At 42.0% G+C, this 57,426-nt stretch overlaps 2 protein-coding genes across 3 annotated transcripts; both read left to right on the top strand.

The window, feature by feature from the left end:
- The first annotated feature begins 1,306 nt into the window (after nucleotides 1-1,306).
- DHDDS (dehydrodolichyl diphosphate synthase subunit) lies at nucleotides 1,307-24,887 on the top strand. 2 transcript variants are annotated; one of them, XM_020806917.3, is made up of 9 exons: nucleotides 1,307-1,452; nucleotides 5,520-5,606; nucleotides 7,555-7,671; nucleotides 8,574-8,716; nucleotides 9,605-9,721; nucleotides 10,655-10,756; nucleotides 16,351-16,465; nucleotides 19,554-19,661; nucleotides 23,188-24,887. In XM_020806917.3, exons 2-9 carry the CDS (start codon nucleotides 5,544-5,546, stop codon nucleotides 23,422-23,424), a joined length of 1,002 nt encoding a protein of 333 aa, XP_020662576.3. In that variant the 5' UTR covers nucleotides 1,307-1,452; nucleotides 5,520-5,543; the 3' UTR covers nucleotides 23,425-24,887. The 2 variants fall into 2 exon arrangements, with proteins under 2 accessions (XP_020662576.3, XP_020662578.3); XM_020806919.3 differs by having other exon boundaries at nucleotides 1,340-1,452; nucleotides 5,523-5,606.
- Nucleotides 24,888-28,941: 4,054 nt separating this feature from the next.
- HMGN2 (high mobility group nucleosomal binding domain 2) lies at nucleotides 28,942-33,771 on the top strand. Its single transcript, XM_020806916.3, has 6 exons — nucleotides 28,942-29,238; nucleotides 31,422-31,466; nucleotides 31,825-31,854; nucleotides 32,275-32,325; nucleotides 32,487-32,582; nucleotides 32,899-33,771. The coding sequence occupies exons 1-6, from the start codon at nucleotides 29,224-29,226 to the stop codon at nucleotides 32,932-32,934; spliced, it is 273 nt and encodes a 90-aa protein (XP_020662575.1). The 5' UTR covers nucleotides 28,942-29,223; the 3' UTR covers nucleotides 32,935-33,771.
- The last annotated feature ends 23,655 nt before the right edge of the window (nucleotides 33,772-57,426 follow it).

Below are 57,426 nucleotides of genomic sequence, written 5' to 3' on the forward strand. Positions count from 1 at the left end.
TGCTGAAGACCTCCAACAACTCATGAACCGTTTCAGCAAGGCCTGCCAAGACTTTGGACTAACAATCAGCCTGAAGAAAACACAAGTCATGGGCCAGGGTGTGGACTCACCTCCCTCTATTACCATCTCCACACAAGAATTGGAGGTTGTTCATGACTTTGTGTACCTCGGCTCAACCATCTCTGACACCCTCTCTCTAGATGCCGAGCTGGATAAACGCATTGGGAAAGCAGCCACCATGTTCTCTAGACTCACAAAGGGAGTATGGCTCAATAAGAAACTGACAACACATACCAAGATCCAGGTCTATAGAGCCTGTGTCCTGAGCACACTCCTGTACTGCAGCGAGTCCTGGACCCTTTGTGCCCGGCAGGAGAGGAAGCTGAACACCTTCCATATGCGCTGCCTACGACGGATTTTTGGTATCTCCTGGCAGGACAGAGTTCCAAATAGAGTAGTCCTAGAACGAGCTGGAATTTTCAGCATGCATACATTACTGAAACAGCGACGTCTACGCTGGCTTGGGCACGTTGTGAGAATGGCTGATGGTCGGATTCCAAAGGATCTCCTATATGGAGAATTAGTGCAGGGAAATCGCCCCAGAGGGAGACCACAGCTGCGATACAAGGATATCTGCAAGCGGGATCTGAAGGCCTTAGGAATAGACCTCAACAGATGGGAAACTCTGACATCTGATCGTTCAGCCTGGAGGCAGGCAGTACATCACGGCCTCACCCAATTTGAAGAGACCCTTGTCCAGCAGGCTGAGGCAAAGAGGAAGTCACAAAGGAAGCAAAACCAGGGAGCTGGACAGGGGACAGATTGGATTTGTCTCCAGTGTGGAAGGGATTGTCACTCTCGAATTGGCCTCCTCAGCCACACTAGACGCTGTTCCAAGTCCTCCATACAGAGCACGATACCATAGTCTTTCGAGACTGAAGGATGCCTACTCATTATTATTATTATTATTATTATTATTATTATTATTATTATTATTATTATTATTATTATTATTATTATTATTATTATTATTATTATTATTATTATAAAACCTTACTTCCCCATAAACGTGCGGTTGCGAGGCCGATGGCCAGCCATAGGATCAGGCGCAGCGAAGGGGACGCACCACCACCACCACCACCACCACCCCCACCCCCACCCCCCCGCCGCCGCCCACCTCGCTCCCTTTCGCGCCCTCCCTCCTTCCCGCCCGGCGCTTGACCAGGCCAGACCTCGGAATCCCCGCCCCTGGCCCCGCCCACTCCTCTCCCCTCTGCGCGCAAGCGCAAGCGCACTCCCAGCCTGACGCCACTGGGAGGACGGGGCGGGGCGGGGCGGCCTATACGGAAGCGCGGACGTCACACCCGCTTGCAGAGCAGCTGGGGCAGCTGCCGGAGGAGGAAGTCCGCTGGGAAGAGGGGAAGCTCGGGCAGGCAAGCAGGGGAGGAAGCGGTGAGTCGTGACCGGGAGGTGCTGTCGCTGCTATCCCTGGGCTGGGGTCCGGGCATGGGGCTTTGTCGTCTCGCTCCCCCTCCGGGGTAGGAAAGGGGGTGGGCAGGGGGTCCGCGGGAGAGGCAGCCCGCCGCTCCCTTGGGGTTTCTTCCCTTGCTTCCAGGCTTTTTCTGCCCTGGGTTGCTATGGGTGGCAGATATTTGGTGTTTATTTTAAAAAAGAACCATTGCATTCATTGAGCTAGTCTTTCTTTCTTAGTGGTTGATACTTATGTCTCCTCCTGGCATCTTATTCAATTCACTGGGGTTACAGTATAAAGCGGGGGGGGGGTCTTTCTGAAGGAATCGTATGTGAAAAGTGCAGGCTAAACATACACACCAGCCCAGGACAGGTTAATTGGATATTCCTGCATGTCCAATCAGAATTCGATTATTGAGTGCAGTTTGCATTTATTTATTTACTTAGCTAGTTAGGTTTATTAATTAAAATATTTTGACTCTGCATTTCTCGTTAAAAAGAAGCCAAGGCAGCTTACATCATTAAAAGATAATATGTGAAGCTAAAAACAGTGAGTATGCAAAGGTGGTTTGCATCTTTAAAGACAGTATTTAAAGCTGAAAAAAAAATAAGTATACAAATACTTTAAAGGGTTAAAGAAATACCACTGTAAGAAATGGTAAACTAAAGCACTAAAAAAAATTCAAAGCAGCAAGACACAATTCATTTTAAACATCCCATCCAGAGCCTGTCACTGAGAGAAAACTTCCCTGAAGATAAGGTCAGATGGGGTCAGTCTGGTGTCCAGTGGGAGGGAGTTCCGAAGTCTGGGAGCACAAGTGTGCAGAGGAAATCTGAGGTATTCCTATCTGGGAGTAAAACCCATTCATTTCACCATGACTTTTCTGGGTTGTGTGTGTATATGTGTATATATTGTGGTGGGTGCTGCTAATACATAGGCTTCACATTAAATTCTGTTACAGAACTGGGTTGAGGAGAGCATGCATTTTCAAGTCAGAAGTTGTCACTTTTTGGATGTTTTGTAGGTGATGCATTAATCTTTACAGTAAATTGCAATACTGATTATTGATAAATTGAAGCATGTAACTCTTGTGGGTTGTATATGTTCCAACAAGTGAGCACATATGTAAGAGTCGGTGATACATTTTATTGAACCACTAAAAAAACCCCAACAAATTGCAAGTTTTTGTGGAGAAAATTCCACTTCATCAGGATGAGTATCTGAATACTGCAGAAAAACTGTAGCCAAGAGTCCAAAAATTGATGCTGCGTGTCTGTAAGAAGTGGAGTCTCAAGCATCCTTGTAGCATGGTTTGGAATTGTTACAACCCACTCTTAAGACATATGATTACACACTGGGCCACTTTTCAAGTTTTGCTTCCACTCTTATTTTGCTGTATCATAGAAGATAACATGTTGGTTTGTTGTTTTCAAAGTAGGGTTTCACCTTCTCCCCTTTCCTGTGTAGGAGAGGGGATAATTACATCTTCCTCTTTGGATGCAGTGCGTCTTCTTCTCAGCCACCCAGGCAATTAAAAAGAGCAGAGGAGTTTATTGGTATCCGTTGAGAAGTGCCGCCACTTCTCTTCAGGCCATCCAGATTGTCTACGTGGATGCTAATAAGTTTCCTAAATGTGTTCAGAGTTGTCGTGCAAGGAATGGGGCGGGAGCTCCTGTATGTGAAACAGCAACAAAAATGTTTCTAATCCCTTCATTGTGAAAGCTAAATTAAAAGCTCTTCCCTGATGGACTGCTTTTCTGTGGACAGGGTTTGTTTGTGATTTTTTTATTGGAGGGTGAGCTATTTTTTAATCTGATACAAACACAGGTCTATGATCACAGCAAGTCCTTGTTCAAAGGGGTCCTGTGTTCCCTCTTTGATTGCTCTCTTGTGATCCTTATATCTTCAGCCTTCTCTGTTCCAATTTACTTCTCCCTTCAGCTCTGCTAGGAGCAGAGAATCCTATAGCTTATCATGACAAATAGATAAGGAATATAGGGGGCAAAGCACTCCCTGATGTGGCTAATGTTGTTGTAGATGTTATTGCAGCAAGGAGAGATGATGCGTAACTGACAGTGCAAACCTGTATATAGCTGTCCGGGGGGTGGGGGGAATGCAGTTTATGGCACTTGCTCCAAGAGTCTTTGTTAAGCAGAGATGGGCAACTGTGACTCATCAGAAGGTGACTGGACATGCAGGACTATTCCAGCTCCTATCACTCTTGGCTATTGACTACAGTGGCTCAAGTTGATGGGTCTACAGGTTTCTCACCCCTCTCCTAGATAGATGAGTATTGTCGCAGGTGTTAAAACAGAAAGGCATGGTTGACAAACAACCCATGCATTTACAATTACAGGGGCTAATGGGTGTGTGTAAATATTACTCATGAGGTGAGCAAAGCTATTCTCACTGCAAGAAGTTGTTGCTTCACTTGTGTGGGTAAGAAATCCCCAAGGTGTAGCCAGATCAGTCAATTATAATAGAAAACATCAAAAACCCCGAATGATAAGGACTATCAAATGCGTTATGGCATAAGCTTTAGCTCATGAAAAGGTATTAAATTTAGTCCTTAAGGTGACACAGGGCCCTTTAATGTTATGTATTACATGTGTAGTCAACATCAAATGATGTAGCATTCCATGGAGATCGGACAGAGAGGGGCAAATTAGAGAAATTTCCTTTTGATTGTCTGGCAGATAATGTCCATGGGATATGGGTATTTAGGGTGATCGTTTATAGGTAACATTAGGGAAATTTGCAGTAGCAGTCATTGGGCCAGATAAAGAGATGCTTCAAGGCATATGTTCTTTCTGGTTAACATCCCTTCACAATTACTCAGTTGTAAAAAAACTGTGCAAATGTCTTATTGCATAGAAACACATATATTGCAGTGGATATTGTAACAGACAAGCATTTGTTGTTATTTAGTCGTTAAGTTGTGTCCGACTCTTTGTGACCCCATGGACTAGAGCATGCCAGGCCCCCTTCTTCCACTGCGTCCCAGAGTTTGGTCAAATTCATGTTGGTAGCTTTGATGACATTGTCATCAAACAGACAAGCATTACATAAGTATATTAAATAGGTAACCGGTTTGTGGAAAATGTTAGAAAATAATTTGTACAAAGCATTAATATTGTATTTCCATTTCAGCTTTTCTGTTTATTTGTTTTCTTTCCCACCTTTCTTCTGATACTGGAATCCAAGGAGCTAAAAAAATGATTAAAGCAACAAATACAACTAGCTCCTAAAGATAGTCTGTATATTGTTTTCTTTCCTGTAAGCCAGTTCTGCTCCCCTCATGCAAGTCTCCCAAACGTGTTTGACTTCTGCTGCCACCTTGGCCAGTAGCCATACTGATAACAATGAGAAGAGTTGTCATCCAGCACATTTTGAGGATCTTGAGGTCTTGTGGATCTTGTGGTATTTAATTTTCTGGGAAATAAGTTCTGATCAGTTCAAAGAAACCTGAGCGCCCCCCTGCCCCCAGCAGTAGTCCATGTTTTCTTAGTGCATGGATTGGAAATACTGTATTTAGCCCTCCAAATGTTGCACCTGACCCAGCGTGGTCAATGGTAAAAGATTAAGAGAGCTGAAGTCCTACCCTTGTAAAAGCCCTAGGTTTCCAGCCATGCTTTCCTGTAGCCAGTCTTGCTCCGAGGACCATTGTCATTGGCCACTGTTCCACAACCTTGGGCCCTCCAGAAGTGTTGAGTTACAATTCTAGTCACACCTCTCATGCTGGTCAGTGGCCAAACTGGCTGACTTACAGTTCAACACATCTGAAAGGTGTCAGATTAGACAATGCGGTCATAGGGCCATGTCAGGCCAGAGATTCTGACACCCCGAACATGTCCCTAAGAGCCGTACATAGCTTTATAGACCTAGGGGGGAAATCAGAAACCTGTGTTCATCACAGCTGCCCTTTGTCTGAATTAAAACTTAATTCCAGAATGAAACCAGGCCATCATTGTGCCCCACAATCACAAAGCTGTGATTTCTTTCTTTTCTTCTTGCATGATGTTTGACTGTCTTTTCTTGTCATCTCCAGCAGCGTACTTGAGTAAGGGAAAACATGTCATGGATAAGAGAAGGAGAACTGTCCCTTTTTGAGAAATTCTGTGCCAGTGTAATAAAGGTAAGCGGTCTCTTAAACTGACTCTCTTAAGGTGTTTGAGTTTAATGCTTTCAGATGCATGTTAGTACGGTGGGACCGTGTACATAGATTTTATGGGGGAACTTCAACAAGGTCCTGAGGAAGTAGGCTTGTACACAAAAGCTCACATTTAAATATAGGTTAGTCTTTAAGTTGCCACAATGTTTTTGTTGTCCTCATTTTTTTCTTGTGTTTTTTTTCCCTGAGAGGCTTTTTTGCTTCTTCCAAAACTGCATTGATTCTTTTGAGGTTACATGACCCTTCCCTTTAAGTAATGCATAGTCAATAAAAGCTCCCCAAATATCTCTAAAGGTATTTGTTTGTCAAACCCTTTTTAAACTTAATATCATAAGTTAGTTTATCATTGATAACAATATTCCATACTTCTTTATAACATTCATTTAATGGAAATTCATGCTTTAATTTCCAATTTTTAGTTATAATTATTAATCTTGCTGCACAAACTAAGTTTGTTGTCAATTATTTAACTGCCCATTTCCATTGTTCTTTATCAAAGACTGATACCTGTGCAGTTCTCAGGGTAAACTCTACATTTAACTCCTGTATTTCATTAATTTCTTCAAAAAAACACAATACAGTGTGTTTCAAAATTAAATAAGAGTTCTGCTAAGTGCACCGTGGGATTCAGGCCTGATCCTGCAATCCCTGCCACTCACATTATAAAAGACAGCGGATGAAGGCTCCAATGAGTGTAGCTTGATATCTGTCATGTCATTCTCTGTAGAAGCCCCTTGACTTCTGCCTCCCGTTCAGAGCTTAGGGGAAATGCCTTCTGCGGTGTACAGTGCTGAGGATCCCCCACTGTGGGAAGCCACTGGGGAATTTTAGGAGTTGTAGTCCAAAAAAAGAAAGAAAGAAAGAAAGAAAGAAACTTTCCCAAGCTCCAAGAAACGGTAGTGTCTGACATCCTGGGGTGTTGACTTGGCAGACTACAAATCCATAGTAGTTTTTATACCTGGCAGGGTAATGTTCAAAACCGCCTTTAGCTTTCTATAGTTTTGTTTCTGACTAAACGATGATTATGCCAAAGAAAGTGAAGACCATGTGGCTTTCCACCAGTTGTTAAACTGCAGCTCCCATCAGCCCTAGCCTTCATACCCAGCAATGAAGGATCTTTGGGATGTGCAGCCCAACAACAGCTGGGATGACACGCTTTTGCCCATCTCTGGTTTTAAAGGAGGTATCATTTTTTCCAAGAGTTAAAGGCTCTGTTGCTCTCTTTCTCTTCGCTATGCTTTTCCTTGCCTGCAATTCTTGTTGTGCAGCACCGTCCTGTAATGTGGCGTTCACCAGATACTTTAGATTGGAACTCCTGTCACCTTGCCAGCCAGTGCTTTCCATGCTGTCTGTGGTTTGTGGGAGTTGTAGTCTAAAGCCATTAGACCATGCCAGACTGGAGTACAGTGGTGCCTCACTTAACGAGTGCACCGTTTAATGACGAATCCGCATAGCGATGTGGATGATTGGTAAGCATTTTACTTACCGATCTTCACATTGCAATGTTCTAAAAACAGCTGATCAGCGGTTCCAAAATGGCCGACGGAAGGAAAAAATGGCCGCCCACTCCATTTTCGCGCCCTGCCCTCGCTTACCGGGCAGCGAAAATGGCCGCCGGATGGAGGATTCCCGCATAGCGGTGAGTTTTTCCCCCATAGGAACGCATTAAACGTGTTTTAATGCATTCCTATGGGTTCCCCCCCCCCCCCGCATAGCGACGAATCCGGATAGCGACGATTTTTTTGGCATGGATTATCGTCGCTATGTGGGGCACCACTGTATAAGCTTTTCCACAGTGGATGGGCCTTAATGTGGGCAAACATGTGAGCCCGTGTTACAGGTCTGGTGTGAAATCAGGCTGACTCTCATTCCATGGTTCTTCAGGCTCTCTTTTTCCTTTCTTTATGTGCAGGCAGGACCGATGCCCAGGCACATTGCATTCATCATGGATGGCAACCGCCGCTATGCCCAAAAGCATAAAGTGAAGAAACTGGAAGGACATTCACAGGGATTTGCAAAGCTGGCACAGGTACAGTCCAGATAAATAACATAACATAAAGACATCTTAGATGAGCACAGTTGATCTGGTACAACAGAGAAGATATGGCTGCATGGACATTTGTCCTGCTGTTTCATCTGCTGTGGAGATCAGCTGGTTCACTCCTTTTGTTGGTGACCAGATGACATAAGTGGCAGTGCAGACCAGACTGTTCCTACCCACATCCTTCTGGCTTCCTGTAAGGACTTGCTGTTTTTTAGTTGCAAGTTGGATCGCTCCATTTTGGTTCATTTCTGGCAATCAATGGGATCTAACCAAAGCAAAGCAAAAGCAAAGCATGCTGCTTATATACTGCCCCATAGTGCTTCAAGTGCTCTCTGGGCGGTTTACAAGTTAATTATGCAGGCTACACATTGCCCCCCCCCAACAAGCTGGGTACTCATTTTACCGACCTCGGAAGGATAGAAGGCTGAGTCAACCTTGAGCCGGCTACCTGGGATTGAACCCCGGGTCGTGAGCACAGTTTTGGCTGCAGTACAGCAGTTTAACCACTGTGCCACGAGGCCCACTGCTTTAAATTTCCCATCTGGTTTCAGATTCCCAGTATTGCTGATCTTAACCACCTAATGATATTGGGAAATTAAGAACTTGCTTTGCTTTCCCAGTATCATTAAGTGACTAAACTTAACACGATTGAGATATTGAAAGCAGATGGAAGAAGCAAACTTTTCCTAAAAAGCATGTAGAAAAATGTACCTGAACAGGTGCATTCTAGGAAATGATTCTTTTATCAAAAGAACATGTATCCCAGTAATTTTGAAGGCCATCAGTGATATTTACCTCTTATCTTTACTTATAGTAGCCCAGAATTCATCAGTAAAAAACTAACCTATTACCCCATTCACTTACAGCAGCTTTCCCCTTTCTTACAGACCCTCCAGTGGTGTTTGAGTCTAGGTGTCCGGGAAGTCACAGTTTATGCCTTCAGTATTGAGAATTTCAAGCGTTCTCAGGAAGAAGTGGAAGGCCTCATGGAACTGGCAAGACAAAAATTTACTCGCCTTCTAGAAGAACAGTAAGGCCCTTTTTGTCTATACCAGCCTTGTGCATGTCTGTCCCCACCCTGTGCAGGGCTTGGAAAAGTTGCATAACTGTAGCTCCCTTGGAGACAGCAAAACCGGACATCTGTTCTTGTCCTGGGCTAAATTAAAAGAACTAACTGTAAATACAGCTGGCTATCTTTGTTCTGCAGAGTCTACATTATTGTTCTACATTAACTTCAGTTACTATTCTTTTATCTACATATAGTTTTCATTAATAGCTGTGCAAATCAATTAAGAAGAAACTCCCGCTATGTTCAGTGGGTTACTGCAGCCTAAGTAACTGAATTGTCTCCATAGCGATAGTTTAGGTTTTTGAAGTACACATTTTTTTTTGTTTTGTTGTTATTTGTTGAACTATAGTGCACTTTGAATGAATTCATGGTTGCAGGAGTTGTTGCCTTGCCTCCTTTCTGGTGGTAATGCTCCCAATTCATGCCGCACATGAACCCTTGTGACACCCTCCTATCCCAAAAATCTCCTATTCAAAGATGCATGTAATGTCTCTGGAAAACATCTTTGCAGATTACTCGGAGTCAATTAACCTGGTTTCGTGAATCCCAGGTACATGTTGGCATTCTTCGAATGATGCTCATCCATGGCTGGAATCCTGCTACATACTCACACCATTCTAATATCTTACATTTTGCCAATGAATTGCTGCTAGTTAAGAAATCAGTGCTTATTTTTCTTGCCGCTCACAAGTCATGTGACTGCCGTGTGACAAGATAAACGAGTCTTGACTTAACCAGCAGTTATTTGCCATAGAAAGTTGTGCAGTTGGAGTCGACACCAGACAAGCGACACATTTCTGGCCCATCTATTTAGTTGAGCCACATGTTTGTCTTTTTTGCCCTTTGTAGGGAAAACTTGGAGAAACATGGTGTATGCGTTCGGATCATTGGGGATCTGCCACTCCTGCCACGAGATATCCAGGAACAAATAGCCAAGGTTGTGCTGGCAACAAAGCACTACAACATGTGAGTCCTGTTATAATTCATTTTTAGAGATGAGCTTGAACTCATGGTTTGGCCACACTGCTGTTCTGCGGGTGCCCCAGCTTCCCAGCCCTGCCTCCTCCAGCAACCGCCCACTTGGAGACAGCTTCCCAACCCCACTTCCTCCAGGTGCTGCCTCTGAATGGGTGTCCATCAGAGGAAGCGTGGCAAGGGAAGCTGGGGGCTGCCCACAAAATAGCGGTGCAGCCAAACCCCGGAACTATAGTAAACTATGGAATTGCGGTTCATTCCCATCTCTACTCATTTTTCCTTCAACATCTGTCTTGCTATTTTTAACCTTCAGTGGCCTGTTTTATATCCAAAGAGAGCTGGTTTTCAAAATTGGAAGTGACCTCCCATCCCTACTGGTTTTGAAACAAATAAAAGCCTTTTCTGCACCTAAAACAGAGTCAGAACACTGTAAGATTGTCCTTCATACCCTTTAGAGGGTGCAAGGAGAGAATTTTTAAGTTAGAAAAGCCAAGATGGGGAGGATTGAAGTTACTGCAGGGCAGCTGCCTGTGAGTCACAAGCTGCACTCTCGCCTGCTCTGGAGCAAAGGCATTTTATGCCTCTAGCCTGAAAAGTAGTTTATCAAGCTTAATAATAAAACTAGCCCTCTGTTCAAATTTAGGAACTAAGACACATGGCACAAAAGGAAAATAGGTGAGGAGAAATGTGCTCGTTGGGAGGAAAATAACTCGGGCATTAAATTTGGGTTGTAGCGCATGTTCTTGCTGGTAGAGAAGGGGGAAAGCAGGTCCTTTGAAGCTGCTGTTCCTCTGGGCAAAAGAAAATGGAACCAAGTTCTCACTTTATCCACAATGTGCATTGATGTACTGATAAATTTCCTGCCTTTCGGTCAATGCAGATACCCAAAGGATAATTTCTGTCTCTCTAATTGTCTTGTTCAAGGTGTTTTTTGAACATTGCCTTTGCGTACACATCGAGGCAAGAAATGAGTGATGCAGTGAAAGAATTGGCTTGGGGCGTGGAAGAAGGGTTGCTTCAACCCAGGTAATATTGTGGGTGTGTTTGGATGATATGCGTTATCAGATGTGGAACCAGCTGTGCATTCATGGCACCTTAAGCCCAGGTACTGCCTTCACTCCCAAATGGAGTTTAGTTCTTGTGAGTTGCAAGAGACACCAGATTTTTGCACTGTCTTGACTCACTAGTCTTTGCCTCGGTTGTAAAACCGATATCCTTCCATGCCCACCTTCAGTGCATAGTTCTATTCTCAGTACTGTTTGACTGGCCCTTAATGTCAGGAATGGAGCCGTGACCTCCCTTTTTCAGAGCAGTTATTAAAGAGTTTAAAAGGCCAGACTTCAGCCTTGGAGTCTTGTGTCTTACTCAAACACTGAATTCCACCAACTGGAGTCGAGCACAGCATTTGATTGAAATTTAAGCACTGGTACCTCTGAGCAACTGATGAGCACAATAATTTGTTCTGAGTTCCAGATCCCAGGCGGAATCACAGCTTTTTCACACAAAGTCTGTTTCTGATTGCCCATGACCATTGTTGATTCCAACTGTACTAGACAGTGAAGAGTTATTTAGTTGTTGCTGTTGTCTTTAAAAAAATGCTGGATGAGATTCGAAACTTCTTGTGGATTTGTACCAAGTTACCCAGAGTTCAATCAATAAATCTAAGCTACCCATATCTTCCTTAAGTACCAAAACAGGCATTTGAGCAGAGAAACATCAGTGGCTCTTGGAGAATCAGATACAGAGCATAGGAGGCAAGGGGCTTTGCACTTGGATCATCCCAGTTCCTGTTCAGTGCATGCTGCCTTTATATTTCAAAAGAGAAAGTTACCGAGGAGGAACTCATTAGGGAAAAAACCCTGCAACTAGAGAACTAACAAAGCAGTGTGCAATAATAGGATTGTTGTTGCTGTTTAGTCGTTAAGTCGTGTCCAACTCTTTGTGACCCCATGGACTAGAGCACGCCAGGCCCTCCTGTCTTCCACTGCCTCCCAGAGTTGGGTCAAATTCATGTTGGTCACTTCAGTGACCCTGTCCAACCATCTCGTCCTCTGTCATCCCCTTCTCCTCTTGCCCTCACTTTCCCAACATCAGGGTCTTTTCCAGGGAGTCTTCTCTTCTCATGAGATGGCCAAAGTATTGGAGCCTCAGCTTCCTTTAGCTTCTCTCAATCTTTTGCTGTGAATGCATGTTTGACTACAACACTCATCATCTCTAGTTGGCATAGAGAAGGCAAATGATAACATCTTAGTTGTCAACACCTGTCACTAGGTAAGGGATTTTCAGAATTAACAAGCTCCTAGTCCCATAATTAAGCAGAACTCCCTTCCAAGCTGCTTCTTCAAACCAGTGGGAAAGCACCCTTCCCTATTGTGAGAGTCATGACAATTCCCTGTGATTTGCAATGTTGTATGGGGGAAACTAGTTTCCAATACACTGTCTTTGGAGACATCCTCAATCAAAACTTGTTCCCACATGCTCCTTTGCGAGTCTCGGGAATTTCTTGTGACTCCCACACTGTAATAGGACAATTTTCCTACAGTTTGAAGCAGCAGCACAGAAATGTAATGGAGGTAAGAGGCCTGCTCTACCTCCTGCTGTGTTCAGGGCTCCTGGTCCCACATTTTGTCCTGGGGGTTTCCTGCTGAATGGTGGGACTGGAGGGTTGTTAATTCTGAAAAATCTCATCCCTATCGATCGCAGCTCGGCTGGAATGAAGAGAAAAAATGCCCAGGTATATTTGCATGTTTCTGTTAGGCTGACAGCAAGCATTGTATTTATTTAGGAAATTCAGTGTCCCGCCCTTCCAGTCAAAAGCTAAATTTGCTGATGAACTGGGTGCGATTACAATTCCTGGGTGGAGCAAGTATTAAGGAGCGTGCTGTTCTTTAATTCTGTGTTTCTTCTTCATGGTCTCTGTGAATCACACATATAGGTTCCTTCCAAGCCTGCAAGGATACCTTCCGAACAGTCCAGAGCCTAAAAAATTTGTTAGTCCACACCCTCTCCACTGAACATCCTCTGCACTCTGTAACTAATGCTCAGTTCCCTTTGAACCACTGCTAACGTAGCACCTTGAGAGTGTTTCTAGAGCCGTTGTTCTTCAATACTCAGTGTGTAAATAATTCTTACGGTTGGTCTGTTTCCCCTTCATCCTTCTCCACGTTTTTCTTCTATCTAAAGAGAGAGAAATTAATATTTGTTACTCATTGTGTTGCGTACAGCTTTCCAGCCTTTTATGGTTCTAGCAGAAGAAGTGCTCCAGTGAAATCCCTCTCACTGATGGAGACTCTTAAGTGCCTTTGTCGCCTTAGTAAGGGGCACCAAACTCAGAATTGTTGAATCTGTCAGAAATTTACCAAAGAAGTCATAAGTAACAGACAATCTTGGCTGAAATTTTATCTCTGGGTAAAATCTCTACAAGGGGTTGATATCACTGGAGTTAGGCCACTTCAGTACTGGCAATTTCTATCTGCACAAAATTTTTTATCTAAGCAGACACTTATGCCGGCAGTCCAGTTGGAGTCAACCTTGGCAAAACCCTCAGATGGTTTTAGCCATCACAGACTGTGGAGCCTACACGACAGTCAGCAAACCCCCAGTGTCAAAGATAGACCTGCAACATCAGTGCCTAAATCAGTTTTGCCTTCTGGACAGAAGAAGAAGAAGAAATCTATTGGTTTGGATATCAGTCAGGCCAAAAGAGACAAAAATAAAATACCGTAATTTTTTTAAAAAACTAAATAACTCTAAGAATCACCAGACACCGACATCACCGTTCTCCTTGTGGCTAGAAAAGGCAAGAGCTTGAGGACCTGGTATGTCTCAGGTCCATTTATGAGGATAGGGTGTCTCTGTGCCTGTTTGCCAGCCTTGAGTTACTCCCCAGTAACTCACTTGGAGGAATCTTAAGGAAGCTTTCCCCACTCTGGGCAAGCTCATTGGTTGCACAAAGCAGGTAATCATCTCCACATCATGAGAAATAATCATCCCTCTTCAGATTTTGTTGCCACACTGAAGGAGGAGGGGTCTTCGCCCTGTAAGAGACACTAGAAGTCACATTATTCCCAAGTACTAACTAAGGAGGCAATGCATTTTGCATCGTACCGTTTTGATGCTATGGCACAGTTCTATGCAGGACCAGAGTGCCATTTTCTATTGCCATTCTCGATGATTATCAAGAGGCACATGGAAAAATGTGTTCTTCCATACTGTGGCTTGCTTATGTATTGGTCGATATCATTGTCTTATGCCCATTGGTATCAAGGCAAAAGGACCTCAGAATCAAGGTTGATTGAATCAAAGCAGAGGATACCTGGACCAAAGCAAGTCTCACAGAGCTTCAGATTCAAAATCACCAGAACCTAAGAGACCTTGTTGTATATCTTGCCATGCTGACCACTTTTGTTCTCCATCGGTTTTGGGGCCATCTGTACCAAAGTACACACATAGATCCTGTCTACAACACAGTGCAAACCAAAAAAAATCTTACCAGCTATCTCATGACACCGATTGTTCACATTTCCAGTCAGCTTCAAGATCTCCAGTTCTTTTGTCTAAACACTAACATAAACCAACTCCACAATGCTCCAGGTTTTCCACACCAAAGACTTAAACACAGTTTCTGAAATCTCAAAATCCCAAGAACAGCCAGCCACAGTAACACCAGCACCAAAGCCTGATCAAAATTGAACGCCTCGACAAAATCTTTTACATATCTCTCTATATATTATTATACACCAAACAGTTCTGAAAGTCTTCTAGACTGTTCGTAAGTTGCCAGAATCTATGAAAGGTGAGCACATCAGCTCATAATGATTATCTAAACCAAATGGTTCCCAACCTTAGGTTCCCAAATGTTCTTGGACTAAAACTCCCAGAAGCCTTCACCACGCGCTGTGCTGGCCAGGATTTCTGGGAGTTGTAGTCCAAGAACATCTGGGGCATACCAGATAGCAAAAAGGCTAGTGCTCGCATTGTTGAAGGGGCACTCAGCTTGGGCAGTCGCTTTTTCTACAGCATTTCTCAAAGGAGTTCAGTTGAGAAATAGTTGCAAAGCAGCAACAAGTTGTAAAGCAGCAACCTTTGATGTTCACCAAGCGTTACAGACTGGATGTCAGAGATAGCCGCCTAGAGTGGGCAAATAGTCCAGATAGGCGGGGTATAAATCAAATCAAATAAAATAAATAAATAAACCAACCGGAGGCCACCTTTGGCAGAACAGTGGTTTCTCCTGTCTTGGTGTGACATCCCACCAGCTTTTAAATGAGCTCACTAGTCACTCATATGCGTGATTTACAGACTACAAAGAAAGAGGACAGGTTGTTTATCTGTAACTGTAGTTCTTTGAGTGGGCATCTGTGAATTCACATAACCCTCCTCCCCTTAGCCTGCCACGTAAGTATATGTTTCTATCAATGGCAGACTCAAGGAATTTAGGATTAGCTATAGGGTGGGGGAAAAGGGACGTGGTGGTGCTGCGGGCTAAACCGCAGAAGCCTGTGCTGCAGGGTCAGAAGACCAAGCAGTCGTAAGATCGAATCCACGCGACGGAATGAGCGCCCGTCACTTGTCCCAGCTCCCGCCAACCTAGCGGTTCGAAAGCATGCAAATGCAAGTAGATAAATAGGGACCACCTCGGTGGGAAGGTAACAGCGTTCTGTGTCTAGTCGCACTGGCCATGTGACCACGGAAGATTGTCTTCAGACAAATGCTGGCTCTATGGCTTGGAAACAGGGATGAGCACCGCCCCCTAGAGTCAAACACAACTGGACAAAAATTGTCAAGGGGAACCTTTACCTTTTTATAGGGTGGGAAACGTACAATGGAGGGCATGTGGACTAATGGACTTTTTAGGCTCTGAAATGTTCCGAAGATGTTCACACAGGCACAGAAGAAACCAACGTGTGTGAATTCATGTCTGACCACTTAAAAAACTACAGTTACAGGTTAGTAACCTGTCTGAACCACTGCTTTGCCCCACACCCTGGACTGAGGTGGACATCAGTGTTCTTTTGAAAGGGTTTTGGTTTTTTGCACAGTATTCCCCAGGATTCTTCTGGGATTCACCATCCAAAATGCAACTTGGATAAAATTTGACAGGTGGCAGGTTTGGCCAAAGGAAAAGAAGAACTTCTTCACCCAGCGCATCATTAACCTATGAAACCTACTGCTACAAAATGTGGTGTGGGATGCTGAATTGCATCGGGCCTTCCAGCAGGGCTCCTTTTGAGCTCCATCCATAATGCCAGTTGAGCATATGGCTTGTAGATAGATAAGAACGGACTCCTTAATTTTTTAGAACTCTTTTTGTTCTCAGTTAGAATATTCTTAATAAGTAAATATTAATAACAAAATATTTAAGTTTCTTTTCTTGCATATTTTAAAACATTTCACAAAGAAAGTTAATTGGCATTAATTGCAGTCATTATTGCACAGATTTCAGCTGAATTGAGGTCAAATTCAGTGTTCGTAGTTGTGGCCTTTTCAATTTGTGTGGGAGATTATCTTTTTGCATCCATGTTTACTTAAGTATATCATAATGCATTCCTCCAGAATTTTCCACCCAAGCTGAGCGTGGCCTTCCTAACTTCAGTGCTTGTCTCTCTCTTTCCCTTTAGTGATGTGTCCGAGTCACTGATTGACAAATGCCTTTACTCCTCCAAATCACCTCACCCCGACATCCTGATAAGAACTTCTGGAGAGGTGCGCCTGAGTGATTTCATGCTCTGGCAGGTAAAAGCAAACTATATCAACCCATCTGCTGACAGCAGGATCTGCTTTTTCTGCTCTGCTAAGGCCCCTTTTTTGGAGAGGTGTGTGTAAATTAGCAGTTTGGCTTCCCCAGCAGGACATTCTAATAAAATACATCCCAAGAGCAATCATTATACTCCATCACGAGTTGAAGCTCCAGTTTTTAGCCAAGATAAAAGCAGCCTTCCCATCTTGATGCCCTCCAGACATGTTAGACCAGAAATCCCATTATCCTTTGACATACTGATCAAGAAAGATGGGATATGTCAGGGATACTTAAGTTGAGGAAGGCTGGGGTAAATACAATGGTGCCCCGCAATACGATATTAATTTGTTCCATTGAAATTGCTGTCTTGTGAAAACATCTTGCGAAAAGCATTTCTCCATTGGAATGCATTGAAATCCGTTTAATGCATTCCAATGGGGAAAATTGTCATCGTTCTGCGAAAATCACCCTTAGGGAAGCCATTTTGCGAAGCGCCAATCAGCTGTTAAAATCGCTGTCTTGCGAAGCATTGGTCCCAAAAACACCCGTTTTGCGAAGCGTCGATCAGCTATTAAAATCGTCGTCTTGCGAAAAAACGGTCTCTGAAGCACGGACCCAAACATCATCCAGCGAAAATCGCCCATAGGAAACAGTTTTGTGAAGAACTATAGCGATCGCAAAAAGTCATCATCATGCAGATTCATCGTTTTGCGAGGTCATCGTCTAGTGGGGCACCACTGTAAATGGCATACTAGACTACAGAAGTAATCTTAAACATACTTAAAAGGGCTTAGTGCCACTGAACCCTGGGACAGGGTGTTGCTAAATGAGTAAATATACAGTACGTAGGATTGCTCTTTCTACCTGAGGGTAACAGAAGAGCCATTAATCACTCTGGGCAATGTCCATAAGCCAAATTTAAATGTTTGGTTCATTCCTCCCTTTAAATATTCTATTCCCGCCACGGTTCTTAGGAGCATATGTATGCACTGGCTTTGTGCACATGTGTGCCCCAAGAGTCACAGCACGGATACTTTGTTACCTGAAAGTTTGGTTTATGCTAAGCAACACATTTCAGCCACTGAAACAGTGGCAAAATGGCAAAGAAAGAATGGAAATGTATACAGGGAAGGCGCAATATGGCCAACTTAGAAGTGGAACAATGGAGCCTTCTCTGTTTTACACTATAGTTACTCAGGGGACATTTCGACACTTTCCCCACATGTCGATGTTCACCTGCCTTGCCTTTTCTACACCAGTTGCTACCGAGCCTCTGAAATACAAGGCTGCTTTTCTCAATCTGTTTTGAAAAGAATGTTCCAACAGAACATGCAAATACAATTCGTGTGTGTTCAATAGAATTTCCATACTTTTATATTAAAGTGGCATCCATCTATTTCAATTGCTTTTGTTTGATTTGTTCATTGCAAACAGCTAAAATCTAAATTTCGACAATAAACTGGATTGCAATGGGGCTTGGATAATTTTGCTTGCAACTATATCTATATGGTGGGTGGAATGAGCAAGGATCTTATGGTGTTTTGTGCCAATTCACGCAGAAAGACTGTGCAGAATTAAAATTATATCCCCAGTAATCTTTGCTCCCTTCCATGTTTTACATACGCAATTTGCTTATCCCAGGCAATGAGAAGCTGTATTGCAGGTTCCTGCCTTCTCTAACTAGCCACTTCCCAGCCATATCATAGTCTGTCCATTTTACATGTATTCTTTTAAAGTATTTCATGGAATTCCACTTGGTTTTAATTACAGTTGCAGTTTCAGCTTTCTATAGTAGTCACACTAAAATGCTGTACAGTGGTGCCCCACTTGACGATGATCCCATTAGATGATGAAATCGCTTTACGATGAGTTTTTTGCAATTGCTATTGCGATCGCAAAACGATGGTTCCAGTGGGGTTTTTTCACTTGACATTGATTAGGAGCCTGCTTTGCGAACTGTTTGTTCACTAAACGATGATTTTTCCGGTTCCGCAAAATGGCTTCCCTCCCTTCACAAAATGGCTCCTTTCCGGACCCCTGCTTCGGAAGACAGTGATTTTAAACAGCTGATCGGCGGTTCTCTAAGGGTGATCTTCGCTGGACAATGAGGTATTTCCCCATTGGAACACATTAGCCGGCTTTCAACACATTCCAATGGGGTTTTTTTCCGCTTGATGACTATTTCACTTAACAGCGATTTTCCTGGAACGGATTATTGTCATCAAGCAGAGCACCACTGTATGTGTATTTCTAATTATAATTGCTTCTAACAGAGGAAAGCATGTTTTTCCAAGATGCACTAAGCACTGCTGAACAGTAAACATTTGCACTTGGGGAAATGTTTTTCTTTCTTTTTTTCCCTGCCTATCTCCAGTGCCTTTTAGCCATCCTGTTGGAACTTACACTTCCCAGAATCCCTTAGCAAGCTGCTAACTAGTGGGGATTGTGGGAATTGTGGTCCCTCAATCTCTCCTAGCCTTCAGCTTACTAAATTTAGGGAAGGCACAAAGCTGTTCAGGGCCCTCTTGCAAGGAAAGAGAGCAGAGCCGACATTTTTGCTGCTAGAATAGTTGCAAATGGCAGGGGAGCTGGTCTCCAAGACCGTTTATACTTCGGCATATTTATTTATTTATATAAAATATTTTTATCCTGTCTTTCTCCTTAAAAAGGACCCAAGGTGACCCCATATGCTCTTGGCCTGCTGTTTAGTTCCCCTTCTGCGTCTTCCACTAAATACCTTTAGAAGGGAAGTGGGGGTGCTTTCAGTAGCAACTTGAGCTGCAGGATACTGTCTCCAGAATCCCAGTGTTAGAGTAATTCCTTCTGGCAGGGATGGTTCCTTCATTTGCCAATAGTTAGGGAGCAGATTTATTTTCCCTTGCCTTCATGCTTTTCCTGAGAAACAGGGACTGCTTCCTCCTCGCCAGTGCCTTTTGGCTCTAGAGCTCCAGACAACCTAGGAATGAATTAGATAGGTTTTATAGATATGTTATAGAGTAATTCAGTAGCATTTTTATTTCATTCTGTCACATCCCTTTTCCCACAGCCTGTGCATTAAGTTCCTTTTCATCCTCATTTCTGCAGACATCCTATTCTTGTCTGGTGTTCCAGCCTGTGTTGTGGCCCGAGTATTCCTTTTGGAATTTATGGGAAGCTATCCTTCGTTTCCAGATGAATTATAACGCTTTACAGGTAAGAGCCCAAGAAAGTTAAGAGCTTTGCAGATTTACTTTGAGCAATTAATGACCTGCTGCCACACTTGGAAGACTGGGGGAGATGTCATTACAAGGCGACTCAAAAGCACCATTTCGGCCCCAACAACAGTGTATAAATCTGCAACAACAAGAGTATGTATATCAGAGTGATAAGTTCAAAATCATGAAACATGACGTGCCTGTTGAGTGATCTCCAGTGTCATTCAGTTTTTAAAAGCATATTACTGACCTTAGAATATATGTTTTTAAAGCATGCAGTACCATCTTCCTTCATTCGGTGGCAGGCTTCCCCAACCATTGCATACAGTGGTGCCTCGCACAACGAGTGCCTCACACAACGATGAATTCACACAACGATGCCTTTTTCTGTCAAATTTGCTGCCTCACACAGCGATGTTTCCTATGGGGATTTTCACACAACAATCTCCCTTTTCGCTCCTGTAAAAGTGTCTTACAATGTTTGGAAGCTGTTTTAAATGATTGCAATGGTTAGTCCACCTCCTGAAACCTATGCAAACTGATTTTGGTGTTGTTCTGACACTTTGTTAATTTATGATGATTTTTTGAATTTTCTCCATTGGAAACCATTGGATGGTCTGTCTAATGGTTTCCAATGGAAAAAACAAAAAATCATCATAAATTAACGAAGTGTCAGAACAACACCAAAATCAGTTTGCATAGGTTTCAGGAGGTGGACTAACCATTGCAATCATTTAAAACAGCTTCCAAACATTGCAAGACACTTTTACAGGAGCGAAAAAGGACTTCGCAAAGCCATTGGAATGTATTGAGTCGGCTTCAATACATTCCAATGAAGGAAACATTGTTTCACTCAACGATGTTTCCTATGGGGATTTTCACTCAGCGATGGCAATCCGTTCCAATTGGAACGGATTAACCGGTTTTCAGTGCATTCCTATGAGAAATGGTGTTTCACAGAACGATGTTTCACACAACGTTGATTTTTTTGGAACCAATTAACATCGTTGTGTGAGGCACCACTGTAGTTTGGCAGTTGATACAGTTTGAAGCCATAAAGGAATCTGAGGAAAGGATTTCTACATCTGCCTTATCTCCCCAGAGAAGGGACAACCTCACTCATAAGCACAGAGCAGTCGGGCCTGTATTTCTCAGGATTGTAGGAAAGCACCATTGCAGGATACTTGCCTGGGTCTTCCAGCCATTGTGCCTTCATTCAGTGGAGTCGGCACATCCAACATTGACTCCTGCTAGGTACCAAGGCTGTGCCCAAGTGCCTTGCTCCGAAGGCAGTGTCCCAGCTAGCTAGCACTGGGGCCAGAACAGGACACTTGGGGTAGCGCTTAGCCTGGTTAAGCCTCAAAGAGACATCACCTTGCCGACAAAGGTCAGCATAGTCAAAACTAAGGTTTTCCCACTAGCAATGTATAGAAGTGAGAGCTGGACCATAAAGAAAGCTGACTGCCGAAGAATTGATGCTTTTGAATTGTGGTGCTGGAGGAGACTCTTGAGAGTCCCCTGGACTGCAAGGAGAACAAACCTATCCATTCTGAAGGAAATCAACCCTGAGCACTCACTGGAAGGACAGATCCTGAAGCTGAGGCTCCAATACTTTGGCCATCTCATGAGAAGAGAAGACTCCCTGGAAAAGACCCTGACGTTGGGGAAAGTGTGAGGGCAAGAGGAGAAGGGGACGACAGAGGATGAGATGGTTGGACAGTGTCATCGAAGTGACCAACATGAATTTGACCCAACTCCGGGAGGCAGTGGAAGAGAGGAGGGCCTGGCATGCTCTGGTCCATGGGGTCACGAAGAGTCGGACATGACTAAACAACTAAACAAAGACAAGTTAAGCCTCAAAACCTTTCTCCCAAGTGCACCACGTTCAGGTATTTGAAAGGTGCTGGCAAAGCAGATGGAACTGTCAAAATAGAATTATGATATTTGCAGTTCAGAGAAGCTGAAAATTCCATCCCTCATACCTCTGTGACATTTCTTGAAGACTTTGGTGTGTCCGATTAAGGGCTAACCTAACACATGCAAGCCAGAACACATAAAGAGGAATATTAAATATAGCTTAGTTCTTAGAATCAGACATATTTGTAACACTGAAGAAAACTATTTTTTAAAAAAATATATGTGATCTGAAGAAACTTGCTCCTCAGAGGAGATCTTCCGATTATCTTGAATTCTAGTATCAAAAGAACTACTTTCTGTTCAAGGGAACATCTTTTTCTTCAGATTTATAAATTTACCAGTGAATGACAGATCCCTTTTGTGGTTGATTTCCTTCCAGAATTTCTACATCACAGCAAGGCAATTACAGAATTATTAGCAAGTGTATCTTTTGTGTGTGTGTGTGATTTGTGTGTGCATTCCTCATACAGATCCACCGTTTAAGGTGCCTTTTAGACCATATTATCTGTTTATGTAAATAAAAACTTTTTAAAATGTTGCTGCTGAAAAATAAGCAGCCCACCCACAATATGGTCACAATATCCAAGATCATTTGTTTGTTTTATGTATTGAAGGAATGGTGTCAGAGGAATTTTGGGGGCTGTAGTTTAGAAAACAAAAGTAAAGATCCAGTCTCTGGTTTTGGTAATACCTTCCACCATTCCTGGACAAGCAATAGCCTTTCCCAATCAGACACCTCCTCTATATTTTGGACTGTATCTCCCATTAGCCCTTCACCATTGACTGTCTGGCATTTAAGCTCTGTTCCTTCTAAGAAGCATGAAATGTGTGTGTTTTTACAGTGCCTGTTTCACTGGACATTGGGACATTATTCAGATATTTTATCTGTAGATGAACTTCATTCATGACGAAGAAATCTGTTAGTACTGTATTTGAATGCACAATTCTAGGGAGCAATAGAATCAGACCTTGAGGCAAGGAAGCCTTCACTCACTAGTTAAGATCTCAGAGGACTCAGTAGCCCACGTTGTGATGTTTCTAGCACAGTATCTATACTAGTGGATATTGAAGTTATGGGGGGAAAGTACTGTGCCACTACTTGCACCATCAAATCAACCTGATTAGAAATGGAGTGAGTTTGATTTTCATGATGTTTCTTTTGTGTGTAGTTTTAAAAGATGAAAACTAGTAGCGAAACACAAAAGTGTAAAAATCTTTTAATGGGTTTACATCCACTGTAACAACAGGATTTGTTTTTTAGCTAAACTGAAGCTAAAGGATAATAATAGGGAAATAAAGCAAAATTAATTGAGAAGTGAAGAGCTGGCTGAGCTTAAAATGTGAGAATCACTTTTTTTTAAGGTGTGTTGAATGGGGGGCAGGAATCAGAAGAGGCTCAGATCAAACAAAAGCCAATTTTGGTTGCAATTTGTATTTTGGTTCATTGACTCCAGCATTTCCCAAGCTGGTGGTGATAACCATGTTGATTAGTGATGATGGAAATTGTAATTAAATGCATCTGAAAGACACAGATGTCATATTGGTAAGGCACTTCTATGACCTAATATATCATTCTCCCCCCCCCCTTTTTTTTTTTTTAATTCTAGAAAGCCAAAGATTTATACATGGAAGAAAGGAAGTGGCAGCAGATGGAAAAAGACAAAGCCTGTGTGTTGGAGAAGCTGAAAGAGGAAGGGTCTACAGCCTGTGCAGATATTCAGAGACGGCGGGTACTCTTACAGGAATTAAGAGCTCAGCGAGAGGAGAGAATCCAGGGGTTTTTGGAGGCCCTGGAGAACAAAAGAATGGACTTCTTAGAAAAATTGGCTGTGGTATCTGCGTGACAAGAAAGAGTTTGTAGGACTGAGCATAGATGGAGGAGGGCAGGGAGCCAGAAGGACCTGAGTGAAGTCACAAATGCTTTAGCTGCTGCCTAGAGGGATTAACTTGACCATGGGAATATAAGTTTTGTATGTGTGTTCTTTGTAAACATATACCAAGACTTGACTTGGATTTGAGGAACCTGCAAGTCTTTAAATATTGGTGGACAACTGCTCCCAGTATCCCTAAACTTTTGACATGCCAACTGGCGCTGATGGGTATCTGAATCCAACAACATGGGCCATGCGTTCTCCACCTGTGCTTTACCTCCTTTATATGTCTGGTTATTATCCAATCTGTGGTTGGGAGTATGACAACTGAAATAAGTCTATGCTTCCTTAGTTGACTGTTGGTTAAAGCTAACAGAACAAAATATATTTTGGTATGGAATTAGTTCTTAAAACAGACAGCCTTAAATTTTATGTACGTACAAAGGTTTGTGCATGCAGTAGGGCTTTCATTCAACCTTATCAAATGGCAGCATTTTTGTATTAGGGTCAAGAAATTCCCTAGCATTCTATATACCCAAGTGCAACACCATGCAGGAAGCTCCTATTGAGAGAATGACAAGACCCTGTTGTATGCACACAAGGAAAATGCATGTTTTGAAAGAGACCATCACCTTCTAAAGAACATTATCTTTGTTCTCAATTAATGTAGAAATGTAGTAGTGAAATCCTGTTGCTTAGCACAAGCCAAATAGGAACTTTTGGTCTGTCCCTTTCTGATTTAAAAAAAAGCAGCCCATTGTGATTTTTGGGGTACATGTGAATACACACCAAGCTAGCATGCACATGTACCTTCCAGAGTCATGGCAGGGAGGAATTAACTGAAAGTTACCATTTGGCTTATACTAAAGAACAGGATTTGAGCCACTGGTTTGTTTTTCATTCCTATGTTCTTTGAATGAAATGATAGAAACATGCCAGTTTGAAAGACCAGGGTGCCTCTGTATGTACACAACACAAAAGCATGTGAAGTTTCAGTGGCTTCAGAAGATTAGGAGAATATTCCTTCTGTTTGGCTCCATGTGTGTTTCAGAGCTCTGGACAGGCATGCTAAACATAATTTAAGTTCTTCAAGACGTATTTAATACAACATCCTCTCTTGGGGTTTTGAAGATACTGTTTCACTTCTGGATGGCTGTCTTGAATGAGGCAAGTTCAGTGGCACTACAAGACATCCCCTTTTTAAAAAAATGGCACTTAAACTCTACATTCTGGATACAGCCGTGAAGATGAGGATGTCTATGAACAAAACATGTTTGTCACAGATATATTTTTAAAAGTTTCTATTCTAAGGGAGTCCAAAGACGTGTCGCTTCATGGTCATTTTCTGGTGTTTCATTCTGAAAAGATGAGGATGAAATTACTTCTCGATGCACATTACTATGAAATATTGATGACCAATAAATGATAGAAACTTTGGTCTTTCACTGCAGTTTTTTCTGATATTCCAAAGGTGCGCTTCCAGATATCTTGACCCCAAGCTTGTTGTCTGCATTCAGGTAATCAGAGTGGTCTCTTCACTGTGTTTATTTTATATAAGAAGTATTGCCAGCAGAAGAGCAGGCTCCCTTGTGATATTGCCCTGACTCTGGGTTGTTCTCTGACACACATTTGCCTGGTGCCAAGATTGCTTTTTTTTAAGCTGCATGGTCAAAATATCTCCTTATTTGCACAAATATTTTAGAAATATGTCAAAAATACAGAATTATATAATTTGAATTTGTATTTTCAGTGTTGACTACCAGTTTTGAGCTTGTGTTGATTTTATCTTTTAGATTAAGATTTCTTTGATCCAAATTCACTCTCAAATCTTTGTGGGATGAAGTTGTACTATAATTTTTATTTTAAAATGTATATGTAGAATAGAACTATGCTTCTGACCATGGTCAGGTTTCTATATTATATAACTTCTTTAAAAAAATCAAATATTAACCATTTTCTTGGTTTGATTCTATGACTGAAATCCCATTTGTCTATGTATATCATAACATGCCTGCATAATGTGCTCAATGTTATGCCCTAGCAGCCGATTATGCAAAGTGCCTGCAGAAATGCTGTATGAATAGCACTCCTTCTTTGGTGTGACTGGATCTACCAAGTGTGTAACATTAGGTTACTCAATAGGATTCCAGCCAAGGTGCTGGTTGACTTCTACGTTTATAAGATCTTCATGGCTTGGAACTAGAATATCTAAAGGATTCTCTATGCTAGGGTGATGAACCTTTGACACCCCAGATTTTGGGCACTGCAAACTCCCAGAGTCCTTTATCAATGGCAGTATAGACTGGGGATTTGGGGAATTGAGATCCAAAAAACTCTGGAGTACCAGAGGTTTATCACCCCTGCTGTATGCTTATATGATCCTGCCCAGTAACAAAAAACACTAGGACATGACCACTTGCATGCTCACTCCCTAAGATTTTGTGTTTGGTGCTCTGAGCACGGAATCATTTCATTGGATCCTGTCAATATATCATTTTTATTGTAATGTTCACTGTCACTTACTACTTCCATGTGTACGGTATGTTTGTTTGTTTTTTCCTGCTATCGTGGCTTTAGTTCTTTGCTGCTGTTATCAGGCTTGGGTAACTTAAATTTTGAACTAAAAAGGTTCAGTATCCACAACCTTACACACATATTATGCCCACAGCAAGCTATTTTAAGGTCTGTAATTTTTAACTTGACTAAACAGACTTAGAGTATGTGCATGTCTATTTAAATATCTGGAATTGATCACACTGAGAGAATAGCTAGGTTCAATGTTGGTTCTCTTGTGGTTACACTAGTGTTCCTGGAGAATGACAGCAATAGACCAATTTGTATTCTTCTAAGCTATATGCTATACTGTAGTTTGGGGATGGGGAATGTCACGTCTATTTTTTTATTAGAATCCCAAGGTCTGTGCACCCAAAAGATGTGCAAAATGCATACACTTAAGCTGCAAAGACATCTTAACTTTTTGTATATTACATACAACTATGTCTGTTTTGTATCATCTTACTCAGAATTAAGCATAGAGGACCTGATCAAGATACAAACATGGGACTAGAGGTCTTTAACTCTTTCTCCCCTGCTGTGGTCCTATTGTGACTTTTGCTTACAATTCAATCCTAAGAATTAAGAACGTGTTACATCATTCTGTACATTTTGAGTCCAGGGATGTGCCTTCATTATCAAAACAGAAGTGAGCTCATAATCATTTCACAGAAAAATACGGAACAACTTTGGCCGTAATCCTATTGCCAATTTATACTTTTATAAGAGAAAGTGGAAGTCTCGGTAGCAAACTGTTGTTCATTAGATACTGGCTGCATTCCTCAGTGTGTGTCCACTCAGGCACATACCAATAATTGATTCAGCACTTTGTTAATGGACAACATAATTTGCTGCTAAGAATTCCACAATTACCCTTACTTGATATCAGCAACAGGTTTTAGGTTAATATGATTAACACTGAAAAGCGGGGAACTGAAAATGTGTTGATTTACTGCAAAATGCTAAGAGGTCTGTACCATCAGCCTACTCCACGGCTTTAGTTCTGTTTGTGAAATAAGTTAGATTGGTTAGAATTTGGCTGAAATTAAATGGTATATTTTCATATCTTGGGTTCTGGTAACTAGCACTTAAGATTAGTTTTTAAGTACCTGATATAGGTATGAATGTATCTTCCAGCCCAATGTAGACTGGAAAGAACAAGTAGCCTTCTTCACTACTTTATCTATTGAATATGAAGAAAAGGGACTTGGTGTCATCCTTGAACATTTGCGTCTGGCAACTGAAGTTGGGAACTTAGCTTTTTATTTCTTCTTTGGTGGAAAAGTACAAATTGAATTATTTTTATCAGTTTGAGCTCTCCAGTGGTGCTATCGTGACAAAATTGTGTTTTGACCATTTCAACCTTCTGGTCAATTTCAGCTGGATCAGCCATGGTCTTTGTTATGTTGGGGTCTTTCCTAGACTTTTGTTGTGTTTTTTGGAAAGAAAGGGAAGTATATGCTTTGCATGAAGCAGATTATAGGTTCCATTTCTGACCCATGCAGGTATGCCTAGCTGAGATGCTACCAATTTGTCTAGATAATGTTGAGCCAGATGACCCAGTTTATGTTGCAAAGTTTTCTGTCTGAAGGAGGAAATGACTGGCTCCTTGAATTCACATTACAGGAAAAGCAGCTGCAACTATGTTGTGGCAGAGCCTGTGAATTTTGGAGGATGAGAAGCATATGTCAACTTTTCAGAAGGTCGTCGTTTGACCATGTGGGGCAGAAGATGGTTTCTGCGGTGGGGAACTAGGTGCTTTTTCAGATCAAAGCTTGAGGGCAATTGGTATTCAAAGGGTATAAATAGCTAGAACATCACTAGACTCTTTACAAAATAGGACATTTGAAAGGGAGGACTCTCTGGATTGAGGCTGAAAGGTGGGTGGCCAGGTCTTTGGTTGCCTTGATCCCATTTCCCTCAGAGCTGGCTGTTTCTGCGGGAATCTTTGCTCTGGGATGAGTGGGGATCGTACCAGTAGAACCAAATGGTGCTGAAAAGGACAGCTCCCCACCTGGACCCTGTCAAGGAAGGAAGAACCTCGGGCCAAAGGAACCCGACCTGTGCCCTCCTCCCTGCCGCAGTGGCGGGGAGAGGGCCGGCCGGCCGGCCCGCTGCCCCCCCTCCCCGGCCGCCGCCGCCGCCCCGCCATGGGCCCAGGCCCTGCTAGGCTTGCTCCCGGAGGAGACCCTACTAGCACGTCGTCAAGGTCGAAAAGGAAGGGGGCGCTGTGGGATCGTCCGCGCCTCAGCCAGGACCGCGCCTTCTCCTCCCGTGGAGCGCCCGGCGAGGCCACCATCTTCCCCCTCAGCTTTTGCTTGTGGTTTTGAATGGGGCTTGAGGGAGCACCTTTGGGGCGACGCTGTTCTGCCCTGCCCGTTACGGAGAAAGGCGGGCTCCTTGGGCTGCCCAGGTGCGCCCACCAGGTCCGTCCTTTGCCGACGGGAAGGGCCGCCGCGCCGTCGCCTTCTCGCAGGCCCAGCGCTGCCAGCCTACGCGGGCTCACCTGGGCGCCAGGGCTAGCGCCTTCGCCATTTTTGGCGGAATACTTTTGCAACGCATCCTCCTCCGACCTGAGAGGAGGCGTTTCATTTTTTTTTAACATAACAAGGCGGAGGAGGCATCTAGAACTCCGCTAGGTCCATTTTCTTCCCCTCACTGCATATATTATCGAATGAGAGCGTATTTTTATTTTATTTTTCTGGCGCGTCTTGTTGCACGAGAAGAGCCAAAAGGGCATATCTTTATGTTTACTATAGGGTTCTGGATCTTTTTATTAAAAAAAATGAGGGAGAGAAATCGGCTCCCAATTCGGAGGACCAAGCAACAGCTTTTACATGGAGGATGGAAGGCGACCAGTTGCGCGCGCGCCCCCTCCGCGTCTCGCCTCCCCTCGCAGCGCCCGCCCTAGCTGGCCTTCGCCACGTGACGCGCACCGTCCAATAGGCACTCGGGGCGGTGGGGATCCGGCTGGAACCGGTTGGGCCGTGTCCGGCTCTATATAAAACTTTATAAACACCCGATTCAAATTAGTGGGGTCGCGAGCGACACGAGCGAACCCGACAAACGGACCCCCCTTCCTCTTCCTGTCCGTCCGCCCTTCTCTCCTCTTCGCGCCGCTTTCCCGCACAAGCAGCCGCCTCGCTTCCACCTCCAGAGACCTTGCTTTTTCCACCTCAGCCTTCTCTTGTCTTCCCTCTCTTGTCACGCGCTGCCGACATGCCCAAGAGAAAGGTACGTGGCTGCGGCGAGGGCGCCTCACGGCCCGGGACGTGAGACGGGCGAGGGGGAAGGAAAGGGGGGAAAAAGAAGAGTCGTCGAAGGGAGTGATGGCTTATGCGGGGGTGCGAGGCGGACCAGCCGCCATTTTTGCCTCTTTCCTTTCTCTTCTCCCTCGCCCCCCCTCCGCACTCTTTTTCTTTTTTTCCCCCCTCCCTTTACCTCCCCCTTCTCTTCCCTCCCCCTTCGGGCGATTAACGGTTGTGAGGCAGCGGGAAGCGCGTGCGCGCGAGGCGGCGGAACGGTTGTCGTCAAGCCTGAAGTGTAGGGAGGAGGCGGAGGAGAGTGGGCGGGGGCGGAGCCAATGCGACCGTTAACTGCCGCGCATTCTTGGTGGCCTATTAGGGAAGCGGGCGGGGGTGGGGAGGGAGGGGAAGCTCGAAGCCTTGCGAAGGGAAAGGGAGGGGGCGCGCACGCGCGCCTCTTAATTATTGGCTGCTCCGCGCCCTCGCGCTGCTCTCGACCAATAAGAGGAGGGCGCGTGCCCGAGCGAGGCGGGAGGGGGTGGAGGAGAAGGGAAAATGAAGCCGATCCGACCCGCTTTGGGTTTTTGGCGGGACTCACGTGCGTGGATGAATGGGAAGAAGGAGGCCTCCGCGTGCTCTGTTTCGAGCCCCCGTGAACTGTGCGGGGTCCCCCTCCCCCAATAAAAATGGCCCCTTTTTTGGGGGAGGGAAGGCGGGAAAGGTAGATCGCCGCAAATAAGCGTTAGGTTTAAAAATCCGGGGGTGAGGAGAAGGGTTAACCCTGCAGAGCCCGGGCACGAGTTCTTTCGGCTACTCCCCCCCCCCCGCCAACGAAGACGCTTGGGAGGCCCCTTCCTTTCGCCCTCCATGCCCTGCTCGGAAAGGAGACCAAAAAAAAAAAATCTTCCCCGCTGCCTTCTTTGTGACAGGCGGCGGGGATGTCCATTTGTGCACCTTCAAAGGAAGGGGAGCCTACGCTGAAAGGTTCTTGGAGTGTAGAAAGGCAAATCGCTTTCCCTCCCATGCGCATAGAATAAACACCAGTTGCTACGCATACGCTTGGTGGTGTGTTCGCTTTCATGGAGCAGTTGCCAAATCCCCTTTTCAGCTGCAACAGGCGTTTCTGGATTCGGATTTTCAAGGAGCTTTTAGGGCAGAGGCCGAAGGAGGTTGCCTGAGTTCTGATTGCCTTGAATTGCGGAGAGAGGCAGGAAAAACATAAAAGGAATGGCTTTCTAGATCTGTAGAGGCACCAAGAGTAGGCAGAAATGTACAAGATCAAAATTCCATAAATAAGTGAGATCTTGGGCCTGTTGCATGGGCTCAACAGAGGTCATAGTGTTCTGAAATAAAAGGAGCCATTATGTTGTCTAAAAAGCTGCAATGCTGGGGAATAAAGAATAATGGATCAAAATAGGGGGCATCTGGCAATTCTATTACCAGCACAACCCTCCAACAAACACATCTCTCTTTGCAAGGACGTGAGGTCTCCAGAAATACAAAGATCAGTGTATTGATAAAAGAAAAGAGCTAGATATTACATGTAATGTTGATAGCTCATTCTTCAGTTAAATAATAATCAGCCTCAACCGTGGGGATGATGTATTCAATAAAGGTTTGTTGTAGCTATATACAATTCTTTAAAATTAAATCTTAAAAGCTTGGATTTTTCTGATAGCTCTGTTGAGCCTCAAGGAATGAATGCATGGTGTTACCACCATTAATATTATTATTTTTTTTGTGCAATTGGAAACATTCTGTGTCTACAATTTTCACAAATAATCGGCTGAATTAGCAATTGTAGGAATGTCAGGTGCCGCTTTTCTGCTGTTTATGGCATGAAGGCAACACAGTCAAAATGCTGTTGTTATGAGAGTGCAGATGTAAAACCTGAGTATGGAGGAATCGGGCAAGAAACTGGAATGTCCATTTTGTTATTTGGCCAGCATGCTAAGAGTGGATATGGTGAATCAATTGTAGAATGCCAAGTCAACACTTGAATAAATACCTATTCAGTTAGTGAGTCTAGTCTAGTAGGCAAGGACTGGCACTAGGATACTGGTCTTTACGTTTTAGACGAGTTTGTTAATTTAAACCCAGTTCATAGGAGATCAAAGTAGAATTTTGTGGCTTGTGTTTCTATGGCCATTTCATTTTTGAAATTCTTTCTAGGCTGAAGGAGATACCAAGGGTGACAAGGCTAAAGTAAAGGATGAGGTAAGAATGTCCTTTTAAAAAATACAACCTGAATATGCATGTGGGTTGTATTTTAAGTTATTTCCGAAATCCAGTATTTTATTTTATTCATGGACCACACGGATAAGCTTCTTAAAATTCCATTGAGTTCAGCCAGTCAATTCTGAATGTTTCTGAATCTGCCCCAAAGACTACTGTATATTTAGATTTTTCTGCTACCTTGGATTAATTTTAACTTTATAAATTGTATAATTTGTGTTTTATGTGCTTCAATTTGTTTTAGTTGGCTGTTATATTTCAGGTGACCTAATAAAGTATAAGAGAAGACATCTATTATTACTGCTGTGAAGACTCATTTTAAATTCTGTCTTCTTTACAGCCACAGCGGAGATCAGCAAGGTTATCTGCTGTAAGTATATTCTATGATAGAATGCCTTCAGGAGCGTTAGGGTTTGATAGTCATAGCTATTAATGATAGCAGCATTACTGTTGACAACCCACACACTAAGGGCAAAATCTTACATTGCAAAACTTAGAAGAATAAAATTTTGAACATTTCTGAGGAGAAAAAACACTTTCATTTCAGTGGTGCTGCAGGCCTGGTATGACATTGGGTTTAGGCCTAGGTTGTACTCCAGTATAAGAGAATGGTAAACTATTTCTGAATGCACTATACCTTAAAAACAAAAACAAAAGAAGGCCTCCATAAATTGGAATTGACTTGATAGCACACAATTACTAATGATTTATTACTTCTGATCCTGAAAGTACGCACCAAAGTGGACACATTTTTTACTAATATTTTATTTTAATTTGTTTTCATTTACAGAAACCAGCTCCTCCAAAACCAGAACCCAAACCTAAAAAGGCAGCTCCAAAGGTAAAATTAAAATTTGAAATTTCAGCTTGAAAACATTGTGATACCTTAGTCTGTTATATGCTTAGGCAGTTGTTTTTAAATGCCCTGGAAGTCCTTCATAGGAAGAGATATTGGTGGTTTTATGAAGTAATAGCTCTTGATTTATTTCTATTGATTCACAGAAGGGTGAGAAGGTACCCAAGGGGAAGAAGGGGAAAGCTGATGCAAACAAGGATGGAAACAACCCTGCAGAAAATGGAGATGCCAAGACAGATCAGGTATAATAGCAATGTAATATAAGCCATGCTTATAATTTTTAGTACCACAGGTATGAATGGAGTTTGGCTAAGACGAGTAATGTGGACAAGCGATGAGTTCAGTAAATTTTATTTACTGGGACATTGTGAACAAATTGATTAATTATAGCAGTAACAGTTCTTAGGATGTCGCTTTTATCATCAAAGGGATTGATTTTGACAGTAGGTGTGTGCCTATTTCGTGCACAATGTGGATTCATGCAGATATTGGCCATGTGATAGTAAAATCCCCATCAATATAAAGCACTATCTGATAGGACTTCCTTTTGTTTTTCAGGCACAGAAAGCTGAAGGTGCTGGGGATGCCAAGTGAATTGTGTGAATTTTTGATAACTGTGTACTTCTGGTGACTGTACAGTTTGAAATACTATTTTTTATCAAGTTTTATAACAATGCAGAATTTTGTTTTACCTTTTTTTTTAAGAGCTATGGTGTTAGCACACAGAATGCTTCATTGTTGTGTTTGGGGGAGGGGGACAGACGTCATTGACTGTTGCTTAAATCCTGAACTTTTAAAAGTCTCCCTTGAATTGTGCAAGAGGGGGTCTTCATGGACACACACACAAAAAGGAGGATTCTCTGATATTGTTGTCTGTACTGGTTTCTGAAATGTTTCCGCAAACACTGAAATGCCCCCAAAACATGTGTCTTTAGATGAAGGCAAATTATAAAACGGTACCTCTTGTCATTTGCGTTGGGTTTCTTACTCCTGTGAATGGCATTAGGATCTTTTGATACCTGTTTTCATAAACCAAATCATTCTTACAATGTTGGGCAATCTAGACTTTGGGTGTCTGAGAGAGGAAGGATGGCTTGTAGAAGAGCCACATTTCCTTTTAAAGTGTCACTCTTCAAATGAAGAATTCTGCAATTTTGTTTCCCTCTAAAAGTCAGGGTAGGCTTGTGAGAAGTTGTTAAACAACATACTAAATGTGAAAGTGTCCACCCTCACTCTAAACTTTCCCTGTTCCAAGTATGAATTGAAGAGTCTTCATTGGGTTTTATAGAGTAACTTTACATTTTGGTAGTCCAAGACGGGGAGTTGGAACTTGTTGTAAAACATTGCAGATTGTAGCCCATGTCCTGCCTGAATACCATTGATTAATCGTTTTATGAAAAGTACCTTTAATAAAGCTGGATATTGTTTGGCTTGGACTGTTTTTTTATTAAATAATGTTCACTTGCTCCCTAATACCCTCTTTCAGGTTTACATTGGCAAGTTTAAGCATATCTCAGCCATTTCAATACTCAAACTGTGATTGGAGCAAAGGGCTAAGAATTATATTACATAAATAGCAACAAATGCATTTTTAAAAAAATTATGAACCAGTAATACTAAGTAGTGGGATAGAATATGTAACTATATTTTTATCTCCTTGACAGCTCTGGTATATGGTTTCCCTTAGTGTTCTGGTATATGTAAGCTTCCATATTTTGATTTGAAGTGGCTCAAAATTTAGATTAATGACCTTTGGGGTAAAAAGTGATAGTATCCCTGACTGCTCCATTTCACTTCTCAAATGTTCCTGCTTGTATCTCAAGAACCAGTCATCACAATCATAGGTTATCTTTCAATCTTGGCTCCTGTTGTATCCTTTCCCCAGCACTGTGAGTAAGGTTGATTAATAAGCATTTGTGATTTAGAAGATTTCATTGTGCAGCTAATTCAAATATGTTACCCTGCTTCCGTTGTATCTAATGATAAAGGTTGTTAGCATAGTATTTTATATGTTAACTTGTTAAGGAAGTGTTTGGATAAACTGCACAGTCTTACAGTGTCTTGGGTTCTGGGAAAAGTACATTGTACTTTCTCTGTAAACCCATGTGAAAAAATTTTTTTAAAAAAAATAATTCGATTATTTCTGCAAAAGACCAAGGAATTGAAGCTTCAACTTGCATCATGCCCTATTGTACTTCTTCAGACCTCTAATCGCTTTCACTTTAAAAAAATCACTTCACTTACACAGTCAGCCATCAGCTACCTTCCATGTGCACATACCTGTTCAGTGAGAACATTGTTAAATCACCTGGGAGGGGGGTCATCGGGCCATTATATAAAGAATGCATCTAATCTACATATAAATTCAAACTTAGATTTTGCTGGCATCAAAAAAATAGGGTTAGAGCTAATCTTATTTTTATGGCAAAAAAAGGAAAGAGCGGGTTTCCTGTACCTTGTATGGAAGAGAAAATTCCAGCCCGTCTTTAAATAACTCAGATGAAGCACCTAACTGCAAAGCCAGATGTTTGGTTCCCCACTGTGTCATTTAGGAGAAGAGCCACCTTGTGTGGTCTTGGGCAAGGTTGGTACTACAGAACCCCAGAAGAAGGGAATTGGAAGCCACATCTATTTTGTAGACAGTGTGTTGCTATTGAAGGTAAAAAGAAAACTCAGTTTTCATCTGGACACCTTATTCAGAAGAGGATGCTAAGTAACTGCCTCCCTTAATGTACAGTACATGAAAAATTGTATCAATTTGTATTTCTCCTTAATAGTAAGCCTTACAACATTCTTTTAAATTTTGGTTTTCAGCTAAGTTGAGAAAGTACATTAAAACTGCATTTCTGTTCAGAAATCTGATTTCATTGAGACAATCCCAGATAAGTATATAAGAATTACAGTGTTGCACTGTAGTCGTGTACTTAACATGCTCAATAATTATGCCCCACTACTTTCAACTTGGGAAGTAATTTTATTACTGAGTGAACATCTAAGATGGTGGTATAAAGTTGAAAACAAGTTTGACTCTGTGGAACATAAACTCACAAAGATCTGGTTGAAAACAATTATATTTTTGGATCTTCAATAATGAAGGTTCAAATTAAAATTTTACAAACTCAAAATTCTGGACTGGCTGCATTGTTTCCTGTTATAGTTGTAATGTGTGTTATAATATTTGTAATGCATTCCAAACATACAGGGAGGATTTACATGACATAGGTTTTTGACATTCAAGTGTTTTTGATGCAAATTTGAAAGCACCAATTCCTGTATTAACTTACTATTCATAAGTACAAAAAAGGGTGAGTATTAATGAAAAAAGGGATTGTTGAAAATGCTGTGTAAATGCTTTGCTGTACATTATATAGCTCACTTTGCTATATCTTTGGTCTCTTCTTCCTAGCTGTACAGTAGAAACGACATTTCTCTTGGGAAATTTCCCAAATAAAAATAATTGTGCAAAAAGTCTCAGGAGGTAGTATTAATTCATTTAATCTAAATTGTGTAATAGAACTAATCGCGCTAGAGTAGTACAGCACTTGTTTTGCATGTTGATGCTTCAGCCTAGTTAACAGATAGCAGACCAGATGGAAAATAGATCCAGAAGGTCAAACTAAAGTTGGAAGACCAAATCCTGCTTAGACTAATGGTAAGGCAAATCTTGCATCTTCAGGTAGAAGCCAGAGTGTGTTTGTCAGATCAAAGGTGATCAGATGTACTGGAATTCCCACCAGCCTTAGCTAACATAGCCAGTGGCAATGAATGCTGGAAGTTACAAGCTGACAACATTCACGTGTGAACTTAATCCCTCATGGTCAACTAAGGACTAGGGTGAGCAATCTGCAGCCCACCGAATGTTCAATTGCAACCTCCACGCTCCATCAAAAGTGGCTTTGTTGGCTAGCAATATCTGGAGGGCCACAAATTGTCCACTCCTGTTCTACAGTATTTACATTGCTATTTTCTAGGTACTCATTTGAGAACAAGAGGTGTATTTTACCCGCAACTTGGAGATTGTGCTATTGGACAGCACTTCCCATAATCTACCAGCAGGGCTGGTGGATTTTGAGAATTTTAATCAAAAACATAATTTCCAAGCTCTGATTTTACTGTACAAACTTAATTTATAGGATGGCGAATGCCTGTAATAAAGAGTGGTGCTATCCCTTCATTAAGGGCTTCATGCTTCTGCACAATGTGCTGAGATTCAAATGGGAGATCTGTTATGTCTGCTTGGATTTTGCTCATAAAGTGTAAATTCATAAATTCTTTAGCGTCAACCCTTTTCCTTCACAGTTAATTTGTAGGCATATCTTCTGGAACCAGGTGAATATATTTTGGATCAAATGAGGACCACAAACATAATTATGGTAAAAGTTCAAATATGTTTATTAACAAGAAAGGATTGTTGACAAGCAGTCCGTTGTAGTACTGTCTGCGGTAATTCCTTTCTGTGCAACAGGCATTTTGAACAGCTTTAATTAAAAATTGAATGCATGTATTGATGTACACTGCAGTTAGGTCTATATAAATTAATGAAGTTACTTGTAATCCACTTCTTGAGGTGCAGAATATGAAAAATTACCATTTAAAAAATAAATAGATGCCAGACTTCACTGGATATTTGATTCCCCATGCAGTATAATGCCAAGCTTACCAGTCTCCTGTCTGGGTGTGAAAACGAAAATGTGTAGTTTAGGTTCCTCATGTAGATTGAAAACAAAGTGATGTGGTCATAAGACTATCCTTTTGGGACTAAAGACATCTAATATGCCAGCTCGACAGAGTAATTTATTTTTATGCATAGTATATGGTTGTATTCCAGCACTTTACATTTTAGCTATATCACAAAGTCTAAGGCAGTTTATAGATGTCAAACAAATCATACTTCCTTTTTGGAAATCCACTGCAATTCTGTTCATTAGGACTGCACACTGGGGGAGGGCTGGAAAGCATGTTGCTTTTAAACTTTTCATATGTATTTGTAAAGCAGTTTTGCAAGTGTTTTATTGAAGATACGATGATTTTGCAAAACATTATTTCTCCATCACTGAACTGTTTGCCATAGTTCTTCTTTTGAAGTTCCTCCTTTTAATTAGATAATGTATTCTCGATAAGATGGATGAATTACAGAATGAAAATGACTTAATGACTTACTAAGTGATCTTTCACAAGTCACCCGAGTCTTCCCAAACAATCTTGATCATAGGAGTCTAAAAATATATTCTAGCTTCCCTAAAACAGGATACTCCTGACTTATGTTTTCTTCCTAAAATAACATGGCAAGAGCAGGTCAAATAAATAAACCTCAGCGGTTGATCTTGCCACAAATTAAGAGTCTGTTTTTGAATCTGTGAGTCTTTGTTCAAATTACACGTCTCAGTGGGACCCTAATTGGTTGGTATGTTTCTACCTTTAATTGCAATTACTTCCAATATGCTATCTAGAATAGCAGAAGTCTCTAAGGTAATCCCTTGAAAAGGTATGTATGAATGATAATTAAGAAAACTGACAACTGGGAATTGCACCTGGGTTACCTAAGGTTGGGAATCACTTGTCTACAGAAGCTCCTCTTCTGCTTGTTAGGATTCAGAAACAGAAGAGGAAATGCAAAACCTTGCCTCCTTTTTGCATCAGTTAACTGCACCTCACCCCAACACCAAGCAATTGTCATGGCATTTTTTCCACTAGTTATCTAGATAGTTATTGCTTGGAGTACAAAGCAATCCAACTGTGAAAAGGAAGAAGGGAAAAGCAAATGTACTGTAAAAGAACAAAGGAATGTGCAAAAGGTGATTGTGTGCCATGCATATACATTAATGTAGGCTAACCGTACAGTACAGTACATCCAAAAAATTTTAAGAATTAACATTGGGTGCCTAGACATTCATGCACAACTAAGATAATAAGAGCTGCTGACCATTTTTAATGATGGACGGTTTGTCTTTATCTTTCCAGACTTGGAAGTACTGTATCAATCTTTTGCCAATGATGAAACATCGTAAGAGTAAGCTAGGCTGACTACCAGTTCAGTTCTAAATATCAGGAATGTAATTTAAAAGTACATATAGATACACAAGTGTAAAGGATTTTTCTAATTTTAAAATTTAAAATTAATGTTTCATTAAATTATATTTTAATTTAATTGAAATTAATTTTTAAGGTGGAGTAAAAAAATATTTTAAATAAATAATTCAAAATGAATGTGCCAAGGGAAGAGACCAAGGGAATAGAATGCAACATTGACATCTATATGGAGATAGTTTGTTCCAATGCAAAAATCTCAAAACACCCTAATTCAAGTGAGTTGACTTCCATCCCAAAGGTTCAAGTAAAGCCCCAGTAGGCATCCTTTGGCAAAGAAAGAACCATAGTACACGTATTTAAGAGTGATTTAATACCAAAAGGTTTTGCAACAAATAATCATATCATTTCTTTAGCCATTGAAAAAAAATCTGGCTGGCATTGCCCCTCCAGACGTATGTCAAGAGATGCTAGCAAATAATGAACGAGATAAGGTAATGCACCACCAGACCACGCACGTCATGGAGAGCAACCCCATAGATGACAGCTAACATTTAAGATGTTTTCTGCACCCACCTCAAGCTCTAAATATTAAATCAGAAGAGACTAGGTTAAACCTATGGAGAACAAAAAAAACAATATACCTTTGCCAAATTGATGAATACTGAAGAGTGTTGCCCACCAGGACAAGACTCTAGCTGGACCACATGGAAGTCACTAATGGACTGTGAAGCAAAGTAGGAAGATGGAAGAATAACTACTGTATACAGGATGAATTTTCTGTGACTGTGGAGAAATTCAATCAATGCAGCAGATCAAGGGACTGTAATAATACCACTCTACTCTGCTTTTGTCAGACTACATCTATTTATTTATTTATTTATTTATTTATTGGATTTATATACCGCCCCATAGCGCTACAAGCACTCTCCGGGCGGTTTACAATTTTAATTATAAAGGCTACACATCTAGGATACCAGAGCTAGTTTTGAGCACCATAGTTTAAGAAGGATATTTACAACCTGGAATGTGTCCAGAGTCGGGAGCCCAGGACAGTAAAAACTCTGGAAGCCAAGCCCTCTGAGGAATGGTTGAGGGAGATGGGCCTGTATAGCATGGCAGACAGATGGCTGAGAGGCTATATCAAACATTTGAAGATGAAGCGTGAGCTTGGTTTCAGAAATGAGTATCTGAAATAAGAGGTTCAAATGATGAAAAGGGAGATTTCACCTAAACATGAGAAATAATTTCTTGATAGTAAGGACTGTTTAAGAATGGACTGGCCTACGCAGGAGTGTTTAATTGGAGATTTTTAAGATGGGGTTAGATGGGCCACCTGCCGGGGATGTTTTAGCTGTGGATTTCCGGCTCTGCCAGAGGATTGGGCTCAATGACCTTTGCAATCCCTTCTAACTCTACAGGTCGATGATTCTATGATTCATCTTTCGCTCGTATGTTCTTCTCTGTGGGTTCACATGAATGGCTCAAGCTCCTGTACAGAGCCGCTCCTTTAGAACCTCCTAGATTGAGAAAGAGAATTTTTTTGCGGTCGTCCTGCCCCTTCCACCACATGCACTACACACGCATGCAACCTCTTAACTGTTTACACAGTCAAAGAGTGTGAGTATTCGAAACAGAAACGGGAGTTGCCTTATTTATTTTCCAGAGCTGAACAAGGAAAGGCATCAAATCTCAGGTATAGAATCATGGTCAGATGGGAAGTTTCCGGTTGACGCCCAGCCCCAGAGAAGCATCAAAGACATTTTTGAAAGAGATAGGTAACCATATTCGTTTGTCTCAGCACAATAACGACAAAACAACAAGCATCACGGCACCTTTGAGCTTTGGCGGAGCACTTCCCACGTTCTCAGATGTCCCCTTGTCCTCCAGGTAGCATCCTCTTGCCCTCTTGTGGTGATGTGCCTGTTCAAAAACCATAGGGGCTCTCCTGGCTACTTTCCCTTTTGTTCAAATACCATCGTAATCAGCACAGGAAATGTGTCACATGGTTCCCTACCAGGCACAAAGCTAAGCAGGAATATTCACAGTACTGTATCTCCAGGGATGAGGTTGTATTCTCCCAGCCTCAAGCACAGATAGAAATGTTACATGCCTCATGCTTCAGAGTTTAGGAAGTCAAAAGCAAAATGCGGAAATTCAGCCCACTGAATCCCTTACTAGCTTTCTATGCCAGCTCAGCTGCTATAGAACATGTTATCTGAGGAAGCAAGGCAGCGAAGGAAAATACATATGTTAGACATCTCGTTAAGATGAAAAAAATGTAAAAGAGAGAAAGAGGAGATTTAGAGCAATATACGAAACATGACTAGAGTACTACATGCATTCCTCCCGGTTGGAAAAAGAATACAAAGACTGTTTTTTTTTTTTTTTAAGGACAAAGAGAGGAAGAATGATTTGTTATTTGTTATATTTCACACCTTAAGCGTAACAGGAGAACAGCCTCTCGTGTGCAGCAGCAGCCTCGTGGGCGGACAGTTCAATCTTACTTCAGCACAGGAATGAAAGAACATGCATGAGGAGGAACCCGGTCGATTTATGGAGCTCGGAACACGTTGTGCGATGGGAGGCAAACAGCCAGAGAACTGTTATCTGAGCTTATAGCTTCGCTCTACCCAGTGATTCAGCCCAATCTGATGATGGGCTTGTTTTTCTCCTCACCTGGCCTTGCCTTTTCTCTTCAACAAGAACAAACCCATTACAAGTAGTGAGAGAGAAAGGAGTCAGGTATACTATGAGGAGTTTCTAAATTTTATCTGAGCACCAGGCCATGGGGAAGAGCCAAGATGGCTGCGGTATCTCGCCATCTAACACCACGTCCCAATACACCTGGAGCTTTGGAAAAAGTTTTTTTTTTATCAGATCTCCCAAAATGGCCCAGCAACCCCCCCCCCAGCATTACAAAAGCTATAGCCCCAAATGCTAATTTTTCCATCCTCTGACGATATAAACACATCCCTTGAAAGGCTGGCAATTTGAAATTCTAAGGAAAGCCAACATGGTCGAGTTCCCAGGCCTCAGGATACCTGCCGAAAGTCTCAGTGGGTTGGTATGTTTCCCTGGATACTGTGTCGTCGTCGTTTAGTCGTGTCCGACTCTTTGTGACCCCATGGACCAGAGCACGCCAGGCCCTCCTGTCTTCCACTGCCTCCCGGAGTTGTGTCAAATTCATGTTCGTTGCTTCGCAGACACTGTCCAGCCATCTCATCCTCGGTCGTCCCCTTCTCCTCTCGCCCTCACACTTTCCCAACATCAAAGTCTTTTCCAGGGAGTCTTCTCTTCTCATGAGATGGCCAAAGTATTGGAGCCTCAGCTTCAGGATCTGTCCTTCCAGTGAGCACTCAGGCTTGATTTCCTTCAAAATGGATAGGTTTGTTCTCCTTGCAGTCCAGGGGACTCTCAAGAGCCTCCTCCAGCACCACAATTCAAAAGCATCAATTGGTCCAGCTCTTACTTCCATACATCACTACAGGAAAAACCTGGGTACTGCAGTTGGATAGAAATCCCAGGGTGAATTGGGGGGGGGGGATTGTTGTGTTGGTGGTGATGTTAACACCTGAAACCCACACCCACCCATTGCCATCTGGTGCCAGGGCTCAGCCGCCTAGCCCCGGGAAGTTTGCAAGTACAGTACATGGTCTCGCCCTTACTTCTGTTAACTTTTACCTCCTCTTTCCCTGAGACATCACAAGAGTGTGTGTGTGAGGGGGCGTATTTAGGATGTATTGTCATTGCAGGACGGCTGAGAGAGCAGCAGCCATAGAGCCACTGCTTAAAGGGAGAATGAAAAGGGAAAAGGTTCCCCTTCCTGTGGGGAAACCCTCCCTCCCTCAGTAGAACCCAGTTTTAATCCACCCTCGTTACTCCCACCTCTCGGAGCTCGTTAGGAGGCCATTGTGGGCGGTGGGGAGTATCTCTAACAAACACTCAGCTGCAACTTCTGAAGCTGGTTTCCCAGAAGCAAGTACAACCATCACATTACATATTAGTTTAGAATAATATGCTGAAAAATTTGTTTTAATGTTTTCTTCACAACATTAAAAATGCCTTTTTATGCACACGCGGCGAGCGTTGCAGGTTACTTGGCTGCTTCGACCTGGAAAAGGTTGGGAAACACGGCATTGTAGAGGTACACATGTTCCACTTTCTCTTCTGCTTGGACAGTGGTTGGAGATTAACACAAACAGCTTCAAGATCCTGTTCACTGGCATAAACAAGGAATTGTGTTAGTCCATTGCGCAGTCAGTCACACATCCCTGGCACAACTGAATGGCGGAAGTATTTTTTGGATAGCATATCCATCGCCAGGGCTATTGCAACTATTTGAGCTGCATGTCTGTACTTACAGAACAAGATTTATTATAGAGCAGGTTTCAAATGGTTAATTGAGAGGAATAAAAGTCTTAATGGTACCTCTAAGGCCAATAAATTAATTTCTGTGTAAGCATGAATGGATTCAATTGGTCAGGTTTAAATATTCTGCAACACTTCGGTTTTAGTGTGCTGTTTTGCTCACGCAGACCAACATGGCTACCGCTCTGAAAATTATTTTTATATGTGCCATGATCTCATCTGAACGCATGATGGCGCCAATCAACAATGAAATCACTGCCTGGGAAAAAAAGTTCTCAAAGGATCATAGAGAAACATAGAATACAGTAATAGAAGGGGCGTAGAAGGCCATTGAGTCCAACCCATTCCTCAATGCAGGAACCCAGGATGAACTCAGGGGGTGGAATTATAGGAGGCAAACTGGATGTGCCACGAAATGTGTAGTGCAGGTGATTTTCCAAGACCCGCCTTTCATCCTCATTCCTAACAAGGACCAGTCAGTATTCCATAGCTACCTAGCCTGCTCCGTCATTGACCTATTCAAGTGTGCTTCTCACCCTTTCTGGTTATTTTCCCCTAAATATTTAATTTCATTAGAATTCCTCTAAACTTTCCTTTGACGCCCTTCTGACTAAGAGAATGAATGAACTATCAGCATATAAGGTACATACCTGCACAATAAACTTTATTAATAGTTACTCCCTCTTCTGAAAGATCTGCAGTTCTGTGATTAAGACAGGGCACTGGTCTTAATCTGTAGTATCTCTGAATAACAAACCCCAATTCTTTGGGAAAGAAATTTTTATTTAAAGTCAGAGCTTTTTAAAAAAATAAAATTATCTCCCAGAATCTTCCGCCAAAATGGTTAGTGCGCCTGAGATAGGACGGGAAGGGGCTCTCCAGGGTGTCAGAAGGCTCGATATCTTTCCTCAAACCACAGAACAGAATGAGACAGTGCCTTAACCCTTCTGCATCGAGGTATAACAATGCGGTTCTCTGGTTTAATCTGTTATTAGACGTTGTGTAAGTGTGCTTGGACTTCTCAAGGACGTCTATACTTCAGACTGGAGGATGTGAACTTGTCCCTTGCTTTAGGAGGCAAAAGGCCATTTGGGGGAGGAGATGCAAGATAAGGGCAGAATTCTGCCCCAAACTCTGTTGCTGTTAGAGGGCTCCTTTTCTAAGGCAGGGGAGGGAGAGATCAGAGCTCAGACCGCCTATTTTTAAAGCAGCAACATCAAATGCTGTTGTTGACTGACAATGATGGGGGTTGTGATTGAACACAAATTGACAGCATCTGGCTGAGGATATCTGTACTGGAACTGCTTTGGTTTGGTCTGGTTTTGATGGCTTCAAATGGAAGGTATATTCAGAGCCACAATAATCGGTGGTCAGTTTTTTAACAATTAAATGGTTATTGAAACATTTATATTATATGCGGATGTGCGTGCACACCAAACTTGGTAAAATACTTCCCTCCCCCAAAGTGCTCTGGTGGTGATGGGGGGGGGGGAATGGTTGTGCACCAGCAAGTAAAGACATTCACAAACATTTTGCAAACAATCATACAGACTCACCAAAAAAAAAATGAAACTGTCACACTAAAAATTGAGCTACCTATACAGTGGTGCCTCGCTAGACGATGATAATCCGTTCCACTGAAATCGCTGTTTAGCGAAATCATTGTCTAGCGAAAAGCATTTCCCTATTGGAATGCATTGAAACCTGTTTAATGTGTTCCAACGGGGAGGAATCGGGATTTATTTATTTATTTATTTACAGTGTTTTTTTAGCCGCACCATTACCAGTGGCTTCTGGGCGGCGTATTTATTTATCGTTGTCTAGCGAAGATCGGCCATAGGAAAGCCGCTTTGCGAACCGCCGATCAGCTGTTTAAATAGCTGTCTTGCGAAGCTTAGGTCCCGAAAACACCCGTTTTGTGAGCACGGAGGGAGCTGTCAAAATCATTGTCTAGCGAAAATTGGTTTGCAAAGCAGGGACCAAACATTGTCCAGCGAAATTCCCCCACAGGAATCACTTGTTTGCTAATAACTATAGCGATTGCAAAAAGTCAATGTCTAGCGAAAAAACCATCATGCGGGGTAACTGTCTAGCGAGACACCAATGTACACACTCCATATTTATGATAAGCATTCTTCAATAGCACCTTTTGGAGCAGAATTCAAAGCACCCTGAGCAACCCGCCAAGTGTTCACGCACTTTTTGGGATCATTCTCTGGGTAAAGCAACATTTAGATATGTCTTTTCCACAAACCTAATTTCTGCTGTCATTTCACAACTGAACCACCAAAACGCTGCTTTTGCCATGACTTACTACATATTTACAGCGTTTCAAAGTAGGTGGGAAGGAATGACACCGCACAAATCACAGGACGCATGATAAATGATTTTGAAGCGGCTGCTCTTCTAAAGAAATAAATAAGAAACTGATTTCTTGTACTTGTCATGTTTAGCCTGGCCTCCCACCACGACACCTTAATGCAGTGACAACATTGCTTTATGTAATGGTCCTTCTCTATAGTAAATGGATGCAATGCCCTTCGAAGTTGTTAGGTGTTGTCAAGCTGACTCATGAAGAGCAGAATTTTTATTTGCAAGGCATGCGAGATATTTAAGGAGTGGTTATACCAGTGCCTTCCGCCAGTGAGTTGCCATGGCCAGTTCCAGTTGTGTCCTCATCTGACACTCCAGCTACCCCAACAACCACACTGGCTGCCACCATGATTAAAAATGGAACCCCCCCCAGGAAGAAAAGTAAAGGTAAAGGTTCCCCTTGACAATTTTTGTCCAGTCGTGTTCGACTCTAGGGGGTGGTGCTCATCCCCGTTTCCAAGCCATAGAGCCAGCGTTTTGTCCGAAGACAATCTTCCCGTGGTCACATGGCCAGTGCGACTTAGACACGGAACGCTGTTACCTTCCCACCAAGGTGGTCCCTATTGATCTACTCGCATTTGCATGCTTTCGAACCGCTAGGTTGGCGGGAGCTGGGACAAGCGACGGGAGCTCACTCCGTTGCGTGGATTCGATCTCACGACTGCTTGGTCCTCTGACCCTGCAGCACAGGCTTCTGCGGTTTAGCCCGCAGCGCCACCACGTCCCTAAGAAAAGTAAAGGCAGGGTTCAAATCTCCATTCAGCAAGGAATCTCAGGGAGTGGTTAGTCACCGCCTCTCACCCCTACCTTAGGGTTAGAGAAAAGGAAGGGCAGAAGCTCAGGGTAAGTTTCTACCTTCACTTGGTTTTATCATGCTCTGATAGGACATTCCCCTCTTGATCTTTCAGCATTTCTAATCTAGGTTTAAATTTCCCTTTTATTTTGTGGACCTTGTGAAAGAGATCTCTCATTCTTCTCCTGTTGCTCTCTTCTATTTCATTGTGCTGAGTACAGTATTTTAGTAATTCTGACCCTATCACCTTATACTGTACAGATATAAACAAGACCGGGAGCAGATTGTAGTACAGTACTCAGCATGAATGGTTAATATCAAAACTGTGCCAAAAATATATTTTAAATAACATTTCTGATGAATGTGAAGTGTATATATGTACACTTTATCTTACGCCAGTATCACCTCCCAGGAGAGTTGCTGCCCAATAATGGCTCTCAGGAATTTCACTTCTTGCATCACCATTAGAACTATCAATTATCTTCTGCTGATTTAACTGTTAATCCTGCATTTTACTGTGGTGTCTCAGCTTTTATTATATTTATTTTATATAAATATATATGTTATTTAAATTATAATTTGGCACAATTTTTTATATTAACAATTCATGCTGAGTACCACAATCTGCTCCTGGTCTTGTTTTGGCAGAGAGAACATAGCTTCTCCATCAACTAGTCCCAATTATGTAGCTATTTGAGTCATCAATGTGTAGAGTCATCTGTTTGTTTGCCTGACGCATGTATTCACATAAAAAACATATTATTGGCTTCCCAGAATTCTGAGTCATTCTCCTTCTTAATTTCTGACTCCTAGTCCAAATCCTTTAACCTCATTTGATACTGAATTATTTGCTACTTTTGATTCCAGTCATCTATGCTTATCAGCACATCTTATGTCGATGTGTGATCAGTTTCCTCCTGGATGCTTGCAAAAAAGCTTTTGCTTTCTTTGTCAACATCTCTAGTACGAACACAGACGTGGAAGATGGTTATGTTGATAGGTTTTGTCAATAAATCTGGTTAACATTTGTAGCAAGTCTCTCCATACTAATCATGTCCAAGTATCTTTATAAATAACCTTGATAACTGGTTTATAGGATGTAAGGCTGTAAATGCCTGAATACTGTAATATATATGTATAGGGTAACTACTATGTTACCCTATACATACACAGTGGTGCCTCGCTTAACGAGCGCTCCGTATAACGACGAAATCGCATAGCGATCCGTTTTTTTGGATCGCTAATGCAATTGCTCAACGTTTTTTTAATAGGGCAAAATTCGCTTTGCGAAGACCGGTAAGCGTTTCGCCTACCGATCTTCGCAAAACGAAGCCCGACGATCAGCTGTTTGGCGGCCAAAATGGCCGCCGGAAGCCCGGAAATGGCCCAAAGTGGCCGCGCGCAGCGTTTTTGCGCCCTCGTTAAGCGAGGGGAGGGCGCGAAAATGGCTGCCGGCCATTAAGAAGCATCGCTGAACGGTGAGTATTCGGCCCATTTGGAACGCATTAAACCATGTTTAATGCATTCCGATGGAATTTCCTGCCCCGTTCAACGATGCTTCAGCATAGCGAAGGTTAATCCGGAATGGATTAACCTCGATATGCGAGGCACCACTGTATATGGCCCTGTAGATATACCCTGGACCCTTTTTCCTAGGAAGCTGGGCTGAGGGTGAAGGCCAGGTATGTTTGCTGAGGTTTTTTTTTCTGGGCTTTCTTTTTGTCTCCTCACCACATGGCCTGGGGGTGGGGCCTAGGGGGTGGGACTGTCTGCTTTAAAAGAGTGTGTCCCAGGACCACCCGCCTCAAATTGTATGTCTGGCCTTAATATGGTAAATAGGAAAGCCAATTAGATTTGCATAAGCCGGGGAGTCAGGAAAGTTTTAAGGATCAGATCATAGTTTTGCACTATTAAAGAGCAGGCCGGGTACGTGGGGCTTGTCAGCCATGGAAGGCAGCCCGTCTAGGAGAAGGGAAACTCTGATTTCAAACCTCCACTGCTTTGTGGCTATATCCACTCATGGAAAAGGCTTCAGGAGTTAACCTCGAGGCAAAATCCGGAGCTGGAGTCCCGAAGGCAGCTCATGTCATTCTGCCAACTCCTGTGACGTTGCTGGAACCAGTTGTATTTGGCTCTTGCCTTTCCATTGGACCATTTCAGCAATGTGGAGAGGGGGGATCTGCTGCTTGGGTAACAGCTTATCCTCTATATTACTTTACCCAGGCTTCATGCTCTGGAGAGGACACTCCTCAATTCAGAGCATGTTACCATAGTCTCTTGAGACTGAAGGATGCCTATATAACTGCTAGTATGATTGACAAATGGATGACAGAATGTTGAGTGCAGACTGTTGATTGGCTGATGTGATTAGAATCTCTGTCTCAGAGGGTGACTACATTCCGTCTCAGAGGGTGACCTGGGAGTCTCCTCTTCCAGCACTATCTCTTATTTCATTTTGAGTTTTCTCACTGTAGGGTTTTTAGGGTAAGATTTTTTTCAAAAGTGGTTTGCTATTGTGTTATTCTGTGCAGTGCTAAGTTTGGTTCTTGAATATCACTGCAATATTTGTGAAAAATCTATCACCAGTGTCACCTCCCACTATAGCTGCTGCCCAATAACTGCTCTCCAAAGTTTCACCTCTTCCATCACCATTAGAACTACTAGTTCTCTTCTGCTGATTTTACCATTAATCCTGGATTTTACTGTGGTGTCTCAGCTTTTATTATTCCGCCCTGAGTGACTCTACTAGGAATCCAGATGGGGGTGTGCCTTTCATTTCCCCCCTTTTTGGACTCCAACTCCCATAATTCTCAAAGAATTCCCCAGGTAGAACCTTGGGATTTCCTACTCATAGATACACGCTTACAGACACTCCTACGCATTTATATTTCACTCACCTGGCACAGGCCCTATCTTCCAGGCGGCCTTGGTTCTATTTCCTGTGCAAACAGGAAACTGCCCCAGTGTTTTCTGGGAGATCTAGAACTTTGTATGAGGTGTAGTGTTGTTCTATAATAGGTTCTGTGTAGGGTATCCTCTAAGAATTATGCCTACCACAAAGACCTATGCTTCTCAGGAAACGCTGGGGCAGTTTCCTTTTTGTACAGGAAGTAGGTTTAAGATGATCTGGAAGGTAAGGCTTGTTCCAGGTGAGTGAAATGTAAGTGAGTGTGTAAGGCAAGAATCACCAACATTCTGCCCATGGAATTCTTGGAGAATTCTGGGAAATGGATTTCAAAAAGATGCCCACCTAGTGCAGAACAGCAATGGAGCCTGATGATGTTGCTCTTGGTTGCTCATATACATTTCAGCCCCTGAACCAAATTAAAGTGTGCATCAAAGGGGGAGGGGGCAAAGTGTGGCCCTGTAGATATTGCTGGATTGCAGCAGGAGAAATATATTGCATACATACAGAGGTTAACATTAATATTTTTGATAGCATTCTGTTTATTTCAGAGTTCTTTTAATGTTCTGAAGAACAAACACCTGGGATGTCTCAGTCAGATAAAGGCAGGTTTAGAAATTAATAAAATAAATGAACAGAACTAACATTGTTCTATCCGGTAAGTATTTGCTCCACCAATGAATCAGTTTCTCTTCCATGAGCAATTTATTCTGCATTCCATGCTACTCCTTCCTGAACCTGCATGCATTTTTTTAAAAAGAGCAATGCCTGGAGGCACACTTTTATCACATAAAAAATAAATTGCCGTCTCCATATTGTTTTCTCTCCACTCCTGATTAAACTTTCAGTGCTTAGAGAGAGCTGGAGTTGATTGCTGGGACTGGCTGCCTCCCACTTCCACCCCCTTGTCTGACAGGAAGCAAGAAGAAAGAAGAGAACCCCACAGCATGAAAACAAAAGGGAAGTTTGAAAATAGGAATTTAAAACAAGAGCATTAGGGGTTCGGATGTTGTTGTTTTCCTGGTAATAGGTGAATGCCATGAATATTTGCCACAAATAAATAAATTAAAAACCCAGTTTATGGAGATGCAGGCAGTAAATCCACCAATTCAGGAACAGGATTGATTCAACAGCCAAAATCCTATTACTTAGCATAGTAAATCACATCCAAATAGGCCCATTGAATCAACTGGGATTTAGTGAGTTAACTCCTAAACCCGAGTGATTGAAATTGTCTACTCTAACTGCAGCTTACTTTAGGATGCCGCAGTTAGATGAGGCCCATTTGAATCAAAGGAACTTTCTGAGGAATCTTGTGTTGCAGTGGCTAAACTGCCCTCCTGCAGTGAAGACTCTGCTCACAACCTGAATTTGATCCTGGGCTCAGGTAGCTGGCTTGATATTGACTCAGTCTTCCATTCTTCCAAAGTCAGTCAATCGAGAAACGGGTAGCCTACATAATTAAATTGTAAACCGCCCAGAGAAACCTTTAAGCAGCATGCTTCAATAAATTCCCATGTATTCAATGGGCCTAATCTAACTGAAACTTCCTAGTCTAAAGTTGCAGTTAGAGTAGACCATTCCAGTCACTGGAACCCAAGATGTGAACTCACAAAATGCGCAGTTTGCTATGCTAAGCAACAAAACGTTGGCCAACGCAAGTGAGAAAAGACGTTTTTTAAAAAGGTGTGACCATCGCTTGTGCTTTCTTACAGCAGTCAAGGTGGTGTAAGGGTTACGTTTTTGTACTCTTCACCCAAAGAGGAAAAGGTTTGAGTAAACCTCAGTGAATATTTCACATGCATTATTTGTTGTAATCTTGAGAGCCAAGGTGATGTATTGTTTAGCAGTGGTTTCCAGGCTTGGGTGCCCAGATGTTCTTGGACTGTAACTCCCAGAAGCCCTGGCCAGCACAGCTAGTGGCAAAGGTTTCTGGGAGTTGCAGTCCAAGAACATCTGGGCACCCAAGGTTGAGAACCACCGATTTAGAGTACTGGGCTTTACCGGGTCTGAGAGATCCAGGTTCAGGTCCCCATTGAGCCATAAAATTCACATTCCCTCCATCTGACAGAGAACAATGTGGAGAAGGCGGGCGGGCAGGCCAATAGCACACGAGAGTAAAGATGGAACATAAAAGTATAAACCATCCTTACAACAATCCTATAAAGCAGTGCCCCCACCAAACCTTGGGCCTCCGGATGTTCTTAGACTACAACTCCCAGAAGCCTTCACCACCACCTCTACTGGCCAGGATTTCTGGGAGATGAAGTCCAAGAACATCTGGAGGGCCAAGGTTGGGGACCACTGAAGTCAACGTCGTCAAGCGATGGCGAGCCACTTGCGACTTGCTGAGACTAAGATGGTTTTCAAACTATGTGGGATATTTATGGAGTGTTTTTTTGCTATTGCCACTCCCACCAGTGGATTGCCGTGGCTGAGAGGCCACTTGAACCCGGGCCTTCTGAGTCCTAGTCCATCACTCTATCCACACTGGGTTTCAAGTCAATGTTACGGCCCCTCATAGTGCAAATGGGGCCGCTGAGTCTGAGAAAGAAATGTGCAGGCTGCCACCTAAGTTAGTTTCTTGCAGAGGCGAGATTTCGAATGAAGGACTTTAGCTGCCAGGTAATCTACACTCTTAGCTTTGGCTTCCCATCTATAACACAAAAATAAGCATCACAGATAAGGATTATAACCTCTTTTACGCAAGTACTGGATGAGTAATGATGGAAAGCGGCAGCACAGATTTGTGCCTTGGATCAAGATGCTGTGATTACTGGCATAATTTCAAACTGACAAGATGATAGCGATGCTTAGAATCGCTGCAATGCCTCTGTACGCCGCATCCACATTTCAGTGGCACTTATATGCAGATCCGTACCGCTTGTGCGGCTGCTAAAAAGCAAGCTTTTGCTCGCTCCCTGCTTCTTCCGTTCCAGCTGTTTGCTGTAGTAGCAGCAGCAGCTCCTCCACGTTTGCTACGATACCATCACATGGGCTGAGAGCTTGGGAAGAATCCTTTTGAAAATTGCAACTCCTAGGATCCACGAGCCATGATGGCCGCAAATCCGAGAATCCTCCAGCTGCCTGATGGGAAGATAAGACGTAGAGATACACACTAGCTTGAAAATGTTTCATTTTTAATGTTTTTTTTAATTTTTTGCAGAAATCATCTCAAGAAAAACAAAACAGATGAGAGAAAAAGTAAAATAAGAAGGAAAAAAAATAGGGTGGCCATCAGTTGAAAGCAACCTGACAGCACATAACAAACACCAACAGCAATTAAGGAAAATCCTTTACAGACGTTAGCAAAAGGTGGCCAGATTTCCAGATGAAGATCTGTACAAGTTCCTGTCTACAGGTCACACATTCAAACATTAACATTCAAATGAGTTGTGGAGATTCAATCCTCAATCCACTGATTAATATGATTAATTTTCCAATACTGCTAGTGTACGGATTTTAGCAGCACAAAGGTCACTGAATTCCCACTAATCAGTTGTCAGGCAGGTAAACAGTTTAAGAGCACACAGACATCTAAATGCAATATACGTTTACATAGATTCCGCTGCATTAGAAGAATGCATGAGAGTGCATGGGAGGTACATTGCTGCTTAAATTGTTATTTCCCCCACTTTTTATTTTATTTTCAAGGTTATAACTCTTTGTCCTGAAGTAATCTCTATCAAGCATATCATTAATATTCAAACCTCTAAATAAAATTTCACATTTCTAGGACTATAATGCTTATCCCCCCTTTATGCATTAAATACTTAACTTATACAACATTTCAAACTTCAACCGTCCCTGCCCACCCACCCACTGTCAGGTGAGTGTGGGAATGTGTTGCTTGTCGTTTTTCTCTGTTGTTCAATAGTCCAGTTTTGCCATCTTGAAAGCTTGGCCCCCTAGTTAACCAACTTTATTTTTGGAAAGACAGATTTTAAATGTTCTTGTTCGCTGGAAATGCATTATTTGCTTTTGATGTGGTTATTATTTGGCTCTCTTTGACGCTGTAGTTTTACAGTATTTGTTTAATTTTTTATACAAAATAATTTTTAAGAGGAATTGAGTGGTTTAAGAGTATAACTTATTCAAAAGGAATAGAAAAACCAGGAATGGAGGAGAAGTAACACCGTATGTAAAGGATGTGTGAAATTGTGAGGAGATCCCTGGGGCATAAACATGGGATGGGGGTGGGGGGGATGATGTATGCTATCTTGAGATTTTTGGAGAAAAAGCTGTATTATTATTATTATTATTATTATTATTATTATTATTATTATTATTATTATTATTATTATTATTATTATTATTAATCATTGTCATCATCTTCATCATCATCAACATCACCTTTCTTAAATGTAACACAAGGACTTTTATTTTGCTGGATATGACTGTAATAAATATATAAGCTGGCATAGCATGCAGTTTGTGAAAGCTTATGCCAAATAAAACTGGTCACAAAGACTGTATTGTTGTTTTTCTTCAGCAGATCAACATAGATAATCATCTCTCCCCTCCACCCTCTGGAATTGGCTTCAATCTGTAGTGGAGATAGGCTGCGAAAATAAATTAATGTAGTACAGCCCTTTCCTGCTCCTGCTTTTTCCATGCAGAGGAAAGGATGTATCACTTTATTTGGTTTGTTGATCTCTATTAAAAAAAAAAATTTCCTTCACTGGGTGTTGGAATCTGAGAGAGAACAGAAGTTTAATGTGTGAGACATTTTTTTCCAGTGCCTTGTATGTCACATATGCAGCTTTCCTTTAATTATGGGTTTCTTTCCAACTCTTCAAAAATATAGAGATATGTCATGTTCTGCTCATGTGATCCCAGCTACCTGCAAAAATTATAAGCAATCTGTTATTAAAATCTGTTAGTGTTTATGGTTATGTTATTTTAGCAGACCTTCATAACTGAGCAAATCATACTTGCAACAAAAGCCTATTCTTCCCACACAATGAAAAATCACAAAGCAAAGCAGGTTAACTTGTAAACTGCTGGAGATCTGAAAAGCTTCTGCTGCGACAATCAGTTTTTGCAGCAGTTAAGGAAACCTGCTTTTTGATGAGAAGCAATATATAATGTATAGTTAGCCCTAGGCCTTGTAGGGGTGTACATATGTTGATCTCCGTTTCCTCCAGAAGAGGTTGCTGCATCTTGTGTGAGGAAATATTTTCAGGCAACTTGATAGTATTTTTTACATATAAATACTTAACTGTAATCAGTTCCTTTCGCCAATAACTAACATACAGTATAACTACAATTTATTACGTTTGTACAGTAATTGGATGGAGGATGACCGCTCTTGCTGCAATGTAATTATGACTTTTAGTTACTTGATTAGGTACGATGGTGTGACCTTGATAAATCATGGAAGAAGAATATTCACATGTTCAAATACTGCTTGAGGCTGCTTCCTTATGCTTCATTGTAGGTCCTGTCTGTTTGTTTGTATGCTGCCTTTCTCCTAAAGAATCCAAGGTGACTTACACTATTAAAAGAAACAAAGTTTAAAGCTAAAATAATAAATTATTACAATACTAACAAAAAGCATTATATTAAAATAATAAAGAAGAGCAATATTAAAAGCTCAAATAAAACAGAATAAAATAATAATAATAATAATTAATAATAATAATAATAATAATAAATAATAATTAATAATTAATACTTAATACTTAATACTTAATAATTAACAACAACAACAACAACTACTACTACTACTACTACTACTACTACTACTACTACTATTATTATTATTATTATTATTATTATTATTATTATTATTATTATTATTATTATTATTATTATTATTATACATAATAAGGAAGGCTTAGTGGTTCTTGATTTGAAGAGGGCCCTTCCACCCACCCCACTGAGTTTGGCAGCTTGTTTCCATTGCACACCTGAAATAAAGAAGTACCCAGAAAACAGCATGGGGACTATGTATTTGTGAAGGCTTTCACGGCCGGGATCTAATGGTTGTTGTGGGTTTTTCCGGGCTCATTGGCCGTGTTTTTTTTTTAATTTTTCTTTTTATTATCATTATAATTTATAATTTATTCATGGACAGAGTTCCTACTCCAGTCCTCTGAAGACGCCGGCCACAGAGACTGGCGAAACGCCAGGAAGAACAACCTTCAGAACACGGCCAAAGAGCCCAAGAAAACCCACAACAACCAGCATGGAGACTGTCCTCAGTGGGGAGTTCAATCGATCAGATGAGAGGAACCTGGGCAGGAGAGGCCATCTCTGTCGGTTGCCATAGTGACAATCTCTCCATCACCTCCCCATACCAGAGATTTCCTGTTTCCTGAATGGAAAGAAAGAAATCGTGAGGGTCTCCAGCATATTTCCAAAAACACACTGAGGCCTTGATATTCGAATCAGGAAGGCAAGGCTTCCACTCTGGGGCTCTTAAGCCTCTTCCTAGCATCAAAACAGGGGAGCGAAAAGCATGGCTGAACTATTTCGCCTTTGTGATACCTCAGATGTCCTTGTTATTCCCATATAAACCAACTGTCTGCCTCAGCAAGGAAGGGTTGGCTGGATGGCAATATCCAAATATATATATTTGGATTAATTTTCTCATAAAAACAAATGTGTGAAGACCCAGTACGACAAATGTAGGAAGGTAAATCGCACAGTTTCACAGACTGAGGTAAATGTGGTTATTTATTTTTTCAGGCAATATTATTGCTGCACTGGATTTTTATCAATCCATCTGCCCCATATAATCTCTGTGTCTCACCCAGGAAATGTCCTTTTCCCCCACAGGCTAGGGTTTCTCAAGGAAAAAAAAGGTTTATTGATGACATTTTGGCGCCAGGTCAAAACCTTCCTGTTCCAGAAGGCTTTTAATTGAAATAATATGAGCTGTGGGTCTCATGGCAATTTTTAGAGTATATATTTTTAATTGCATTTTAATTATTTTGCCTTTTTATTGTGTTTTAAATGTTGTAAGCCGCCCAGAGACCTTCGGGTAGTGTGGGCGGCATATAAATTAAATAAATAAATAAATTTTGTCTGGAATTAGGCCTTCCCCCAGCAAGAGGAGTCCGTCATCTTAAAAAAAAAAAAAGAACTTTCCCGAACTCTTAATTCCAAATATTTATTGGCATGAGTGGAGGGCAGATGGGAAAGTACCCAAACAGAGAAAGGAAACCTTTTTGGGAGTGGGGGTGGTTGATAACACGAAATAAAGGGATAGCCATGGTTTATGTGGTGCTCTTCATTTCTTTCCCTCTCTTCTTTTCCAGAGCAGCTGCTACAAGGTGAAGCATCAATAGATCCAGTGACCCCTGAGGAGGTACAGAGTAGGTACGTTTCTTTCAAAGCTATTTATAAGGAATACTCGCACCTCAGGGATTCATTAGATCAAAGGCTGTCCCTTAAAAATAAAAGCAGTATTCATAGGTAGATCTTCTGAGTGGGATCCAGCAGGTATTCACCTCCACCCCATAATGGGAGGGCCATATGGCCAGGTTCAGACCGCCTCTATAGCAGGGGTAGCAGACTTTAGGGTTGCATAAAAATAAAGTTTTTACTTTGATCTTCAAGAATGAATGAATGAACTGGATTATCCAGATCCATTGCAGTCTGGCTTCAGGCCCTGTGATGGGACAAAATCTGCTTCGGTCACCTTTGTGATTAAGACTTCTACCGGGAACTGGGCAAGGGAAGTGTGTCCCTGTTTGTACTGCTGGACTTTTTAGTGGCTTTTGATACCATTGAACATTATATCCTTCCGGGCTGTCTCTCTGGAATAGAACTTGGAGGCATTGTTCTACAGTGGCCCTGGTTCTCCCTTGAGGGAAGAGCTCCGAAAGCGGTGCTAGGGGACCTATGTTTGACTTCCCAAGCTGTTAGCATGTGACATCCTTCAGGGTTCTGGTTTGTCTTCCATGCCATTTAACATATACAGTAAGACTCCTTTATCCACGGGATCAGTATCCACTATTTCACATACCCACAGTCTGAAAATATTAAAAATATTAAAAGGAAATAATCCAGAAAAAACTCCTATTTTCTTCACACGTTTGTTTTTATGAGAAAATTAATCCAAATATATATATTTGGATATTCCCATCCAGCCACTAGCAGTAGCCAGATATGTCCTGTGAATGAGAACAGTAGTACATATTACAGTCTCTGGCTCCCTCTAGTGGCCTGTTCTGATAATTCATATGGAAATATGTGGGTTTTTTTCTGGATTTTTTTCCTTTTAATATTTTCAGACCATGGATGAATGAAATAGTGAATACTGATCCTGTGGATAAGGGGGTCCTACTATGTTCTGGTAAATAATGTGAAAATATTTTTTCTGGTTTTCTTCCTTTAACCATGCTATATATAGAGTGTTTGCTATTATCCACGATTTTCAGTATTCACTGGGGGTTTGGAACCAATCTTCACCGTATATGAGGATCGTACTTTACATTAAACCATTGGGAGAGATTGTTCTGAGTTTTAGCATTCAGAGTAATCAAAGGTGACACCCAACTTTATTTATTTATTATTATCTTCCATACAATGGCGTTACTACTCGGATTGTGATTAAATGTAAGTGATGAGTACACAGTAAAGACTCCCTTTCACCTTGCAAGATCAA

The sequence above is a fragment of the Pogona vitticeps genome, chromosome 9 (genome assembly GCF_051106095.1).
Source record: "Pogona vitticeps strain Pit_001003342236 chromosome 9, PviZW2.1, whole genome shotgun sequence".
Taxonomy (NCBI): domain Eukaryota; kingdom Metazoa; phylum Chordata; class Lepidosauria; order Squamata; family Agamidae; genus Pogona; species Pogona vitticeps.

Coding starts and splice junctions, on each gene's coding strand:
- DHDDS (XM_020806917.3), top strand. CDS start 5,544: ATGTCATGGATAAGAGAAGGAGAACTGTCCCTTTTTGAGAAATTCTGT. Junction 7,672..8,573: donor GATTTGCAAAGCTGGCACAG/GTACAGTCCAGA, acceptor CCTTTCTTACAG/ACCCTCCAGTGGTGTTTGAG. Junction 19,662..23,187: donor TGAATTATAACGCTTTACAG/GTAAGAGCCCAA, acceptor TTTTAATTCTAG/AAAGCCAAAGATTTATACAT.
- HMGN2 (XM_020806916.3), top strand. Junction 31,467..31,824: donor AGGCTAAAGTAAAGGATGAG/GTAAGAATGTCC, acceptor TCTTCTTTACAG/CCACAGCGGAGATCAGCAAG. Junction 32,326..32,486: donor CTAAAAAGGCAGCTCCAAAG/GTAAAATTAAAA, acceptor ATTGATTCACAG/AAGGGTGAGAAGGTACCCAA.